The following is a 71445-nucleotide window of genomic DNA, read 5'->3' on the forward strand; positions in this document are numbered from 1 at the left end:
CCTTCAAGGCTCCTTTCTTGTTGATTGATCCACAACAGACTTCCATGAGTACAGTACCTTCAGAGAATGTCCAAAGAGTAATTGTTGGTGGTAGGAATGGGAACCTAGGGCAAGGTTCCCTTCATTCTGACCCAAGGAGAAACAGAATATCTATGTAGAAATCAGTTTGTTTTAGCATTTCTTTACTTTCTTTCCTAAAGAGTAAAATACACCAAGGCATAGCTGTCTCTGCCTCCAAGTTTCTGGGGAGAGACAAAGGTTCAAGCCCAGGTGAAAAGGAGAGGGGCTATTCAGATGTGGGAACATCCCTCTTGGTTTGGAGCAAAAAGTCTCAAGGGACGGAGCCTGGTAGGAGAATTCAGGAGGACCTAGTCCTTCCTGTTGGATCATTTAAGGATGGGATGGCTAAATGATATATGATCTATCTCAACTTCCATTTTTCCCTGCTTCCACTAGTCCTGGCTGTCTGTTTGACCTAGAGCATAGGGATATCCAATACTGTTGACCTTTCTTAATCTCTAGAAAAGTCCTCTCTCTGGCATAGGGCTGTCCCTCTTTCACTGATACAGTCCCTGCATATCAGACAAAGTTGTAGCCTTTCTGAGATCTGCCTAGTCCTCCTAGAACCCCTCTCCCTCTTAATGGGGTGCACCCAATTCTAGAGCCCAGGACCAACCTCCAGATGCTGTCTGGGCTATGGTACCCTACTATTTTCTCCATATTTTCATGTGCTTTCTGGACCTCTAATGACCTTTTTCCTTTTCCTGAAATCTTTTCAGCCAAGGGGTCCTAACTACAAGTTATATTTCAGCTATAGTAACAACACTGTAAGATAAGTCATTAATGACTGAGCTTCACACCAAAGAAATGAGAAAATGCACCTTCTTTCCTTAAAAGAAATGGAGGACTTGAGGTGGGGAAAAGGGCATATACTGTAAGACTCAGCTGGTCTATTGGTTGATTTCAAAAAGCTTGATTTTTATTTCTTGTTCTAAGGGATAGCTCATTGAGTAGGAGGCAGAGGATAGATGCACTTAAATATGAAGGTGAATTCAAACAAAATGTACCATAGTTAGGTTTTTTCTAAGTCAGTTTATTTTATAAAGTTAGCATTTATATATAGTGCCATAAAGTTTGGAAACACTTTACAAATAATATCTCATTTCACTTTTATGAGAACCCTTGGAGGCAGGTGCTATCACTCTCCCTATTTTACAAATGATAAAAGTGAGGTAAGCAGAGGCGAATGACTTGACCAGAATCAAATAGCTTACAAATTATCTGAGAAAAAATTTGAATTCAAGTCCTTCTGTTTCTAGGTCCAATACTCTACTATGCCATCGATATTTTGACCTTAAGTCTATTTTGGCTTTAATTCATCTTTTTTTTTTTGTCTGTTAAGTTATTATCTATTTATTTTTGCCAGTCTTTTCTTTTAAATTTTGAGTTGTAATTTGTTCCTTCTCACCCATCCCCAAACCACTGAGAAGATAAGTAAAATTTTATTAATCTATCTCTATCACTCCTGTTCAGGATGCTTAATGAGTGCCTGATGGCTTGTTGTTCATTCCTGGGCAAGAGTCAGCCTGGGAGTTCCTTGAAGACTAGTTCCCAAGGGACAAGGGTAAATTTGGATTTCATAAAACAAGGTTATCATTTCTCCCTTCTGGTTATAAAATAAGGCTGTCAATACTTGCAAAGATAATGACCAGATGATTCATTCTTCTTTCCTGCCTTCCTATATTCACGTGTGAAGTTGTCGTTCACCATTAGTCATCATACATTATTGTTATTACTGTGTATAATTTTCTCATTTTATATGGATAATATGAAAATATATTCTGCCTGATTTTACATGAAGACTTGACCATTATCAACAAGGAAAGGATCCAGGCTAACTCCAAAGGACTCATGATGAAAAAAGACATCCACTCCCTAAGAAGGAACAGAGTCCAGTTCAGACTGAAACATACCATTCTTCACTTTATTTTATCCATGAATTTTTCTCTACTGTGAGCAGTATGTACAGAACATGATGAACAGGGAAATATGTATTATACAATAATATACTTACACCCTATATAATATTACCTTCCTTCTTGGAGAAAGATGGGATGGAGGAGAAAAAAGAATGAGACCTATAGCTAATGTGAGAATTTGTTTCTCTTGGATAAGCATATCTATTATAATTAATTACATATTTATATCAAATAATATGCATTATATTATCATTGTTACATAATATATTCTGTTATATATAAAGGTAAATGGTAACAAAAAGAATTAATAATCATTTATTAAACATTAACTATATGCCAAGCCCTTTCTAAGTGCCTATAATAACCATAATAATAATAGCTAGAGTTTAAATAAGGCTTTATGGTTTTCATATTGCTTTATGTGTGTTTCCTCTCATTTGATCCTCACAGCAACCTTACTAACATAAGTGCTTTTAATAGCCCCATTTTACAAATAAGGAAACTGAGGCTGAGAAAGGTGGCTTGTTCAGGGTGACAGATAAAGAGTTTCTAAAGCAGGAATTGAACCTGGACCTTTTAAATTCCAAGTCCAGGGCTCTATCTACTGTGCCACCTAATTGCCTAATGGGAGCACAGATGACAGACACTCACTTTTACATGGAGATTTAAAGTCATTTCCTTTTTTTAAAACTTTGTAAGGTACATAGAATAAATATTATCATCTATATTTCTCAAACTGGGAAACTAAAGTCTGGAGAGATAAAATGGCTTACCCATGAAGACAACAGACACTATCAGAATCTATAAAGCCTGGTCCCTATATCCAAACCCAATATAAATACAGCACCCTGAGATAAAGCTTTCACTTAAAAGTATCACAACCCAAAAGGTGGAATTGTAAGTAGACACTGGACGATCACCCAGTCAGGTCTGCTAGAATAGGGATCCCACTTGTGTATGAATTAGCCAGAATGGTTTCTAAGGTTCCCCCAACTCTAACATTTTTTTGTGATCCCATGAGGCTATGAAACAAGTAAAGTTGAAAGAAACATTTTGGTGGAAAATGAGAGTATCTCAGTCATATCCTTTAATTCCTGGCCACTGAGGCAGCTAACTAGTCCTTTGCCACATGCCCACAGCACCAGCCCTGGTCATGGAGGTCATGTTATAGTGCTACACATTTGCTCAGAGATCACCTAAACCAGCCCTTACATGTATAGTTCTTTCTCTCTATGGAACGTCACTGACTGCTCTAGTAGAATGACACATTAATTCCTTAACTCATTGTTGTACTAGGATATTAATTAAGGTTTTATAATAAGTTAATAATAATAAAATTATTTTTCATCAATGAGAGGGAGGTAAAGGATGCAGATTAATTATTCAGGTGGGTTTTAAAATTTTGATTTAAAAATTAAAATTAAATTGATTAAAACCAAGTAATAACCAGCATTTTCTGAAAGAAAAAAAGAGTCACCAATAAAAGGACCTCCCCATAAACACAGGGATGACTAATTTTAGAGAATTAGGACCAGGAAATAATAAGGAAGCAATGCTCACCAAAGAAACCAAGACCAGGAATCTGGGTAGATTTGGTAGTTGGCAGAGGAGAGTGAGACCATACAGATAAAAAAAGAAATCCAAAGATTGTAACCCTTTAGCAGAGAACTTCCCAACAGACAAGGGAAGAAGAGAGACTTGTGAGATACTGCAATAGAGCGTGTCATTTAGAATTGGTATTGGAGGACAATTCTCTGAGGAGTAGGATTTTTGGTCCTGTGTCTCCCCCTCATCTACAGATTTGGTGAAAGATGGTCTAGTTGGCTGTTTCCCTGTCCTGAAAGGAAAATGCTAAAGGAATGCTATCCCAACCAGAAAGCCATGCACAGAAAGAGGGAGTTGGGTAGTCTACATGGCTACTTCACAATTATCTTACATCATCACCATCCTAGCATTTGTATAGTAAGTGAAGGTTGAACGTGTGGTGCTATTATCCCTATTTCATAGTAGAGGACACCGAGGCTAAGAAATGTCAGTGACTTGACCAAATTAACACAGGAAGCAAGTGAGACAGGATTAACCTCAGATTTTCCTGACTCAGTTCATCACTCCATCCACTATGCCACCATCATATATGATGAGGTCAATCCCACTCCCTCTAGCAGAAGGAGAAAAGAGTTAATTAAAGCCAACAACTGTTCCTAACTATTCAGGCTCCAGAATAAGTAGATTTCTACTTTTTCAAACTGGTTTTCTCCATCTCTTCTATCATTGCCAAGAATCTCTGAAGATCCAAAGAAGAACAAGGGGAACTCAGCACAAGTACCCAGAGAAACCTCCTGAGTCATCTTTTTGCCTCCAAACTGACAGAATGCTTTAAATATAGCCTAACCAATGAACCCTCCAACCCCCCAGCTGTAGTCTATTATTGAAAGAGAAGGACAGGGAGTCCTAAAACTTTCCTGGGGTTCCAAACCATGGACTTTATTTTGAGTGTCTAAACTGGCATTTGACTAGAATGAGAAGAGTGAGTACTAGGTGACAAGCAGGAATGGATCTCTTCCTGATTTATCCACTGCCGTTGCTGTCTTCTTCATCATGGAAAGGCATCTAGAATAACCAGACATTCAAACAGTGCTTTTAAATTGGCAAAACCCAGTTACATCCTTTATCTCATATGACCATCATTCCCTTTGCCCCATTAGCACCATCAGTATTATCAGCATTATTTAAGTCAACATCAATACAGGGGCTTATAAAGAGATATCCACAGGTGTAACTCACTTCAAATAATAAGATCAAAGGATAGTGAGTTTAGAATCAGAAGAGAACTCAGAGATCCTCTACTTAAAGACTCATTTTACAAATGCATTGAGATTCTGGGATGTAAGTGTTTTAAACAAGATCTCACAGGGAATAAAGCAAAGAGAGCTAGAACTCTTACCCAGTCCCCCTGACTTTATCTCCAGGGATTTTGCCATAATATCATGCAACATTAAAGATAAAAACAAAGTTTAAAATTGATTCTGGTTTTGGTGATCAAGGGAAACTCTTTTCTAAGGAATTAGATTTTGAGTTCCTTTATATAGGGAAGGATCCTTTTGTAAATAAAAAATATCTTCCTTTATTATCTTCAATACACATAAGTGGTAAATTTAGGGTTTTGTTGTCTAGATTTCCTTGAAATCCATGCCCTTTTCCCCTACTAAGCACAATGACAGTCACATCTCTGTCCTCCGGGTGTTATCAAATTAGTCTGTATACATGAGGCTGCCAGATCAATTGTTTTGTTCCAAAACAGTGTTCAGGGACCATTTATATACAGTGTAAGTAAATACATTATTGAAGAATTTGAGATAGGACTGGCAAGTGGGACATGTTGGTATGTCCCAACAGTCAAACAGTGTCTCATGTCCTGGGCTCCCTTTTCTACCTTCCTTAAGGTGGAGTGATATTCTTAAAAACATGTAGAGAAAAGAGGGTGTATGTTGTCTGTCTTACTTATTTTTGACTGGGAACATGTGCTTTTATGTGGTTGTGTCTCAGAGACAAACAGTTGGAGACAGATACAAGAGAAAGATAAAGAGACAATCACAGAGACAGAGGCAGTGAACAAGTAATAGACATGGAGGATGACTATGCTGGAAAGGGAGGAACATAAACCTATCCCAAGTGTTCCAAGGTCTTGATGCAGGTATGTAAGAAGCTAAAAATCATTTAAAATATTTGTTTGTATAATGGGAGCTATATTATGATGGAAAAAAGACCATCACAGTCCTTAAGGGACTTAGAAAAGGCATAAGGATGATCCTGGGGGAACACAAACAGACAATACATTACTCTAACCATAAAGTAAAAATAATTTCCAATCTGCTCCCATCAAACAGTCCTTTATCCATGCACGTGCTCCTGGTGACCTCAGAGAAAAATAATCTCTTACTGCTTTGACATTCTATAGCATGGACTCAGGATACCGCCTATGGCATTTTTCTCTCTTATGGTGAATACAGTTATTTGTGAATTCATTAACACTTGATTAGACAACAGATTCTTAGTCAAAATCCAAAATATTCAATGCTTCTTAGCTATGTGACCTTGGACAAGTTACTTAACCTCTCTCAAACTCAGTTGCCTCAGCTTCACAATGGGGAAAATCATAGCACCTACTTCCCAGTATATGAGTTAGTAAATGTAAAGTACTTATGAAAATGTAATGGAAAAGACAAATTTTAGTAACTCTAAGAAGTAATATCATAGAGGTCAGGAACTGGGTCCCATTCTTCCTTTTTTCCCCTTTAAAGCTATTAGCAGAGAATTCTGTTCTCAGCTAATTGGATGGATGGATGGATGGATGGATGGATGGATGAATGAGTGAAAGGCCACTTAATCCAAACCTTTGGGTTGCCAAATCTAAAAAATGATTGGTAGGGGTTTGGGAGGAATGTTTCTTGGATTTGGGAAAGAGATTTGGGGGAGCATATTTGAAGTTCTCTATTGAGGGTTGATGTTGTATAGAGGTAAAAGATGGATAACCCATAGAAATAATTTTAGGTGATACTAAGGACAAAATGAAATGGTCTTAGTGGATGACCATGACTTTTATGGCTATTAAAATGAAAAATGTTTGGTCATATATTCCAGTCCTTTTAGAGATAAGGCATCCAAAGGCCAGGAGTTGAAGCAATTTGCCCTGACTCACACAAATAATAAGATGAAGAGGAAGGATGTGAAACTCACTCCTGTGACTCCTACTTAAGATGTCTTTCCACTGTCCCACCAGATATTTCATACAAGACAACGGGGAAAGGAGTCACATGGAAATTTTTTTTAAGTAGACAGAGGCCCAGTGGCTGAAAGAACAGAGCTTTTACCCAATGCCTAGACTTCAAAGCAACTCCCCAAACTGCTCTTTGAGCAGAGAGTTCCCAATCTTTACAATAAACCTAACCAAAAACACCTCTGGATCTCTTTACTAGAGAAGTTGCCTCAGATCTGCCTTGACATGGTATAATGAAAAGAACATTGACTTCATTTAGGGGGGCATGGCTTAATCTCTGGCTAATCTATTTATTGGTTGTCAGGTTAACACAATAGATAGACCACCCAGCTTTGTGTCAGGAAGATCTGAATTCAATTCTAGCCTCATATATTTACTAACTGTATGACACCGAGCAAGTCATATAACCCTCTGGCTCAATGTCTTCATTTGTAATGAGGAATTATGAGTTAGAGAAAGAAACGGCACATCCCTCCAGTATCTTTACCATGACAACACCAAATGAGATCATGAAGAGTTCAATAGTTAAAACAATAGAACAACAACAAATCCATTTACTACTTCTGACTCTATCTGAGGCATTTACCTACCAGGAACACAGTGTCTTCTTCTATATAATGAAGCAATCCGAGGAGAGGTCTTCTAATATCCCTCAACACCTCAATGATCCATGTGCTGGCAAATATCAGTGCAGGTGAGGCTAGAGAATGTCAGGAATTGTCTGACACATGCCACAAGTTGTGAAAGACACTCTTCCTCCTAGAGAGTTGGGTCTCATAGCAACAGCTCACCCTGGGATGCCCTATAAAAGGTGTCCCTGTCTCTGACTCCTCACCTTCTCTGGTTCTTCAGCAGAGAGCTGCCATCCGTGTCTGTGATCAAGGTGAGTGTCTGTCTGAGAACCCAGAGGGAGGCTTGGAGCAGGGTATTGAAGGAAAGGAAAGGAGAATAGCAAGCAGTAGGAGAGAGGAATATGAAGGGAGATAGCAAAAGGAATTAAGGCAGATATAAAGAAATGCCGAGGAAGAGGAAAGAGTTCAAAGGAGTGGGAAATGCAACAACTGGTGAAGAATACAAGCTGGTAGTGTGGATTTGTTCTAAATTAATGTAGAATCAGTTTGGATTTTCCTATATGGAACCAGGAAAGTCCGATGTCTGTGTGAGGGTAGTGAGGAGGAGCAGCAATGTTACTCATTTCTTGAAATTTTCATGAACTGGAATCCAAAAGGTGCCCTCAGCATGTTGAGAGAAGTCAATACCTCTCTTCCCTAGGACACATATATTAACTCTTAACATTTAAGACCACATAATTTTCCTAGTTCTACAATTCCTAACAAGTATAAGTGTGTGTGTGTGTGTGTGTGTGTGTGTGTGTGTGTGTGTGTATAAAAACAGGAGAGAGGGAAAGAAACAAAGACAGAAACAGAGAAAAAGAAACAGAGAATCTAAATGCTGAAAACTTCTTGAATTGATATAAAATACATTTTCCCTCAACCAAAATTTGAACCTCAATTCATTTTAATAGATGAATTATTTCATTAAACCTTTTCTTTCTGAATACTACTGTGAGCTAGGCAAAATTCGTCATCACAATGTGGATCAATTCCAAGAAAAGAAAGTTTTCAAGAATCATCTGCATACATCTGAAAAAATCCTATGTTGTCTTTCAGGTTTACTGAACTCCCACAGAGATGTCCTGCCAGCAAAGCCAGCAGCAGTGCCAGGCCCCTAAGTGCCCACCCAAGGGCCCACCTAAATGTCAAACCCCTAAATGCCCACCAAAGTGCCCTCCCAAGTGCCCTCCCCAGGCTCCATGCCCTCCTCCAGTCTCTTCCTGCTGTGGTTCTAGCTCAGGAGGATGCTGTAGCTCTGGGGGATGCTGTGGCTCCAGCTCTGGAGGATGCTGCAGCTCTGGCTCTGGGGGTGGCTGCTGCCTCTTCTCCCATCACAGGAGATCCCACAGGCGCAGGCACCAGAGGTCTGACTGCTGTGACAGTGGCAGTGGGCGCAGCCAGCAGTCTGGAGGCTGCTGTGGAAGCTCTGGGGGCTGCTGTGGAAGCTCTGGGGGTTGTTGCTGATCTGGTGTCCCACCCAAGAAGAGAAGAAGAGGCAATGCATCAGCTCTGCTCCTTTTTCTCTTTACTCAGCTTCTTCTTTCTTCTCAAATTGAACAGTTCAGATGTTCTTCAGGGATGGAGAGAATCAAGGTCTATCACTCTTTTTTTATCTCAAACTCCCAATATTCAAACCACTCTCCTCCTCCTCATTTATCCTAAGCAACAATAAAGTCATTGTTTTTCTGGTAATGGCTGTCTCTTATTCTCTGATTGTATCTTTAAAATTTCCTTCAAGACAAAAAAACTAGCTAGCTGCCTCAGTGACCAGGATTTGAAAGGTATAATGAAGATCCCCTCATATATTGTTAGGCTTAGTTGGCCTGTTGGTTGATTTTGCAAAGCTTCATCTTATTTCTCTTTTTTATGCCCTGTTTGAAGGGACAGTTCATTGGATAGAAGACAGGGGATGGATACATTTGGATTTGAAAGTGAAGTCAAACAGGATGTACCAAAATCACAAATTAAGTCCATTCTTTATTGTCATGTAGGCCCTAATGAGAATCTGGGGATCATCCATCCCAATGCTCTCTCACCCTCATGAGTAAGGTAGTCCAGAGCAAGGTTGCCTCTCTCCTACTGTGTCCTAGGGGTACCTCTAAGGGATCCTGATCACTCGGGCCCCTGTGAACAGTCAGTGATCCCATGATGCTGAGAAGCCAGTGCAGAACTGAGAGAAATATTTCAGTAGAAAATCAGTGTATCTTAATTATACCTTCCAAATCCTGGTTGCTGAGGCCACTAGCTAGTCTTTTGCTATAAACCCAAAGTATCGGCTTTGGCCATGGAGGACTTCTTGGGCACTGAGTGTGCTTCAAGTTTGCTCAGAGGTCACCTATTCCAGTCCTCTCGCTTACAACCCCTCCATTCCATAAGGAGTCACTGAGATTGTCCTGCTAGAATGACACATTACTTTTTAACATGTTGCTTTATTAGTACTTGAATTCATATTTTATAAAAAATGAGTAAGAACAAAAAGTCTTTTCCTTCCCTTTATCTTCAGTGGAAGGGAAATGAAGGAGATTGATAGTTGTTTGTGAGGAGTTTTTGCTTAATTTAAAAATTAAAACTAAATCTACAAAAAAACAAAAACCCAAGTAACAACTAACGTTAAATGTAAATGGAGCCACCAACAAAGACTTATAACCAAAGGATGACCAATTTTACAGAAAAATGAAGAAGAAATGATAAGGAAGTTCATCAGAAAAGCCAAGACAAGCAGGTTGGGTTGATTTGGGGAATGGAGAAGGACAATGAGACCAGGCAGACCCCAGGCTTGTGAAATACTGGAATAGAGCAGAAGACATTCAGAACTGGTGTTGAAGGGTAATTCTGGAGGTAAGACTAGTGGATTCTTGCTCCTGTGTTTCTCTACATCAACAGGTTTGGTAAAAGAGGATTTGACTGGCCAACTCATTCTTTTCTGAATGGAGAGTGCTTAGGGAAAGCCCCTATCCTAGCCACAGAACCAAACCCAATAAGAGGGAGCTGGACAGGTTACAGGAATCCTTCACATTGGTCTCACATCCTCTTTAACCTAGCTTTTGTACATGGTGAATTAACATTAAAAGCACTCTATAGATATGTTTTCCTTTGATCTTCACAACAACTCCACGAGGTAAATGCCATTATCCTTGTTGTATAAATGGGGACACTGAGGCTGAGAAAAACCACTGCCTTATTCAACTTCACAGAGTGAGTGAGACAGGCTAGAAGAAACTCAGGTCTTACTGACTCCAAGTTCAGCACTCTATCCATTATGCTACCTACAATACAATCCCATTTCCTCCAGTAGAGGGCAAAAAAGGGTTCATTAGAGTGGACAATTTGTTGGTTACAAGGCTACAAAATTAGCAGCTTTCTACTTCTTCCAACATGGTTCTCTCAACCTCTTTTACAATTGACAATTATTTCTATTGACAGAGACCAATACATACACTCCAACCCCTTCTATTCTGGGCTTCCAAGCCTCTATGAAGCCCTTTCTCCTTCCTCTCCCCAAACTTTCATTTGTCCTTTGTTTCCAAGGGGAACAATGACATGATGAGGTAATGTCTTGACTTGTACCTAAAATGGATCTAAGAGAGGCAGAGTTGCCCAAACTTATCAGCTGCACTCTTTCTCATCCACAGTCATTGAAGTCTGGTGGCAAGACAAAAGTCAGGATGACTGGTGATGGGCAGGGATGCAGTGGATGACCTTAATGTCTTCAATGTCTGACCAAGCTCTAATTGCTAACAGAACCTGTTTTCAGGCCTTCTTGGCCATTAGAAAAATTATTCATTCTATTCGTTCTACCCATTCCACTATGGGAAGTTTTCCCATGCTTGAGGGAGCCACCCACCCCAATTCACCAAGAGCTTTCTGGCTCATCAGTCACCCTCAGTCTAGTTTAACCTATCTGCCATGATGGTTTACCTGAATGTGGTCAGTGCCCATGCTACAGATTCTTGGAGCCACAGGGGAGAGTTCATTGCCAGATGTACACCAGGGTGGATGAGCAGTCTTGAAAAGGACTCACACCAGAGGGGCTAGTCCTCCTAGAACACCCATCTAGACCCTTCCCTCCCCAAAAAGGAACATGAGAAACATCTTCCTCACTCCTGACAGCACAAGGACCCAAAGAAACCACTTGAACCATTTTCCTGTCTACAAACTGATAGAATACATTAAACATTACATAAACACTTAAAACTCCCCCCTTCCCAAGTTCTAGTCTTTCATGGGGGAGAAAATGTGCAGAGAGTCTTATAACTTCCCTAAGGTTCTAAGTTATGGACATTGTATTGAAATATTTGAAACTATAGTTAACTAGTAGGGTGTGCACTACATGACCACTGGGCTACATCTTTTCCTGCTATCATTATTGTCATTGCTATCTCATTCCTCATGGAAAGTCACCTAACGTAACCTGGCATTCAAACAGTGCTTTCCAGTTGACAAAACCCAGTTATATCCTTTAGTTCATCTGATCATCATTCCTTTACCATCACCAACACCATCAGTATTATCATCATTACTGAAGTCAACAGGAATTATATAGAGACATCCACAAGTACAATTCACTTCAAATAATAAGATCAAGGGATCAAGAAACCAGAAAAAAGCTCAGAAATCATTTAATCCAAGCTCTTTTTATAGATGAATGCATTGAGACTCTGAGGATATAAGTGATTTAAACAAAGCCTCATAGGGAAGAAAGAGCAGAACCAGAACTCTCACCAATATCCCCTGACTTCATCTCCAGGGCTTTTTTCATGATATCATGCAAGATTAAATGAAAAAGCAAAAATTAAAGAAAAAAATCTTAAAATGGTGCTAGTTTGGGGGAATAAGGGAAGCTCTTTCTAAAGGAAATCAAATTGATCATTCATTCATTTGGGGAAGGTCCTTTGTAATTTTTTTAAAACTATTTTTTATATTCAGTCCATAAAACTGGCAAATTTAGGATTTTGTAGATCAGGTTTCTTTAAAATCCATGCCTCCCTACCCTTCCTCAGACCAATCACAGCAACATCTTTATACTTCAGATATTATCAGCTCAGTTTCAGTCTATGGGACTACCAAATCTTTGTCTTATTCAAAAACATTGTTTGGGGACCATCTATGCATGCATGTGTGTGTGTATATGTATGTAGATGTGTCTGTATGTATGTAGATAGATGGATAGATAGATGGATAGATAGGTAGATAGATAGACAGACAGACAGGCAGATAGATAGATGGATGGATGGATAGATAGATGATAGATAAAGTTGAATAGAAACATCAATGAGGGCTTTTGGATAGGACTGGCAAGTTGGACTTGGTATATCCAATAGCAAAATAGTACTTCATGGCCTGGCATTCCTTTTTCCACATTCCTTTAGGGGGAAGAATGTTCCCCAGGGCATGTAGAGGAAAAAGGGATGAATTTTGTCTTATTTACTTTTGCCTGGGAACATGAGATTTTATGTGAGTGTGTCTCAGGGACAAACAGAGACTCAGAGAGAGAATAGAGACAAAGACAAAAACAGAGAGAATGAACAAGTGATTGACCTGGAAAATGACTGCATGATGGGAGAGGAGAAAGATAAATCTATCCCAAGGTGTTCCAAGGTCTTGGCAGAGTCACAGGTATGTAATAAACTAAAAAAGAATTAAGGAATATTGGTTTATGGAATGAGAGGAAACATTTTATAGAGGAAAAAGATAAACACCTTCCTTAGGAGATATTTTTGTAGATAGAACAAAAAGATGATAATAAGAACAAAAAAAACAGACAAATCATTAAGAGAAAAGTAAAAATCATTTCCATCCTGTACCCCATCCATAGAGATGCTCCTGATGACTCCAGATAAAAATTATTTTTTATGCACTGACATAGAGTTATTTTTACCTTATCTGTCACTGAATTACAGGTTGTGTTTATTTTTATAAATGTGTTATGTATTAATCAGATTACAGAATTTGAATTGAAATCCTGTCCCAGATGTTTCTTAGATGTATGACCCTGGGAAAGTCACTTAATCCCTCTCAAACATATTTCCTTTAGCTGCATAATAGGGACAAGTATAACTCCCTCCCTCCCAGGATTTATCTCAAATGAGATAGTATATGTAAATTATTTATCAAACCTTAATAGGCAAGGTAAATTTGAGGTACTATTAGCAGTAACATTATTGAAGGCAGCAACTATTTTTCATTCAAATTGTTTCTTCCCCAGAAACTTTTAACAGAGAATTGTTATATAACAACTAATTGTTGAATGGATGGATGGATGGATGGATGGATGGATGGATGGATGGATGGATGGTCACTCATTCCCAAACTTTGGGTTCCTCTCTGAAAAAGAGATGGTATGGTGTTGAGGAATATGGAGAGAAATATGGAGAGCAGGTTTGAAGGTCTCTGTTGTGGAGTGATGATGTGTAGGAATAGAGCTAAAAGGTGGATATCCTGTTAAAGTTAAATTAGAAACTCCTGGCTTTTAGTTTCCATAGAGTTTATTAATATTCACTTGAAACAGATAAAGCAGATAGGTAGAGATTAAAGCCTATTTCTAATCTAATTCTAACCACCTGTCTCTCCACATGGCTATCTCTCTCAGTCACAGTCCTCCACCACCCCTGCCCAAGGAAATAGAGGGCTCACACCCCCTTGCACCCCCTCTTTTATCCTTTCTTTTGGCCTGACTTGTAACCTTTAGTTCTGAGTCAGGTCCCTAGGACTTTTCACCTCTGACCTATGTTTGGAGTGTTCATGTGAGGTCCAGCGAAGGATGCAAGTCAGAAGATCCTGAGGATGGGGGGAGGGGGGGATCCCTTTACACAACCCCAAAGAAGTATGTCCAGATGAAGTTAAGGACAAAGTGAAATGGTCCCAGGTGACAACTGTGGGGTTATAGTTATAAAACAAAAAAAATGTACATAGATTGCTGTACCTTTCTTTTAGAGATGAAGAATCCAATATCTGGGAGTTGAAGTAACTTGCTCAACTAATAAGAGGCAGCATGACTTGAGTTGAGAGTTGATTCCAACTGCACTGCTCTTTCTACTGTCCTACCCTGCATCTCCTACAGGACAAGGCATGGCCAACAGGGATATTGGTAAAAGCACAAAGAGGCTCAATGACTGAAGCCCAAAAAGCTCTTACACAATGACTAGAGTTCTTGACAATTCTTTAAACTGCAATTTGGGCAGAAGATTTCCAATATTTACTAAAAATATGCATAATTGAAAGCACCATCTGGATCCCCTCTTACAGAGAATCTGTAAGCCAATCTGCTTTAGTGTAGCAAAAAGAAAAGAGTATGGACTTCGTTCAGGAGACCATGGACTAATCCCTGGCTAATGCACTTACTGGACACTTAGGACCAGGGAATAAACCATCCAAAGTGGATTCAGGAAGATATGAGTTCAAATCCAGCCTAACACACTTTCTGTTTAACCCTAGGAAAATCACTTAACCTTGGCCCAAAATGTGATCTTGAAGAGTCAGATATGACTGAGAAAGCAACAACAACCACAACAAATTTATGTACTACTTCTGTGACTTCATACACAGCATTTCCTCTCAGGGCCTTAGTGTCTTCATCCAAAAAATGAATCAAGCAGACTAGAGATCTTGTAATAGCTCTCAATATCTCAATGATCCATGAATTGTCAAAGGCCAATGTGTGTGAGGTTAGAGAATGTCAGGAATGATCTGACACATGCCACAAGTTGTGAAAGGCACTCTTCTTCCTAGAGAGCTGAATCTCATGCCAACAGCTCAGCCTGGGATGCCCTATAAAAGGTGTCCCTGCCCCTGCCTCCCCACTCACTCTGGTTCTTCAGCAGAGAGCTCCTATCTCCAACTGTCAGCAAGGTGAGTACACGAGAACTCGGAGGGAGGATTGGATCAGTGTGTTCTGTGTTTGAGGAGATGGAAGGAGAATTCAAAGCAAAGGGAGAGAGGAGTGGAAAGGGAGACATCAGAGGAGATAAAGGAAGATGTGTAGAAATGCTGAGGAGGAGGAGGAAAGAGTTCGACTAAATGAGAAGTACAATGGCTGGTAGAGTAGAAGTTGGTACTTTGGGTTTGTTCTAGACTGATGGAGAGTCAGTTTGGATGGGTCCAAAGAACAACTAGAAAAGGGCTTGGAGTCTGTGTCCACTAGGTGGAGAGAAAGAGGAATGATGGATTTTCTGGAAACTTTCTTGAATTGGACTTCAAAAAGTATTCTCAGGATGTCAAGAAATCATTGTCTCTTCTCTAGAATACACAAACCAATAGTTAATATTTAAAACTAGATAACTTTCCTAGTTCTGTGATTCCTAACAGGTAAATAAGCATATATACACAAAGAGACAATAAGGGGCAGAAAGTGACAGAAACAGAGATAGAGAGACAAACAGGTAGAAACAGAAGAAGAAAATATTGATAGTCTCCTGAATTATGTAAAATACATGTGTTCCTTCAACCCAAGTGCATTTTAATATAAGGATTATTTCATTGTCTTTTCATTCGGGACACTAATGTGTTCTAGGCAATATTCACCATCACAATGCAGAACAATTCTAGGTAAAGATCTTAATAATCAATTGTATACATCTGAAAAATTCCTGTATTGTCTTTCAGGTTTACTAAACTCACACAGAGATGTCCTGCCAGCAAAGCCAGCAACAATGCCAGGCCCCGAAGTGCCCACCCAAGTGTCCTCCCAAGTGTCAGACCCCCAAGTGTCCTCCCAAGTGCCCACCCAAGTGTCCACCCAAGTGCCCTCCCCAGGCTCCATGCCCTCCTCCTTCTTGCTGTGGTTCTAGCTCAGGAGGATGCTGTAGCTCTGGGGGATGCTGTGGCTCCAGTTCTGGAGGATGCTGCAGCTCTGGCTCTGGGGGAGGCTGCTGTCTCTTCTCCCACCATCATAGAAGATCCCACAGACACAGACGCCCAAAGTCTGACTGCTGTGACAGTGGCAGTGGGCGCAGCCAGCAGTCTGGAGGCTGCTGTGGGAGCTCTGGAAGCTGCTGTGGAAGCTCTGGGGGCTGCTGTGGTGGCTCCGGGGGCTGCTGCTGATCTGATGCTCCAAGCCAAGAAGAGAAAAAGAGACCATTCATTGACTCTGCTTCCTTTTCTCCTCACTTCTTAGCCTTCTCTGTAACTGCCTGGATTTGAATTGTTTAGATATTTTTAGGGGATGGAGAGAATCAAGGCCTATCATTTTATTTTATCCCAAACCCCCAAAATTCAAACCACTCTCCTCTTCCTCATTTATCCTAAACAACAATAAAGTTTTGGGATTTTGTTCTCCTCAGAGCTGCCTCCTAGTCTTTGTTCTTCACTTTAGGACTTCCTTCAAGGCTCCATTCTTGTTAAAGGACTCACAGATTTTCTTGATTAATGGCTTCAGGGACTGCTCAGGTAGTGATTAGTGGTAGTAGGGCTGAGAGACTGGTTGGAGGTTCCCTTGGTTCATACCCAAGGGGTCACATACAGTGCCTGTGAAGAAATCTATTAATTATAACAACCATCCTTCCCTGAATGGAAAAATGTGCCAAAGCTTGAAATTTTAGGATGGAAAGTATGGGAGCCTCTGACTACATTAACTGGTGAAATAATCAATTTTCATGGTTTTCTTTTAAAAGGTGAAACTTTAATTTGTATATTTTGTCAGTATTTATTAAATTAAATTAATTTTTTTAATTAAAAAATAAAAATTTAGTGTTTTATGGCATAATTAAATAACATGGACTATATTTGGGGGGATCAGGGTTTAAATCTTAGTTAATTTATTTACTGGGCAGTTAGGCAACAGAGTGAATAGAGTGCCGGGACTGCAGTCAGAAAGACCTGAAATCAAATCCAACCTCAGATATTTAGTAGCTTTGTAAACCTGGGCAGGCTACATAATGCTATTTGTCAATTTCCTCATCTGTAAAATGAGGTGGAGCAGGAAATTGTAAATCATTCCAGTATCTTTGCCAATACAACTTCAAATTGGGTCACAAAGAGGCAAACATGAATTGAAAAAGAAGCAAATCTGCTTACCCCTTTTGTGACATGGCACAAGTCATTTGCCTCTCAGGGCATTAGTGCCTTCCTCTATAAAATCACTGAAAGAGACTTGAATTCTTAGCATCCTTCCTGGATCTGAATTATGCATTACTGACATGGCAGTACCTGTGAGGTTGGAGAATGTCAGGAATTATCTGACACATGCCACAAGTTGGGAAAGCCCCTCTTCTTCCTAGAGAGCTGATTCTCATGCCAACAGCTCAGCCTGGGATGCCCTATAGAGGTGTCCCTGACCCTGGCTCCTCACTCACTCTGGTTCTTCAACAGAGAGTTCCTGTCTCCAACTGTCAGCAAGAGGAAGGATTGGAACAGTGTGTTAGAGGAGATGGAAGGAGAATTCAAAGCAAAGGGGGAGAGGAGTGGGAAGGGAGAGATCAGATGAGATAAAGGAAGATGTGTAGAAATGCTGAGGAGAGGAGAAAAGAGTTCATCTAAATGAGAAGTACAATGGCTGGTAAAGAGTAGAAGCTGATACTTTGGGTTTGTTCTAGACTGATGGAGAGTCAGTTTGGATGTGTCCAGAGAACAACTAGAAAGGGATTGGGGTCTGTGTCAACATGGTGGGGAGAAAGAGCAGTGATGGATTTTCTGGAAACTTTCATGAACTAGACTTCAAAAAGTGTTCTCAGTGTTTCAAGAGATTATCCTCTCTCTAGAATGCACAAACCAATAGTTAACTCTGAAGACTAGATAATTTTCCTAGTTTTGTGATTGCTAACATGTATATAAGTATATTTACATGCATATACAGAGACAATAAGAGGGGATAAGAGACAGAGAAAAAATCTTTATGTTTTCTTGAATTGTTGTATTTGTTGTAAAATGCCTGTTGCCTAAATGACCCCTAAATTTCCTCCAAAGTATCCCCCCCAAGTGTCCTCCCAAGTGCCCTCCCCAGGCTCCATGCCCTTCTCTAATTTCTTCTTGCTGTGGTTCTAGCTCTGGAGGATGCTGCATCTCTGGGGGATGCTGTGGCTCCAGTTCTGGAGGTTGCTGCAGCTCTTGATCTGGTTGGTGGCTGCTGCTCTTCTCCCACCATCACAGGAGATCCCACAGTCACAGACGCCCAAAGTCTGATTGCTGTGACAGTGGCAGTAGGCGCAGCCAGCAGTCTAGAGGCTGCTGTGGGAGCTCTGGGGGCTGATGTGGTGGTTCTGGGCGCTGCTGCTGGTCTGGTGCCCCCAGACAAGAAGAAAAGAGTCAATGCTTTGACTGCTTCCTTTTCCCCTCATTCCCTAGCTTCCTCCCTCTCCCCTTGGATTTGAACTGCTTGGATGTTTATAGGGGATAGAGAGATCATGCCCCAATCCTTTAGATTTCCTCAGACTTCCAGAACTCAAAACTTCCTTTTTCCCTCATTTATCGTAAGCAACAATAAAGTTGTTTGTATGGGGGATCATTGGTGTCTCCTGTTCTCTGTTCTTTCCCTTTAGAACTTTCTTCAAGGCTCCCTTCTTTTTAATAGACCCACTGACTTACCTGACTAATGCATTCAGAGGATGTCCCAACAGTGATTGTTGGTGATATGGGCAGGAAGCTGGGCTGAACTTCCCTACATTCAAACCCAAGGGGACACAAGAGGAGTCCATGTTGAAATCAGTTAATTATAACAACCATCCTTCCCTGTAAGGTGAACTTTATCATGGCTCAGTTGCCTCTGGCTCTGAGTTTTTGAGGTAAGACAACACCTGGATCTAGGTGAACAGGACAGAGGCTCCTTAGGTGTGGGAACAACCCTCTGGTTTGGATTAGAAAGTCTCAAAGGATAGAATTGGGTAGGAGGATTCAGGAGGATCTAGGTATTTCTGTTGGATCATTTGATGTTGGGATGGCTAAATGGAATATTAATCTATCCCTCTTTACCCTTTCACTCTTTATATTAGTTCTGGTTGTCTATTTGACCCAGAGCACAGGAATCTCAAATACTAGGTCCCTTTCTTATTCTTTATAAAAGGCTTCTCTTTGGCACTGAACTATCCCTCTTTCCTTTATTATGATCTCCAAATCTGTGAAAAAATTCTGGGCATCTGAGACCCGCAAAGGTCCTTCCAGGGGCCTTCTTCCTCTTATTGAGGTGTTCCCAATTCTGAAACCCAGGGAAACTCTTGAAGGCCTATCTTTTGGATACACTGCAAGACTATCTTTTTGGGTCTCTATTGCCCTACATTTTCCTTAGATCTCCTTATCCTTGGGGTTCTAGCTCAAAGTCATATTTCAGTTGAAAAAAAACAACAACAACATTATAAGATAATTCATTTAATGACTCAGCGTGGCGACAAAGAAATAAAAAAATACACCTTCTCTTCCTTGCAGATAGAGAAGACTTTGGATATGGAATAGGAACTTACTGTGAAACTTGGTTGCCCAGTTAGTTGATTATGCAAAACATTTTTTTCTTTCTTTTTACTTGTCCTAAGGGATAGCTCATTGGGTAGGGGACAGGGGATGGATTCATTTGGATATGAAATGAAGCCAGACACAAGGTACCAAAGTTAAAAGATAAATCCATTCTTTATTATCATGTAACCCTTAATGAAGGTCTGAGTATCCTCATTCTATTGTTCATTCACTATTTGGATCAGGCCCTCCAGAACATCTCCCCTCCCGTGTTCTAGGGGATTCCACTCATTGGGGCTCCTTTGAATTGTAAAATTCTGTGATCTCATGATGCTGTGAAGCCAATAAAGAATTAAGAGCAACATTTTAGTGGAAAATGATGGTATCTTAATTATGCCTTTCAAGTCCTAGGCCCTAAGGCATGTAGGTAGTCCTTTACTACATGCCCACAGCATCAGCCTTGTCCACTAAAGGCTACTTGGGCACTGACTACACTGGAAAGTTGCTCAGAGATTACCTAATCCAATCTTCTCCCTTATAGCCCCTTCTCTCCATGGGATACCACTGAGAGTACTCTATTAGAATAACATCTTAATTGCTTAACTCACAGCTATTATCATTATACTATTATCATTTAAATTTAGATTTTATAATAAATGAGTACAAAAAGCATTTTTTCTTCCTTTTCTTCTTTAATAGGAGAGAGATAAAGAGAGCAAATAACAACTGGGGAGGTTGATTTAATGTAAAAATTAAAATGAAATGTTTTAAACACAAGTATTAATCAAAGTTTCCTGAAGGAAATGGAGCCATTATCATAAGAACCTTCCTATAACCAGAGGAATGACCATTTCTAGAGAAAATGAAGACAACAATAAGGAACCAATGCTCACTAGGGAAGCCAAGACCAGCAGGATGGCTAGATTTAGTGTATGGAGGAGGAGAGTGAGACCAGGCAAACACAAGAAAGGGAAATCCAAAGGTCCCAAACCTTTAGCAAAGAGCTCTCCCACAGATAATGAAGAAGTAGGATTTCTGAGATACTTTAGTAGAGAACAAGTCATTCAAAATTTATTTTGGAAAACAATTCCGAAGCTAACATTGTAGGATTCCTTTACCTGTGTGTCCCCACCCACCTACCGGCTGGCTTGCCAACTCCTACTCTTCTGAATGGGAAGTGCTGAAAGAAAATCTCTGTCTTCACCATAGAAGTATGCCCAGAAAAATGGAGCTGGACAGGTTACCTGGCTCCTTCACACTGACCTCACATCCTCATCTACCTAGCACTTGAATATGAGTTGAGATTGAAAGCACTCGACCTACATGCTCTCCTTTGATCCTCACAACTCTGTGAGGTATCATTATCTCTGTTTCACAGATAAAGCCACTGAGGCAAAGAAAAACCAATAACCTATCCAAATTCACATGGTGAGCAAGTGAGTGATACAGGATGCAACCTAAGGACTTCCTGACTCCCAAATTCAGCCTCTCTCTACTATGCCACATATGCTATATATGATAAGGTCAACCTATCAGCAGAGGGTGAAAAAGATTCATTAAAGTGAACAACTGTTCCTAATTATCCAAACTATGGAATCAGAAGCTTTCTACTTCCTCTAGCCTGGTTTTCTCAACCTCTCCTATTAACAAGTATTTCTATTTATTGAAAGAGCTGCATACCTACTTCTCAGACATTTCCATTCTAGTTCTCCTAAACTCAATAAAGACCTTTACCCAAATAGGAACCAAGGGAATTCTCTTACTCCTAACATCACAGGGACTCAGAGAAACCACAGGAACAATCCTCTTGACTCCAGCTGACAGAATACACTAAATGAGGGCCAACTACTTAACACTTCTCCCAGCTCTACTCCTTCATGGGAGAGGAAGGCACAGGGAGTCTTAGAACTTCCCCAAGGTTCAAAATCATGGACTTTGTATTGTCTGAAATTGTAGTTCACTAGTGAGGTGGAGCCTAGGTGACAATCGAGAGTGGAGCCTTTCCTCCTATCATCATTGTCATTACTGTCTTCATCGTGGGAAGGCACCTCGAATACACAGGCATTCAAATAGTGCTTCCAAGCTGTCAAAACCGGGTCACATCCTTTATCATATCTCATTATCATTAACTTTATCACCACCAACACCATCAGTATTAGGATCATTACTAAAGTCAGCAGAAATACAGTCATGTAGACATATCCACAGGTTTAGCTAACTCATTTTAAATAATAAGATCAAAAAATTCTGTATTTAGAACCAGGACAAAGTTGTGAGGATCTCCAATCCAAGTTCTCATTTTACAGAAAAATTCATTGAGACTCAGAAGAAGTAAATGATTTCAATAAGGTCTCAAGAGATAAAGAGCAGAGCCAGAACTGGAGATCCCTTTACTTTATAGCCAGGGTTTTTACCCAAAGACTAGATTTCATGGCAATCTCCTAAGCTGCTATTTTCAGCAGAGGGTTTCCAGTCTTTACAAGGAACTGTATAATTAGAAAAATTTGGACTCCATCTCCCAGAATCCTTCTCCCTTTGTTTAAGTTAGCGTTGTTATGTTATTGTTTTTAAGTTGAATGTTTTTCCTACCCTTGCTCTCTTTTTTTCCCCACATCTGAGTCTGGGTGAGCTCTCTCTGTTTCTCTAGCCTTTTTGCTACAGGTTTTATTATTAATAAATCTTATAAATATAATACTTGGAGTATTGGATATTAATTTTTAAAATCTACAGAACATGCCTAACTGAAAACATAATCTGGATTTCTTCTTGCTAGAAAAGTTTTCTCAGATCTGCCTTGGCATGGTATAAAGAACAAAATATGGACGTCATGTAGTGGGACCATGGTGTAATCACTGACTAATCCACTTACTGGTTGTCTGGTTGGCAGGATGAATAGAGTGCCAGGCCTGAAGTCAGGAAGACCTGAGTTCAAACTAACTATTTGACCCTGAAGAAATCACCTTATCCTGTGTGCCTCAAATCCTTTATCTGTAAAATGTGCAGGAGAAGGAAATTAACCACTGCAGTATCTTTACAAAGAAAACCAACTGAACTGAAACAATTGAACAACATCAAGAATTCCAGGTAGTAGGGGCTACTAGGGGGCTTGGTGGATTGAGAGACAAGCCCAGAGATGGAACGTCCTGGATTTAAATCTAACCTCAACTACTTCCAGCTGTGTGATTCTGAGCACGTCACTTAACCCCCATTGCCTAACCCTTACCACTTTTTTGCCTTAGAACCAATATATAATACGTATTCTAAAATGGAAGGTAAGGGTTAAAAAAGAATTCCACTTACTTCTGTAGCATTACACAAGGCATTTGCCTCTCCATGACTCAGCTACATCTATAAAATGAAGGAACTAGACTAAAGGTCTTCTAACATCCTTTCACATCATAATCATCCGTGTGTTGACATAAGTCAGTGCACATGAGGTTAGAGAATGTCAGGAATTGTCTGAAACATGCCATGGATCAAGAAGGACACTCTTCCTTCTAGATAGCTAGGTCTTATGCCAACAGCTCACCCTGGGATGCCCTATAAAGGGTGTCCCTACCCCTGGCTCTTTACTCACTCTGGTTCTTCAGCAGAGAGTTCCTGTTTATGTCTGTGTTCAGGGTAAGTTCTACATGAGAGCCCAGGGGAGCCTTGGAGCAGGGTGTTGGGAAAGGGGGAAGGAAAATACAAAGCAGGGGAGAGATATATGGGGAGGGAGAGAGCAGAGTGGTTGAGAAAGAGTTAAACTCATTGAGAAGTAAAGTGCTAGTAAAGAATAGATGATTGTACTTTGAATGTGATCAAGACTGATGTCGAATCATTTTAAATTTTCCAAGAAAACACTCAGAAAGGGGTCTGGTGTCTGTGATGGGTAGAGGAAGGATGAGCAATGATCTAAGTTTCTGGAAACTCTCATGAATTGAAATTCAAAAGGTGTCCTCAGTATGTTGATGGAATTCATCCCGTTTCTTCTCTTGGACACATGTACCACTACATAAATTTAAGATTCAATATAATTTTCCAAGTTCTGAAATCCCCAATAAGTATATATATATATATATATATATATATATATAGAGAGAGAGAGAGAGAGAGAGAGAGACAAAGAAAGGGAAAGAGTCAGAAAGTAAGACCAACAGAGACAGAAACAAACATGGAGAAAGAAAGAGAATATGCTAAAAGACTGAATCAATATAAAATGTATGTTTCCTCAACTCAAATTCTAATCTCTATGCATTTTAATACCAGAATTTTTTTTATTGTGTCTTTTCTTTCTGGATACTAATGTGTTCTAGGTAAAATTGTCTATTATACTGTGGATAAGTCCCAGTGAAAGAAAGCTAATAATGTTTGATTTCATACAATGGGAAAACCCCTATATTGTCTTTCAGGTTTACTGAACTTCCACAGAGATGTCCTACCAGCAAAGTCAGCAACAATGGCAGGCTACTAAGTGTCCACCCAAGTGTCCCCCCAAATGCCCTCCCAAGTGCCCTCCCCAGGCTCCATGCCCTCCTCCAGTCTCTTCCTGCTGTGGTTCTAGCTGTAGAGGATGCTGTAGCTTGTGGGGAATGCAGTGGATCTAGCAGCTCTAGCTCAAGGGATGGCTGCTGCCTTTTCTCCCACCATCACAGGTGCAGGCACCAGATGTCTGACTGCTGTGACAATGTTAGTGGGTTCATCCAGCAGTCTGAATACTGTTGTAATGGCTCTGGAAGCTGCTGTGGTGCCTCTGGGGGCTTCTACTGATCTGATGCCCCAACCTAAGAAGAGAAGAAGAAACCTTTCATTGACTCTTCCCCTTTTTCTCCTCACTCCTTAGCTTCTTCCCTCTCCCCCTGGATTTGAACTATTAAGATGTTCCTAGGGGATGGAGAAAATCATGGCCTATCACTAAATTTTATCCCAATTCTCTTTCCCAATTGAAGTTATTCTTGTCTTCTTCATTTATACTAAGAAGCAATAAAGTTTAGTTATTTCTTCTACTCATGATTGTCTCCCATTCTCTGCTCTTTCTCTTTGTAACTTAGTTCAAGGTTCCTCTCTTATAAAAAAGACCCACACACTTTCCTAATCAATACATTCAAGGATAGCCCAAGCAGAGATTATTGATATTAGGGCGAGGAAACTGAGGTAAAGTTCTCTTCATTCAGACTCAAGGGGACACATCGAGTATCTGTGTAGAGATCAGTTAATTATGACAATCATCCTTCCTTGAAGGGCAAAAGGTCCCACCACATAGGTGCTTCTGGCTCCGAGTTACTGAGGAAAAGCAAAGGCTCAAGCCCAGTTGAAAAGAAAAGAGACTATGAAGGTATAGAAACAATCCTCTACTTGGAGTAGAAAGTCTCAAGAGACATGGAAAGATTCAGGAAGATTTCACCCGGCTAAATAATACATGATCTGTCCCTATTTACCTTTTCCCCATCTAGAGTGGTTCTGGGTGGCTGTTTGACTCAAGACTCAAGCTTATCGAATACTGTTCACCTTTCTTAGTCTTTACAAAAGCCATCTCTGACCCTGAGCTGTCCCTCTTTCATTGGTTAGTCCCCAAATCTCATTAAAAAAAAACCTAGTATTTCTGAGACCTGCTATGGTCTTTTCGGGACTCTCCTTCTTGCTGGGATGCTTCCAAATTCAGAGCCCAAGGACAACCCCCAAGTCCTGTCTGTAGGCTCCATTACCAGTCTACCTTTTTGAATTTTGTCATATGTTTTCTGGACCTCTATTAGCCTTTTCCCTTTTTCTCAAATCTCCATATCCCAGAGGTTCTACCTCAAAATTATATTTCAGCTGCAATAACAATGTTATAATTCATTTAATGATGAAACTTGTTTAGCAAAAAAAAATGAGAAAATGATGGGAGCTGTCAGACCACGATGTCTTGACACAGTCACTCATGGAAACCAAGAGGTCACAAAGTGGCTCCTTGGCAGGATGGAATTATCCATTCAGCCCCCTCTGTATGATTTCTCTCACCAACATCCCTTACTAATGGAATTGACATGATTATTGTTCTCTCCTTAGTCTCAGAAGGAATAATATGAGAGCAAAATACTTGCACACTATTTCCCCAAATACTACCAAAAGATAAAACTTACAAAACCAAACCCAAAAGACTATCATGGGTTAACTTTTGCTTAGGTACATAATTCCCATCAAAAGCTGTGCCCACAAGCTGTGCCCAGAAACCCCCTACTCCCATGCTTCAAAACTTATTCTCCTAAGCCAGTACATAAATCATTCATGAGGAGAGACCTGTAGAAAATGCTTTAGTACACCATGCCTCATCATGCCTCAGTGACTTGATTTACTTACCAAAACCCTTCCTGGAAACCTCCCCTACAAACTCTGAAAAATGATTAGTACCCCTTTGATCCCTCCATTTGATTGTTGATTGTCTCTAGAATTTCTGATTGATAATCTATTTTTATTAAAGGTAATAACTGATTTTCCTTGATTGTCTGTAAGTTCAAGCTCCTCACAGGCTAAAGAGAAAATTAAGCCACCTGTGACAAAATCATTTATCTTGTGCAAAACCTTTGTGTATGCTGTCAGAATCAATAGTTACAATATAAGTCTATAGAATGATCTCAGAATGTTAATAAAATGAATTGTTAAAAGTTAATGTATCACTTATCCAATTATCTTTATCTGAACATATATATTGAATAATGTAGCTGTGTGCCAAGAAAATGGGTATAAAAATAAAAGCTAAACCTGGGCATGGTGAAGCAGCCATTCCATGCAGAGCCTTGCCCCAGGCAGATACATATACACAGCTGCCTTCTGTCATTCTTTTCCACCTTGCTATCACACTTGGCTGAGAACCCTGAAGCTGTGAGCTAGGCAGGGATTCCCAGCTAGGTAAGCCACTCCCCCCACCCAACAAAAAGGCTTTCTCCAAACTTAGGTGGCTAGGATCCCACCCAGAATTAGGGTCATGACCTCCCCTGTCAGAAGCATAGGGAATGGGGTGGGTAATTCAAAACTTAAATTAAAAAGGATGCCATGGGACACAGGGAATCTAAAAAAGAAAGCTATTCACTGAAATATTAAACACAGTTTTCAGAAAAGGGGAGTAAAAGAAAGAAAAGTAAGCAAGTCACAGCTGGCTAGGTTCTTGGATCTTATTCAAATCTGTAGTCCATGGTTCTTCAATGAAGGGACAGTAGATTGGGACACAGAATTAAAAATTGACCTTGATCTAAAATCTTATAACAATTCCAATTGGGGCTCTCCCATTCGGGTTAGGCAGCCATCGACAACCCCTCCACTTGAGGAAGGAAGGAGTAAATGGACAGGAATGAGGGGTCCCCCTCCTCCTCCACCTTCAAGAACCCCAGATCCTCAGCTCTAACAAAGAGGAGCTCATCTTTCAATCCTTTGTCACCCACCTTTTCAAATGTTTATGCTTAAGACTCATGGAGTCTAAAATCTTTCTTCACTTCTCCCAAGTTTTAGAGAGATAGTACCTTGGAAAAAAGCAAGATGTATTTTTTTCATTCCTTCTTCCTTTTTTTCTACCTCAAGATCCTGAGTAAACACCTTAATTTTTAAAAGCATGCTTCCCTTAGTCTGTGTTTAATGTTTGTCTTATAAGTCTATGTGTGTCCATGTTACAAGTCTTGTTTGGGGGTTTTTCTAATTGGGCATTCACAAATTGTGATCAGAGTCCACCAAAAAGAGGTAATTTATTTCGGCCTCTAAACTTGACAGACTGTTCCATAAATCTTCTTTCTCTTTATTTTGGAAAGGAACCATCCAGGTTTTTCTCTTCCTTGCAAATATGGAGGACTTCTGTTGTGGAAAAAAGAATATACTGTCAGACTCAGTTGGCCTGTTTGTTGATTTCACAAAACTTTTTTTATTCTTTTTTCTAAGAAATAGCTCATTGAGTAGGGGTCAGGAGAAGGAATCATTTGGATAAGAAGCTGAAGTCAAATAAAATATACCAAAGTTTGCTCAGTGGATTGAGAGCCAGGCCAAGAGACAGGAGGTCCTAGGTTCAAATCTGACCTCAGACACTTCCCAGCTGTGTGACCCTGGGACACTTAACCCCTATTGCCTAGCCCTTACCACTCTTCTGCCTTGGAGCCAATACACAATATTGCCTCCAAGACAGAAGGTAAGGGTTTTAAAAAAATATATACCAAAGTTTAAAAATGAGTCAAATCTTTATTATGATGTGGTAGTAATCTCTCAGTAACCGAGAATGACAATTGTCTTTGTGCATTTTGCACAGACACTTATGCATGAAAGAGATTTAAGTGGAAGAGTCAGTGCACAGAGCCAGTCCCACTCTCTCGGCATTGGAAGCCTGGGCCCATTGGCATGAAATGTCATTACATCTGGAGACTTCCTCAGCTGCATTGGATGGTCATGTTGTCTTTTGTGCTCCAACATGCCCTAAGCACTCCACAGTGCTTTGCTGCGTCGCCATCTCAGCCATTGAACCTTCTTATCGCCATCTCAGCCATTGAACCTTCTTATTGGTTTCTTCCGCCTGTTCTGCCGAAGCAGTCTTCACATGCTGGGTGAGCAAAGCCCTGGTTCACCAGGGGTCGACGACCCAATGGCTACCCTCACAAGGTTTAGCCGGCCCATCGAAGCCGTTGCCTGGGGTGTGGCCGCTGCCGCATGCTAGCAGCTACTGGAAGCCACAAATGAGAGCTGGGTGTCAGGTGGGGGTCAGAGGCTGGAGAGCTGCCCTAGGAGGGCACGACAAGCCCTCCAAACCAGAGATACTACCCCTCCCTGAACACCTCATGTGGCCCATACTAATTATCTAGGGATCCTCAATTCAGTTCTCACTCCTACTGATGAGTCAGATCCTCCAAAGCAAGGTTACCTATCCCCTACTGTGTCCTAAGGGCACAAGGGCACCTCTAAGGGGTGCCAGGCATCTTTCTCTAATACTGTTTACTTAATACCCCATTTCAGTACATCTTCAAAATAATACCAGTCGCTCAAAATAATACCTTCCTTTGATCACTGATGCTTTCCAGCAATTAATACCACAGTATTATTTAATAAATTAACATAAATGACCTTTTACAAAAGGATTTAATGAGAACATATAGCTAGAGGCAGCTAGATGGTACAGTAGAGGCCTGGAGTCAAGAAAACTCATCTTGCTGAGTTCAAATCTGGCCCTAGACATTCATTTGCTGTGTGACCCTTGGTATATCACTTAGCCCTGTTTGCTTCAGTTTTCCATTTCATAAAATGAGTTGGAGAAGGAAATTGCAAACCACGTCAAAATCTTTGTCAAGAAAATCACAAATGGGGTCAAGAAAAGTCAGGGAGGGTTAGTATCTCTGGTATGGAGGGCTTGTCGTGCCCTCCTAGGGCAACTCTCCAGCCTCTGACCCCCACCTGACACCCAGCTCTCACTTGTGGCTCCTAGTGAAACATGTGAACAACAACAAATTAATAGAAACATAAACTTTTCTCCCAACCCCACCGACTGGAGACACATTTATCCCTATAATCCCTGTGAAGAGAAAGGACATACCTTTAAAGCAGTTGCTACAAAGTATTCACTCCCACCAAACTCATTTCCAAGTGTAACACAGTGGATAAATGAATTCCCTTAGAGCTTCCTTGCATACCCTGGCAAACTCTGATAAGCAGGACTTTGCTCTTCTGTAGGCACAGCTGTCTACAAAATCTATCATGGATGACATCTCCACTGCAGAGTGTTTGCCAAGAAAATCCCAACTGGGGTTACAAAGAGTCTGACAGTGCTGAAACAACTGAATAACAACAATAAATTACTTTTCTTCCCAATCCCAACATCTGGAAGCCCACTCATCCCTGTAACCCCTGGTGAAGAGAAAAGACTATCCTTAAAGTAGTTGTTACGAAATATTCACCCTGAGCAAACTCGCTTCTAAGTGTAACACAGTTGATGAATGTATTGCTGTTCCTCCCTTATGGCTTCCTTGGATACCCTGGTAAACTGAGGAAAGGACTTTGCTCTTTGCTCTTTGTCTACAAAGTCTAGCATGGACTATGGCTCCTAGAACTCTGGTGGTTTTCTCTCCAGAGCTTTTGAAATTCATACAATCATGACCAAAGTGCCAAATTCCTTCACTAAGAGCAGGAACAAAAAGTAAATGTAAAGAAAGAGATAAGAACAAATAGATCTTCATGTTCTTGAACCATACCAGAGTAGGGAAAAAGGCCTCTTTCTCTACCCGTACTCTGGAATTGTTCCTGACTTTCACATTTGAACACAGGTAGGCAGAAAAGAAGGATAAATCATCATTTAATGCCTTTGTAAGCATCACCAATTCATGGTACAATATCCAGTCAAACATTATTCTCCTTTAGGTGATGAAACCACCTGGAAATAATACCTGAAGTTCATGTGAGGACAACATCAGGAAAAGAAAGGTGATCCTGGGCAGGTCCCTTAATGTTTATCAGCCTCTGTTTCTTCTACTGTAAAACAGGAATAATAATGGTAGCTACCTATCAGATTGGTTATGGAAATCAATGGAGATCATATTTGTGAAGCACTTAGCACAGTTCCTGGCTCAGAGTAGTACTTAATAGATGCTTATTTCTTTAGGAAACCTTCTGTGAATATTTATAACTGGACTCTCAATGGCCATTCCCAGTCCCTGGTTACAATTATAAAACAATGATCACATACACTTGATTATAGTAAAATAAACTACTAATTTTAAATTATTGTTCATTTTAATTTTCCTCATGTATTTGAAATTTATTATTAGCAATCAATCAGTAGACATTTATTTATTAAGCATCTACTCTGTCCTAGTCACTGTGTGAAGTGCCTATAACAATAACAATAGTAGTAGTTAGCATCTCAATAGGGCTTTTAGGTTTGCAAATTCTTTTACATGTATCATCTCATTTGAACCTCTGGTTAACCCCATTAGTTAGGTGCTAGCAATTTACAGAAGAGAAAACTGAGGCTGAGAAATCCTAAGTGCCTTGTCCAAGGTGACACAGCTAATAAGTACCTAAAGGAGAATTGGAACTCAGACCTTTTAAATTCCAAGTCTTTGACTCTATCCACTGTGCCAACTTACTGCCTAACAGGAACATATAAATGACAACCATGGAACTATGGTTCCAAAGTAATTTCCTTTCTAAAATTTGATGAAGTTTGTAGAATCTACATACTACATAAATACATATATGTAGATTCTACATACTTCATCTAATAGAAAGGAAATCACTTTGGAACATATTACATTGTAGAATTTATGTAGAAATTACATTGTAGAATATGTTATCACAGATAAGGAAACTGAAGCCTGGAGACAGCAAATGAACGTAACAGATACCGTCAGAAATCCATATTTAAATCTAGGTCTTCCAAATCCAAATCCAGAACAAATTCAACACCCCAAGGTAAAGCTTTCCTCTAAAAATATCACATGCCAAAAGGTGGAATTGTAACTGGATAATCACCAGTTTATATGGTATAGAAGAAATTCTTTTTGTTATAAATTGGCCAGCATGATCAATGGGACCCCATTGAACGGTAACATGCTATGATCCCATGATGACCTGAAGTTAATGCAGAGTTGAGAAAAACATTTTTGTGGAAAATGGTGATATCTTAATTATAAACTTCATATCCTAGCCACTGCGATAGCTAGCTCGCCAATCCTTTGCTACATGCCCATAGCATTAACCCTGGCCAGGAAGGGTTGCTTGGGGAATAACACTGCTGGAAGGTTGCACAGAGGTGAGCCCATTCAACAAAAACAAGGGGAAACCCCTCACTTTTGACATTCTAGGGACACAGAGAAACCTCCTGAACTATCCTCTTGCTTCCAAACTAACAGAATGCACTAAATATGACCTAACCACTGAATCTTTCCACCCCACCCTCAGCCATAGTCTATCATGAAGAGAAGAAAAGTCCTAAGACTTCTCTAAGGTTTGTATTGACTGTCTACAATTATAGTTGACTAGTGGGGTGGGGACTAGGTGACAAGTAGGACTGGATCCTTCTTGATATCATCATTGTCATTGCTATCTTCTTCATCATTGAAAGGCATCCAGAGTAATCCAACATTCAAATTATGCTTTCAACCCAGTTACATCCTTTATCACATCTGATCATGATTCCCTTTACCTTCATAATCATTATCAGTATTGGCATCATTATTGAAGTCAGTAGGAATACAGGAAATTACACAGAGATACCCATAAGTATAATTCACTTACAATAATAAGATAGTATACTAATTTCAGAATCAAAAGAGATCAGAGGTCATCTAATCCACACTCCCATTTTACAGGTGGACACATTGAGTCTATGAATGTAAATGATTTCTACAAGGTCTCACAGGCAATAAATAGCAGAGCCAAGATTCTTAACCAGATCCCCTGACTTTGTCTGCAGGACTTTTGCCAAGGTATCACGCAACATTAAATGTAAAAACAAAAGTAAAGCAAAACTTTAAAATTGATCCCGGTCTTAGTGATCAAGGGAAGCTGTTTTCTTAAGGAGTCAGACTATAAATCCTTTTAAATAGAAGACCTTTTTTTTCAATGATATTTCATTTTCCCAATTAAATGTAATAATGATTTTCAACATACTTTTTCCAAAATTATGAGATTCAAATTGTCATCCTCCCTCTTTTCCCTCTCCTCTCTCAGAAATGGTAAGCAATTTGATCTGGATTATACATATATTATCATGCAAAACATACTTCCATATTGGTCATTTTTATAAGAGAAAACTCACATAAAACCAAACTCTCCCAATAAAACTATAAATAAACTAAATGTGAAAGATAGTATGCTTTGATCTGCATCTGACCCTAACAGTTCTTTTTATGGAGGGGGACAGCATCCTCAGAATTGGGGAGGATCCTTTTGTAATTAAAATAATCTTCCTTTTTCAGATTCAGTGTACATAACTGGCAAATTTAGGTTTTTGAAGACCAGGTTGCCTTAAAATCCATGCTCCCTACCCCTAACAAGTCCAAATATAGTCACGTCTCTGGCTTCTGGATATTAACTCAGTCTCTATTCATAGGGCTGCCAGATAGTTTATTTGATTCAAAAATGCTATTTGAGAACCATCTATACATACATAAATTAAAATCAACTTAGGGTTTGGGAAGGTAATGTGTTATAATGAAAGAAGGTAATAAAAAAAGAAATAATTAGGAAACACATAAAGATGACATAAAGATGATACCAATGGGGACAAAAACAGATAATATATTACTTTAAAAGTAAAGTAAAATTCATTTCAAACCTGCCCCCATCAGAAAGTACCTCATCCATGCAGATGCTTCTGGTGACTATACATAGACATTCCATAGCATGGATTGTTGTATGCCTCTTATGTTATTTACCTTATCTTACAATGAATTGCAGTTAATTGTGAATTTCTTATCTCTCTTTTTTAAACCCTTACCTTACATTTAAAAATATTGTATATACTGTATATTGGTTCCAAGGCAAAAGAGTGATAAGGACTAGGCAATACCGATTAAGTGACTTGCCCAGGGTCACACAGCTAGGAAGTATCTGAGGCCAAATTTGAACCTAGGACATCCCATCTCTAGGCCTGGCTCTCAATCCACTGAACCACCCAGCTGCCCCCTAAATTTCTCATCACTTGATACCATTACAGATTCTGGGATGAAATCCTGCCCCAGATGTTTCTTAACAAAAATGTTATTGAAGACAGGACTGTGTCTCATGCACCTTTTGTTCTTCTCAGAAGCTATTAGCAGAGAATTTTGTTCTCAGATAATTGCTAAATGAATGAATTTTGGATGAATAAATGGGTGGATGAATGGATAGATGGTTGAATGGATGGCTACTTACATGCACTCTATGGGTTGTCTTATAAAAAAGGGATGTTAAGGGTTTGGGGAGGTGTGTCTTAGACCGAGGAGAGAGATATGGGAAAGCAAGTTTGAAGATCTCTGTTCAGGAGTGGTGGTGTAGAGGAGTGGAGGTAAAATAAGTCTGGATGGAGCTAAGGAAAAAGTGAAATTATTCCAGGAGACAATCCTGGGGTTTTAGCAGTAAAATGAAAGATCTTAGAGTTGATATGTTATCTAGTTCCTTCTTGTACAGATGAGGAATCTGAGCCTGATAAGTTAAAGTGACTTACCCTAATGCACAAAGGTAGTAAGAGGGATAAGGGAGCATCAGGATTTGAACTGAGACTCTGACTTCAACCTCACTGATCTTTCCACTTTCCTACTTTGCATCTCATACAGGACAACAGGGCATGGAGCCACGTGGAAATTTCTTAAAGTAGACAGAGGCTTAGTGACTGAAGCCCAGAGCTTTTACCCAATGACTAAACTTAATGGCAATTCCTTAAACTACTATTTGAACAGAGTAACCAGTCTTTCCAAATAATATGCCTAATTGAAAAGCACTATCTGTGTCCCCTCTTATAAGAGAAGTTCCCTCAGATCTGCTTTGGCAAGGCATGAAGAAAAGAATACGTGCTTCATTTAGGATGGAGCACAGGTTCACTCTTCAGTAATCTACTTATTGTACAGCAAGATGTCATAGGGAATAGAGTCAGGCATGAAGTCAGGAAAGCCCAAGTTCCAATATAGCTTCAGATACACACTAGCTGTTTGATTCTGGATGAGTCACGTAAGGTTTTCTCAGCATCCTCATCTATAAAATGATCTAGAGAGAAAAAAGGCAAACCACTGTAGTACCAAGAAAGCCCCAGTGGGGTCACAAAGAGTCAGATGTGAAATGACTGAATAACAACAAATTCGCTTACCACTTCTGTGACATCACACAAGGCATTTATCCCTCAGGGACTTCATTTCATCTATAAAATTAGTCAAACCGACTAGAGGTCTTTTAGCATCCTTCATCATCTCAGTGATCCATGTGGTGCCATAAGTCAGTGCATGTGAGGTTAGAGAATGTCAGGAATTGTCTGACACATGCCATGAGTTGTGAAAGATACTTTTCTTCCTAGAGAGCTGGGTCTCATGCCAACAACTCAGCCTGAGATGACCTATAAAAGGTGTCTCTGCCTCTGACTCCTCACTCACTCACGCTGGTTCTTCAGCCGAGTTCCTGTCCGTATCTCTGATCACAGTGAGTATCTACATGAAACCCCAGGGGAAGGCTTGGAACAGAGTAGAAAGGGGGACAGCAGAGTGGATGAAGAAGGATGCATAGAGCGGATGAGAAGGAAGAAAGTTTAAATGAGTGAGAACTACAATGGCTGGTGAAGAATAGAAGTTCATATTTTGGATTTGTTTTAGATTGATGGAGAATCAGTTTGGCTGTCTCCAGATAACAACTAGAAAAGGTCTGGTGTCTGTGTGAGGGCAGTGGAAAGAAAGGAACAATGATCTGAGTTTCTGGAAATTTTCATGAGCTGAAATTCAAAAGGTGTCCTGAGGATGTTCAGGGAACTCATTCCCTCTCTTCTCTAGGACACAAATACCATTATATAATTTTAATATTCAACATTATTTTCCTATTTTGGAAATTCTCAAAAGCTTTATAAGCACTTATGCATACAAAAAGAGAGGCATAGAAGGAGGAAAGATGAAGACAAACAGGAAGAAAAAGAAGGAGAAAATATTAATAATCCTGAACTGATGTAAAACACATGTTCCTTTAACTCCAATTCCAACTCAATGAACTTCAGTACTGGAATTATTGTTAAGCCTTTCTTCTCTGGATACTGATATGTTCTAGTCAAAATTCACTATCACATCATAGATAAATTCCAGGTATAGAAAGCTTGTAAGGCCTGATTTCATGCATCTGAAAAAATTTTATATTGTCTTTTAGGTTTACTGAACTCCCACAGAAATGTCCTGCCAGCAAAGCCAACAGCAGTGCCAGGCTCCTAAGTGCCCACCCAAGTGTCCTCCCAAATGTCAGACACCTAAATGTCCACCCAAGTGCCCACCCAAATGCCCACCCAAGTGCCCTCCCCAGGCTCCATGCCCTCCTCCAGTCTCTTCCTGCTGTGGTTCTAGCTCAGGAGGATGCTGTAGCTCTGGGGGATGCTGTGGCTCCAGCTCTGGAGGATGCTGCAGCTCTGGCTCTGGGGGTGACTGCTGCCTCTTCTCCCATCACAGGAGATCCCACAGGCGCAGGCACCAGAGGTCTGACTGCTGTGACAGTGGCAGTGGGCGCAGTCAGCAGTCTGGAGGCTGCTGTGGGAGCTCTGGAGGCTGCTGTGGAAGCTCTGGTGGCTGCTGTGGTGGCTCCGGGGGCTGCTGCTGATCTGGTGTCCTGACCTAAGAAGAGCAAAACTAACAATTCATTTATTCTTTACTCCTCTTTCCTTAGCCTCCTACATAACTTCCTAGATTACAAATGTTCAGATGTTCTGAGGGGATGGAGAGAAGCAAGGCCTATCACTTTATTTTATTTCAATACCCTCTCTGCCCCCTTCCCCATTCAAGCCATCTTCTTCCTCATTTATCCTAAAAAACAATAAAAGTTGTTGTTCTGGTCACAGCTGCCTCCTATTCTCTATTTTTTCCCCTTTAAAATTTCCTTCAAGGCTCCCTTCTTATTATTCATGGACCCACTGACTTCCCTGATTAATGTCTTCAGGAAACATCCAGACAGTGATTATTAGTGGTAGGGCTGGGAGGCTGAGTTGAGGTTCTCTGCATTCAGACCCAAACAGACAAATACAGAGATTGCATAGAAATCAGCTAATTATGACAAACACCCTTCTGTGAAGGGCAAAATGTGCCAAGCCTTGAAACCTCAGGACAAAGAACACAGATGCCTCTGGCCCTGAGTTCCTGAGGAAAGACTCAAGCCCAGGTGAAAAGGACAGAGGCTGCTCAAGTGTGGGAACAATCTCTGGTTGGAACAGTCTCAAGGGAGAGAGCCTGGTAGGAAGATTCAGGGGCATCTAGTCCTTTCTGCTGGATCCCTGAAGGTTGGGGTGGCTAAAATGAAATATGATCTACCCCTATATACCCTTTCCTTCTCCATAGTAGTTCTGGATATTTGTTTGACCCAGAGCACAGGCATATCCAATACTGAGTCTTGAAAAAAAAAGTCCTCCCTCTGGCCCTAGGTTGTCATTGGTTCTGGTTCCCAAATATAAAAATATATACAGTTTTTACAGGATTTGCCATTGTCCCTCTGCTATCTGTCCTTGTGTGTCTGTTCCTCATTCTAATGAGATGCTCCCAATTCTGGACATAGAGTGCCCTTCTCTCCTTTCCTCACCTCTCCTTATCCCAGGGTTCCTAGCTTGGTTGTATTTCAGCTGAAGTAGCAACACTATAAGATAACCCATTTAATGACAGGGCTTGGTAACAAAAAAGAAAAATGAAAAAATGCACCTTCTGCTCCTCCTTGCAGGTATGGAGGTCTTTGGGTCTGGAATACAGCACTTCCTTTTAGACTCAGTTGGCCTGTTGGTTGATTTAGCAAAGCTTCTTCTTTTCCTCTTTTTATTCTTTGCTCTAAGAAACAGTTCACTAGGTAGGAGACAACAGACTGATTCATTTGGATATGAAGGTGAAGTCAAATAAAGTATACCTAAGTTAAAAGATATATCCATTCTTTATTATCATATAACCCATGGGATGGACTGGTGATCTTCATTCCAATGGACACTCCTACTCATGAATCAATGCCTTCTTGAACAAGGTTACATCTGCCCTACTATGTTCTAGGGATGCCTCCTAGGAATTATGGTCACTCCACCCCTTTTGAACTCTCACACTCTGTGATCCCATAATGTTGTGAAGCCAATGCATAGTTGAGAGAAATATTTCAGGAAAATGAGGGCATCTTAGTTATTCCCTTCAAATCCTGGTCACTGAAGCAACTAGCCAGCAAGTCCTTTGCTACATGCCCACAGCATCGAGCCTGTCCAGAAGAGCTACTAGGGCAGTCACTGTACTGAATGACTTCTTAGAGGTCACCTAATCCAACCCACTGCCTCACAGTCCTTTTTCTCAAAGAGGCATGACTAAGACGGCTCTACTAGGATGACACATTAATTTTTAGCTGACTTCTAGTAACATTTAAATGCCAATTTTGTAATAAATGAATATCAATAAACATTTTTTTCTGCTTTTTCTTCAATGGAAGGGAGATTGAGGACAGAAAATATTTTGGGGATTTGGGTTTCATTTAAAAATTCAATTTATTAGAAACAAGTAATTAAGATTTCCTGAAGGAAATGAAGCCACCAACGAAAGGGTCTTTTTATAACCAGAAGACTGACCAGTCCTAGAAAAAATGGACAAGAAACAAGAAGAAGCAATGCTCACCAGAGAAGATAAGACCAAGAGGATGGGAACATAGGTAACTAGAGGAGGAGAGTGAGAACCAGTAGACACAAGAAAGAGAAATCCAAAAATTGGTACCACTTCACAGAGCACTCCCCAACAGACAAGGAAGTTGTGACAGAAGTGATACTGAGGTAGAGTCATGTAAAATTGGTGTTGGAGGGCAATTCTGAGGGTAAGACTATGGGTTCTTTCTTTTTTAAACCTTACTTTCTACCTTAGAATCAATAGTGTGTATTCATTCCAACAGAAAAGAGTATGGAAGCTCAGCATTGGGGATTAAGTGACTTGCCTAGAGTCATACAACTAAGAAGTATCTGAAGCTAGATTTGAATGTGGGATCTATTAGCCTGTCTCTCAACCCACAGAGCTGCTATATGCCCCTAAAACTATAAGATTGTTGCTCTTGTGTCACTCTCCAAACCAATAGTTTGATGAATGTCTTTTTGACCAACTTCCCTTCAATTGAATGGGAATGCTGAGGTAAAGCTCCTATTACAGAGTGAAATACACAAAGAAGGATCTGATGTCACATAATCATCATCATCCTAGCATATGTATGTATAGCAAGGAAAATTTGAAAGCACACTAGACACATGATGGCCTTTGATCTTCACCACAACTCTGTGAGGTAAGTGCCATTATCCCTGTTTTACAGATGAGGGCACTGAGGCTGAGAAGTCAATAATTTATCCAAATTCACACAGATGACTAAGTAAGTGAGACAGGATACAACCTCAGGCTTCCTATTTCCAAGTTCAGCACTATCCTCTATGCCACCCTCCCTCCAGCAGAGGGAGAAATGGATTAATTAAAGTGGACAATGCTCCTAACCATCTAGGATATTAATTAGAGGCTTTCTACTTACTCCAGCCTGGTTTTCCCAACCTCTCCTGTTATTGACAAAATATTTGCATTGGCAGAGCCCAATACTACTCCCCAGGATCCTCCTCTAGGAAGACTTTTTTTTTTTCTCACATCCCCAAATAATAACATGAGGAATGTTTTCCTCACTCCTGATATCAGAGGAACTCACAGAAACTACCTGAACCATCTATCCCCTTTCCTCCAAGCTGACAGAATGTACTCATTGTGCATTAAACCCTCCTCCCAGCTCTAATCTATCATGGGGAAGTATACGTATGGAGGGGTTTCTTATAACTTCCCTAAAATTCTACATCATAGACTTTGTATTGAGTGTCTGCAGTTGTAGTTGACTAGTGGGGCAGGGACTAGATGACAAGCAGGACTGGATCCTTTCCTGCTTTCATCATTGTCATTGCTATCTCATCCATCATGGAAAGGTACTCGGTATAATCAGGCTTTCAAATTGTTCTTTCAAAGTTGGCAAACCCCAGTTACATCCTTTATCAAATCTGATCATCATTCCCTTTAAATTAACATCACCAGCACCATCAGTATCATCATCATTACTGAAGTCAGAAGGAATGTAGGGAATTCTACAGAGACATCCACAGATGTAGCTCATTTCAGATAATAAGATCAAAGGATCAGGACTTTAGAACCAGAAGAGAGGTCTAGAGGTTATCTAATCCAAGCACCCATTTTACAGATGAAGACATTGAAACGCTGAGATTGTAAATGATTTAAACAAGGTTTCACAGGGAATATATAGTAGAGCCAGGATTCTGATCCACATCTCCTGGTTTTATGTCAACGGTTTTTGCCATAATGTCACATAACATTAACTGTAACAGCAAAAACCTTTAAAATGGATGCTTGTTTTGGGCAGCAAAGTTCTTTTGTGGGGGAAACAGTTTAAGGAATTAGATTGGAAATTCCTTTGAATAGGAAAGAACCTTTTGTAGACAGAGAGAAAAATCTTTTTTTATTCCCTACAGTTCAAATAAATGGCAAATTTAGATTTTTACAGACCAAGTTTTCTTAAAATCCATGCCTCCTCCCCCTACCCATCCCAATCACAGTCATTTTCTATGCTCTGTCTATGGGGCTGTCAGATAATTGATTTTATACAAAAACACTGTACAGAGACCATCCATAAACACATGGATCAAAATACCAGTTAAAGATTTGGGACAGGACTGATAAGTTGGATAAGTTGGTGTATCCCAACAGTGAAATACAGTGCCTTGTGTCCTGGATCTCCCATTCCCCCTTACTTTAGGTGGAAGAATTTTCTCCAGGGTACATAGAAGAAAGAAGATGGAGATCATCTGTCTTACTAACTTTTGACTTGGAGCATGAGCTTTTATGTGGTTGTGTCTAAGAGACAGACAAACAGAGACAGAAACAGACAGAGACTCAGAGAGACAGAGAGAATGAACAAGTGATTGACCAGAAGATGACAGTATGCTGAAAGGGTAGGAAGATATATGTACCCCAATGTATTCCAAGGTCACGATGGAGTCCTAGGTATTCAATAAATGAAAAAGCATTAAAATATTTCTCCATATAATAGAAGTCAACATGTTATGATGGGGGAAGATTATTATATAGGGGACATTTATGTAGATATGTCATAAAAATAATACTGAGGGGGCCAAAACCAGAAAAGAATTATTCCAAGAGTGAAGAAAAACTAATTTCCAACCTTTTCCCACGAGGAAGTACCTCATCCATGTAGATAATTCTGGTAAACCCATATAAAATTTTTTTTTTTTAACTTTTACTGCCCTAACATTCTATAGGATGGATTCTGTATACCTCTTCTGGTATTTGCCTTATCTGACAGTTATTTGTGAGTTTGTTATCTCTTGATTAGATTACAGATTCTGAGTTGGAATCCTGCCCCGAAGGCTTCTTAGCAATAATATTATTGAAGACAGGAACTGTCTCTCATTCATCTCTATTCTTCTCAGAAATGTTTAGTAGAGAATTTTATCCTCAGCTAGTTTCTGAGTGAATGGATAGATGGATAGAGAAATGACATGATGGATTGATGAATGGATAGATGGATTCATGAATGGAGAGATAGATGACCACTTACTCCCAACCTTTGGTTTGCTCAATGAAAAAGTGAAGTTGGGGACTTTGGGGAGGAATTTGTCTTAGACCTACAAAACAATTATAGGGGACCATGTTTGAGGGTCTCAGTTTAGGGGTGGTAATGTGTAAAAGTGGAGGTAAAAGGTGGGTAACCCAAAGTGATAAGACTAGGTAAGAATTAAGTGAAACGATCCCATGAGACTATCATTGGATTATAGCTATAAAGATGGAAAGATCTTAGAAGTCATGTATTTCCATCCCTTCCTGTTAGAGATGAGGAATGGGAATCCTGGAAGTTGAAGTGACTTGCTCAGTCCTAACTCATACAGTTAATAAGAGGTAGAGTGAGGATTTTAACTTGGGTCCTATGATTCTTAAATGTTCTTTCCACTATCCCACCACACACTTCATACAGGACAACAGGGAATGGGGACACATGGAAATTTCTAGAAGTAGACAGAGATTCAATGACTGATGCCCCTAGAGCTTTTACCCTTTGACTAGACATCATGGCCATTTCCTAAACTGCTATTTAAGCATAATATTACCATTTTTTACAAAGAATATGCCTAATGGAAAGCAGAACCATTTGGATTTCCCCTTTACTAGAGAGGTTGGCTCAGATCTGCCTTGGCATGGCATAAAGAAAAAACCAAGGACTTCATTTAGAGAGATCATGATTTAAGCTCTGGCTAATATATTTATTGGATAGCTATATGATGCAATGGATAGAGTACCAGGGGTGGTGAGGAGGGCATATACTGATTAAAAATGACTGTTGTAAGAGAAGATCAGTGAAATAATCTGCCTTCATCTCATTTGTTGAAATCTAGCCCAGTTTATTGCTCTACAACTGCTGAAATTCTAAACTTGTAAATCTATTCAAGGACTTATTGACCCAGTTCAAAAGAACAAATTCAAGATGAAACAATTATGAATGAGGAGAAAGCCTTAGGACTTGGATTTTTCATTTAGATGTACTTGCCTTAAAAAGGGAAAAATGTTTTGGGATAGAGGAGAATTTTTTTTTGGTAGATATAATTGGTTTTCTTATTGGATATTTAATTTAAAAATAAAAAGGAATGTGGGCAGGGAGACATGAGTTCAAATTCAGCCTCAGACACTTACTAGCTGATTAACTCTTAGTAAATCACTATTTGCCTCAGTTTACTTATCTGTGAAATGAGATAGAGAAAGAAATGTCAAACCACTGAGTTATCTTTGCCAAGAAAACCCCCAGTGAGGTCAAGAAGAATGAGATTCGACTGAAACAACTGAAGAACAACAAATCCACTTACTACTTCTGTGACATGACACAAGCATTTGCCTCTCAAGGCCTCATCTATTAAATGAGTCAGCCAGACCAGAGGACTTCTAACATCTCTCACCACCTCGGTGATCCATACACTGACAGAGTTCAGTATGTGAGAGGTTAGAGAATGTCTCTGATACATATCATGAGCTGGGAAAGACACTTCCTCCTAGTGTTGGGTCACATGTGAATAGCTCAGCCTGGGATGCCCTATAAAAGGTGTTCCTGCCTATGCCTCCTCATCCACTCTGGTTCTTCAACAGAGTTCCTGTCGGTGTCTCTGATCAAGGTGAGTGTCTGCATGAGAGTCCAGGGGGAGGCTTGGAGCAGGGAGTTGGAGGAGAGAGATGGAGTGTATCAAGCAGGGGAAGAGAGAAGTGGGGCAACGGTAGAAAGGATGGGAAGGATTGATAAAGGGACTGAGAAAAAGACAGAGTTAAACATAGTGAGAAACAAATCAGCTTGTGAAGAATAGAAGCTTGTGTTTTGGATTTGTTCTGGACTGCTGGCGAATCAGTTTGGATTTCTCTAGAAAACAACTAGGAAAGGGTCAAATGTTTATGTGAGTATGGTGAAAGGGAGTTTCTGGAAACGTTCATAAACTGGAATTCAAAAAGTGTCCTTAAGATGTCAAGAGAAGTCATTCACTCTCTTCTCTAGGACACAAACCGATACATAATATTTAAGATTCTATATGCTTTTCCCAGTTCTGCTATTTTCAACAGGTATAGATGTATATATACATACAAAAGGAAAATACAGTGAAAAAGGGCAAACAAGGAGAGATAGGGAGAAAATTGATGATCACTTGAATTGATATAAAATGCATATTCACTCAATGCCAATGTCAATCTCAATGCATTTTAATAGAGGAATTATTTTACCTTTTTTTCTTTCTGGATACTAATATGTTCCAAGTAAAAACTATATGTATCAACAGGTGGCAAAAAAATTTAATACTGGATTTCATACACCTAAAAAAATCCTATATTGTTTTTTTAGGTCTACTGAATTCAGATAGAGATGTCCTGCCAGCAAAGCCAGCAGCAGTGCCAGGCCCCTAAGTGCCCACCCAAGTGTCCTCCCAAATGTCAGACACCTAAGTGCCCACCCAAGTGTCCTCCCAAATGCCCTCCCAAGTGCCCTCCCCAGGCTCCATGCCCTCCTCCAGTCTCTTCCTGCTGTGGTTCTAGCTCAGGAGGATGCTGTAGCTCTGGGGGATGCTGTGGCTCCAGCTCTGGAGGATGCTGCAGCTCTGGCTCTGGGGGTGGCTGCTGCCTCTTCTCCCATCACAGGAGATCCCACAGGCGCAGGCACCAGAGGTCTGACTGCTGTGACAGTGGCAGTGGGCGCAGCCAGCAGTCTGGAGGCTGTTGTGGGAGCTCTGGAGGCTGCTGTGGGAGCTCTGGGGGCTGCTGTGGTGGCTCTGGGGGCTGCTGCTGATCTGATACCCCAACCTAAGAAGAAAAGAAGAGATCATTCATTGACTCTGCTCCCTTTTCTCCTCACTCCTTCGCCTTCTCTGTAACTGCCTGGATTTGAACCGTTCAGATGTTCTTAGGAGATGGAGCGAAGCAAGGGCTTCATTTTTCCTCAGGCCACCAGACTTCAAACCAACCTCCTTTTCCTCATTTACTCTAAGGAACAATAAATTTTGGTTCTTTTTTTCTGGTTACAGTTGCCTTCTCGTCTCTGTTCTTACCTTTTTTATAAATTCCTTCAAGGCTCCATTCTTGTTAATTGATCCACAGACCTCCCTGATTAGTGCTTTCAGGGATTGCCCTGATTGGCATTGCTGTGGGTAGGGCTGGGAGATTGGGGGAGTGGGATGAGGTTCTCTTTATTCAGACCCAAGGGGACACATACAGTATGTAGAAATCAGTTCATTATAATAACCATCCTTCCCTATAGGGCAAAAGGTGCCAAGGCTTGAAACCTTAGGACAGAAAGGACAGGGCTTCTGGTTCTGAGTTACAGGGGAAAGAGAAATGCTCAAGCCCAGGTGAAAAGGAAAGAGGCTACCTCGATGTGAAAACAGTCCTCTCTTTGGAGGAGACAGTCTGAAGGGACAGAGCCTGGTAGGAAGATTCAGGGATTCAGGGATCAATCAAGGTTGGGCTGGCTAAATAATAACATGATCTGTCCTTACATTCTCTCTTTGCGCAAGTCCTGGCTATCTGTCTGATTCAGAGCACAGCCATATCCAATATTGTCCACCTTATTCTTTACAAAAGTCCTCTTTCTGGCACTGGGCTAGCCCTGTCTCACTGATTATAGCCTCCAAATCTTAGAAAATTTGTAGTGTTTACTAGGTCTGCCATCATCCTTCATCATCATCGTCCCTCTGCCCCTGATGGGAAGCTCCCAATTCCAGAGTTCAAGGCAACCCTGAGGGCCTGTACTCTGTCTCCACTAACAGATTACCTATCTGGACATACATTCACCTTCTCCCTTTTCCTCAAATATTCTTATCCTAGGAGTCCCAAAATTATATTTCAATTATAAAAGAGTGTTGTAATATACTTTATTTAATAACTGGACTTGGCAAAAAAAAAGAAATGAAAGAATGTGCCTTCTTATCTTACTTGAAAATATGGAAGTCCTAGGGCTGTAGACTAAGGTATATACTGTCAAACTCAACTTGTCTGTTGGTTGATTGTACAAAGGTTCTTCTTTTTTTTTATTCCTTGTTCTAAGAGATAGCTTGTTGGAGAGATGGATTCATTTGTATATGAAGGTGAAGCTACAGACGATGTGCCAAAGTTAAAAGATAAATCCATTCTTTATTACCATGTAGCCCATAATGAAGGGCTAAAGAGCCTCATCCCAACAATCACTCACTCACCTTAGTGATCCAGATCCCCCAGAGCAAGGTTACCTCTCCCTACTATGTTTTAGGAGTACCTCTAAGGGACACCAAGAGTATTTCTCCATTGCTATTCACTCGAGACCCCATGTCAGTATCAGCCTCTAGAAATAATTAATATCTTCCTTATATCAGAGACACATGCCAGCAATTAATACTATCATAGTATTTGATAAGTTAATGTCAATTAGCTTTTACAAAACGATTTAATGAGAAAATATAGTAGCTAGGGGCAGCTAGATGGTGCAGTGGATAAAGCACCAGACCTGGATTAAGGGAAACTCATTTTCCTGATTTCAAACCTGGCTCAGACCCTCACTTGTGTGTCTCTGGGCAAGTCATTTAACTCTGTTTCCTCAATGTTCTCATCTGCAAGATGAGTTGGAGAAGGAAATGGCAAACCACTGCAGAGTGTTTGCCAAGAAAATCCCAACTGGGGTTACAAAGAGTCTGACAGTGCTGAAACAACTGAATAACAACAATAAATTACCTTTCTTCCCAATCCCAACATCTGGAAGCCCACTCATCCCTGTAACCCCTGGTGAAGAGAAAAGACTATCCTTAAAGTAGTTCTTATGAAATATTCACCCTGAGCAAACTTGCTTCTAAGTGTAACACAGTTGATGAATGTATTACTGTTCCTCCCTTATGGCTTCCTTGGATACCCTGGTAAACTGAGGAAAGGACTTTGCTCTTTGCTCTTTGTCTACAAAGTCTAGCATGGACTGTGGCTCCTAGAACTCTGGTGGTTTTCTCTCCAGAGCTTTTGAAATTCATACAATCATGACCAAAGTGCCAAATTCCTTCACTAAGAGCAGGAACAAAAAGTAAATGTAAAGAAAGAGATAAGAACAAATAGATCTTCATGTTCTTGAACCATACCAGAGTAGGGAAAAAGGCCTCTTTCTCTACCCGTACTCTGGAATTGTTCCTGACTTTCACATTTGAACACAGGTAGGCAGAAAAGAAGGATAAATCATCATTTAATGCCTTTGTAAGCATCACCAATTCATGGTACAATATCCAGTCAAACATTATTCTCCTTTAGGTGATGAAATCAATTGGAAAGAATACCTGAAGTTCATGTGAGGACAACATCAGGAAAAGAAAGGTGATCCTGGGCAGGTCCCTTAATGTTTATCAGCCTCTGTTTCTTCAACTGTAAAACAGGAATAATAATGGTAGCTACCTATCAGATTGGTTATGGAAATCAATGGAGATCATATTTGTGAAGCACTTGGCACAGTTCCTGGCTCAGAGTAGTACTTAATAGATGCTTATTTCTTTAGGAAACCTTCTGTGAATATTTATAACTGTATTCTCAATGGCCATTCCCAGTTCCTGGATACAATTATAAAATAATGATCATATATACTTTATTATAATAAAATAAGCTACTAATTCTTTTTTTTATTTGATGAATTATTCTTTTTTTTAAACAACATTTTATTTGGTCATTTCAAAACATTATTCATTGGAGACAAAGATCATTTTCTTTTCCTCCCCCCACCCCCCATAGCTGATTCCACTGGGTTTCACATGTGTTTTTGATTCGAACCCATTTCCATGTTGTTGGTATTTGCATTAGAGTGATCATTTAAAGTCTCTCCTCAGACATGTCCCCTTAACCACTGTAGTCAAGCAGTTGCTTTTCCTCAGTGTTTTTACTCCCACAGTTTGTCCTCTGCTTGTGGATAGTGTTTTTTTCTCCTGGATCCCTGCAGATTGTTCAGTGACATTGCATTGACACTAATGGAGAAGTCCATTACGTTCTCTTGTGCCACAGTGTATCAGTCTCTGTGTACAATGTTCTCCTGGTTCTGCTCCTCTCGCTCTGCATCACTTCCTGGAGTTTGTTCCAGTCTCCATGGAATTCCTCCACTTTATTATTCCTTTTAGCACAATAGTATTCCATCACCAACAGATACCACAATTTGTCCAGCCATTCCCCAATTGATGGGCATCCCCTCATTTTCCAATTTTTGGCCACCACAAAGAGTGCAGCTATGAATATTCTTGTACAAGTCTTTTTCCTTACTATCTCTTTGGGGTACAAACCCAGCAGTTAAGCTACTAATTCTAAATGATTGTTCATTTTCATTTTCCTCATTTATTTGAAATTTATTATTAACAATCAATCAGTAGACATTTGTTAAACATCTATTCTGTCCCAGTCACTGTAAGTACCTATAACAATAGCAATAGTGGTAGTTAGCCTTTCAATAGGGCTTTAAAGTTTGCAAATTGTTTTACATATATCATCTCATTTGATCCTCTGGGTAACCCTATAAGGTAGGTGCTAACAATTTACAGAAAAGGAAACTGAGGCTGAGAGACCTTAGGTGTCTTGTCCAGGGTGACACAGGTAATAAATGCCTAAAGAAGGTTTTGAACTAAGAACTTTTAAATTCCAAATCCTTGGTTCTATCCACTGGGCCACCTTACTGCCTAATAGGAGCATAGATGATAATTATTCTTGTTTATGTTAAGAATTAAATTTTTTTAAGTCATTGCCTTTCTAAAAGTTGATGAGATATGTTACAGATGTAATCATCCATATTTGACAGATAAGGAAACTAAAGCCTAGAGACATAAAATGACTTACCCATGAACACAATAGATACCCTATCAAAATCCATATTTAAATCTGTCTCCCAAATCCAAACCCAGCACAAATCCAATACCCCAAGGTAAGGCTTTCCCCTAAAAATATCACATGCCAAAAAATGGAATTGTAACCAGATACTCAATGATCACCAATCAGATGTGACATAGTAGGGATTCCTTTTGATATGAATTGATCAGGATAATCCATGTGGGCCATTCTGTGATCCCATGATGCTCTGAAGTTGATGAAGAGTTGAGAGAAGCATTATAGTGGAAAATGAGGATATTTTAATTATAGCCTTCATATCCTGGCCACTGAGCCATCTAAGCTAGTCCTTTGCCTCATGCTCATAGCCTCAGTCCTGGTCAGGAAGTACTACTTAGGGAGTAACAGTGCTCAAAAAGAGATGACACAATCCAACCCTCTCCCCTATAGCTTCTTCTCTCCATTGGACAATACTGAGACTGAATAAATAAGTAATAATAAGATTTCTTCTTGTTTCCTTTTTTCATCAGTGGGACAGAGGTGAAAGGGACAGATAAAAATTTGATGAGTTTTGGTCTAATTTACAAATTCAAAGTAAAAGTATTATAAAATAAGTAACAACCAAAGTTTCCTTTAAAAAAAGGAGTCACAAACAAAAGGGCCTCCTTATAGCCAGAGAGATGACTAGTTTTAGAGAAAAAGAAATAAAAGGGAGTAACTCACCAGGGGAGCCAAGCCAAGGAAAAAGGGGGCATTTGGTAGATGGAAGAGGAAAATGATACAAGACAGACACAAGAAATCCAAATCCAAATATCTCAATCCCTTAAACAGACAGTTCTCCAATAGATAAGGGAAGAGGTAGAGCTTGTGACATACTGAAGGAGAGTACAAATCATTCAACATTGGTGCTGGAGGGCAAATTTGAGAGTAGGACTGTTTGATTCTGGCTTCCATTCATCCACAGGTTTTGTGAAAGATGGTTTGATTGGTTAGCTCCCACTCCTCTAAATGGAATGCTGAGGGAAAGTCTATCCCAACCATAGAGCCATCTATAGGAAGATGGAGCTGGACAAGTTCACACTGATCTCACATCATCATCACCATCATCACCCTAACATTTGTATAGCCAATTAAGGTTGAAAGCACTCTACACCCATGATTTCATCTGATTCTCACAATAACTTCAACATAAGTGCCATTATTCTTGTTTCAGAGATGAGGCCACTAAATCTGAAAAAAGTTCATGCAGGAATTGAGACAGGCTGCAACTTAATGTCTTCTTGAATCCAAGTTCAACACTGTATTCTCTCTGCCTCTTTCATTAAATATAATGGCGCCAACATCACTTTTCCCAGTAGAAGACGAAAAAGGTTAATTAAAGTGGTCAACTTTTCCTAGCCATTCAGGCTACAGATGCAGAAGCGTTCTACTGCTAACCTAATTTTTTTTTCAAGTCTTCTATTATAACCAAGTATTTCTATTGGCAGAGTTCAATATAGCTACTCCCCCGCCCCTTCCATACTGAGTCTCTTTGAAGACCTGGTCTCTCCTATGCACCCCCAAAATCAAGAGGAACTCCTTCCTCACTTCTCACATCACAAGGACCTAGTAAACCACCTGAACTATCCTCTTTGCTCCAAACTGACAAAATGCACTAATTGTGACCCCCAACTATAAAACCTTCTCCCAGCTTGAATCTTCTATGGGAGAGGATAATTATGGAGAGGGGTATTAAAACTTCCTTAAGGTCCCAAACTATGGATTTTATATTGAATATCTAAAATTGTATTTGACTAGTTGGGTGGAGACTAGGTGACAAGGAGGACTGGATCTTTTCCTGATATCATCATTGTCATTGTTATCTTCTTTATCATGAAAAGGCATCTAGAGTAACCTGGAATTCAAATCATGCTTTCAAGTTGGCAAAACCCAGTTACATCCTTTATCTCATCTGATCATCATTCCCTTTAACGTCACCAGCACCATCAGCATTATTATCATTACTGAAGTCAGTGGAAATAGTGAGTGTCGTACAAAGACATCCACAAGTGCTTCAAATATTCAGATCAAATAATAAGATCAAAGGTGATGATTTAGAAGCAAAAGGGAGTTCAGAGGCCATCTAATCCAAGCTCTCATGTTACAGATTGAGACTGAGGATGTAAGTGATTTAAATAAGATCTCACAGGGAATAAAGAGCAAAGCCAGGATTCAGATCTACTGACTTTATCTGCAGGGCTTTTGTGACATGCATCATTAAATGTAAAAACAAAAACTTTAGAAAGGTTATTGATTTTGGTGAACAAAGAAAGTTCTTTTTTAAGGAATCATACGAGGAATTCCTTTGTATAAGGAGGGCCATTTGTAATTTTTAGAAATCTTTGGTTATTATCTTCAGTGCATAGAAGTGGGAAATTGAGGTTTTTGCTGACCAATTTTTATTAAAATCCATACCTTCTACCCACTACCAGTCACAGTCACATCTCTGTCCACTGGGTATTATCGAATCAGTCTCTTTCCATGCAAATGCTCGTGAAGATATGAGATAAAAAAATACTTTCACTGCACTGATGTGTAATTGTATAGAGTCTTATAATATCCATTTTATACTAAATTATAATTATATGTCAATTTGTTATTTAGATTAGAGTTTAGAGATTCTGAGTTGAAATTCTGCCCCAGATACTTCTTAACTGTATGACCCTGGGTGAGCCATCCAACCTCTCTCAAATATCCAATGGGGATAAAAATAGCACCAACCTCCCAGGACTGTACCTTAAGTGAGAGATTAAATGTAAAGTGCTTACCAAATCATAATGGGCAAGATACATTTTAGCTACTATTAGTATCATTAAGGACATGGAGTGTGTCTTATCCTTTTTATCTCCTCAAAAGCTCTTAGTGGACAATTTTGTTCTCACATAATTGCTGAATAAATGGAAGGATGAATGAATAAAAAGATGAGTGAATGGACAGATGAATGAATGAATGGATAGATGCATGGATGGAATAATAGATAGATTGATGAATAGATAACTAATTAATTCCAGTCTTTGGGTTGCTTTCTGAAAAGGGTGTGTTAAAGCATTAGAGATCAGTATATCATAGACCTGGGAGAAGAGAGAGATATGGGGAAGGGGGGTTTAAAAGTCTCTGTTGAGGAGGGGTTGAGTGGAAGTATAAGATAGCTATAGACCCAAGAAATAACTTTAGGTCAAGCTAAAGACATAGTAAAATGCTCTCAGGAAACAAACATGGAATTAAAGCTAGAAAAATGAAACATCATAGAGATCAAACTAGTCCCTTCTATTTAGAGGTAAGGAATCAAAAGCCTGGGATTGAACTGAGTTGCCTAAATTCACACAGATAATAAGAGAAAGGGTAAGGATTAGAATTTGGATCCTGTGACTCCAAAGCAAGACCTCTTGCTACTTTCCCACCAAGCATCTCATAGGGGACAACAGGGCATGGGACCACATGAAAATTTCTAGGAGAGGACAAAGCCTTGGAGACTGAAGTCTCACAGCTTTTACCCAATGACAAATTTCAGAGCGATTTCCCTGAATTTTTCTGAGTGGAGTATTCCCAATCCTTACAAAGAATATGCTTACCAAAAGCATCATCTGGATCCCCTCCTACTAAAGAAGCTACCTCAGATATGTCTTGGCATAGCATATTGAAAAGAACATGGACTTCATTTGAGGGACTATTAAGCCCTGGATAATCCACTTACTGAGCAGCTAGGTTGCATAGTAGATAGAGCATTAAACCAGAAATTAGGAAGACCTGAGTTCAGATCTGGCCTCTGACACCTTACTAGCTATGTGAACCTGGGCACATCAAATAACTCTGTTTGCCTCAATTTTCTCATTGATATAACTATCTAGAGAGAGAAATGGCAAACTACTCCAGTATCTGGCAAGAAAACCACAAGTGGGTTATGAGGAGTCAGACATGGCTGAAACAACTAAACAAAAATAGTAAATCCACTTGCTGCTTCTGTGACTTTAAACAAGGAATTTGCCTCTCTGGGCCTTAGAGTCTTCATCTATAAAATAAGTCAGCCAAACATTGAGGCTTGACACCTCAATGATCCATACACTGACATAGGTCAGCATGTGAGAGATAGAGAATGTCAGGAATTGTCTGACACATGCCATGAGTTGTGAAAGACACTCTTACTCTTAAAGAGCTGTGTCTCGTGCCAACAACTGAGTCTGGGATGCCCTATAAAAGATGTTTCTGTCCCTAGCTCCTCACTCACTGGTTCTTCAGCAGAAAACTCCTGTACTTGTCTCTGATCAAGGTGAGTGTCAGCCTGAGAGCCAATGGGGAGGCTTAGAATAGAGTATTGGAGGAAAGGAAAGGAGAGTACCAGTCATCAAAAGAGAGGAATACAAAGGGAGACTGCAGGGGGGATGAAGGCAGAAGGGTAGAAGGCTGAGGAGGAGGAAAGAATTAAATTGAGTGAGAAGATCAATGGCTGGTAAAAAAAAATAGAAGCTTGAACTTTGGATTTGTTCTAGACTGATGTAGAATCAGTTTGGCTAGCCCCAGAAAACAACCAGAAAAGGGTTTGATCTCTGGGCAAAGAGGACTGAGGAGACACAGTGATTTCAGCTACTAGGAACTGCAGTGAACTGGAATCCAAAGGAGGTCCTCAACCTGTCAGGGGAAGTCTTCTCCTTCCTTCTTCAGAATATTTAGACACTATTTAACCTTTAATATTCTATCTACTTTTTCTGTTCCTGCAGGATTCAACAGATATAGATGTGTGTGTATATATACACATATTATACATAAGTAGAGGGAGAGACAGAGACAGGAAGAGACAGACAGAGATAATATTGATAATCTCCTGAAATTATATAAAATACATATTCCCTCTTCCCAAATTCCAACCTAAACTCATTAAGATAAGGGAATTGTCTTGTTGGACCTTTTTTTTTTCCTTCTGGATATGAATATATTATAGGAAAAATCCACCATCCAACATGAATCAATTCAGGGAAAGAGAGTTTTTAGGATTCAACTGCATACATCTGAAAAAATCCAATATTGTCTTTCAGGTTTACTGAACTTCCACAGAGATGTCCTGCCAGCAAAGCCAGCAACAATGCCAGGCCCCGAAGTGCCCACCCAAGTGTCCTCCCAAGTGTCAGACACCTAAGTGTCCACCCAAGTGTCCTCCCAAGTGCCCACCCAAGTGTCCACCCAAGTGCCCTCCCCAGGCTCCATGCCCTCCTCCTTCTTGCTGTGGCTCTAGCTCAGGAGGATGCTGTAGCTCTGGGGGATGCTGTGGCTCCAGTTCTGGAGGATGCTGCAGCTCTGGCTCTGGAGGAGGCTGCTGCCTCTTCTCCCACCACCATAGAAGATCCCACAGGCACAGACGCCCAAAGTCTGACTGCTGTGACAGTGGCAGTGGGCGCAGCCAGCAGTCTGGAGGCTGCTGTGGGAGCTCTGGAGGTTGCTGTGGTAGCTCTGGAGGCTGCTGTGGGAGCTCTGGAGGCTGCTGTGGGAGCTCCGGGGGCTGCTGCTGATCTGGTATCCCAATCTAAGAAGAGAGGAAGAAGCTATTAATGGACCCTGCTCCCTTTTCTTTTCACTCCTTAGCCTTTGGAACCTCCTGGATTTGAACTATTCAGATGTTCTTAGTAGATGGAGAGAAACAAGGCCAATCATTTCATTTTATTTCAACCCTCCACTCCCCCCCCCCAGAATTGAAACCATTCCTCTCTTTTTCATTTAACCTAAGCAACAATAAAGTTTTTGTTCTGGTCACAGGTGTCTCCTGTTCTTCTCTGTTTTATCCCTTTTGAACTTCCTTCAAGGCTCCTTTCTCATAAATAAACCTAAGGACTTCCCTGAATAATGACTTCAGGGACTGCATGGGCAATGATTGGTGGTAGAAGGGGACACAGAGTCTGTGTAGTAATCGGTTAATTATGATGACCACCTTTCCCTAAAGGAAAAATGTGCCAAGGGTTGAAATCTCAGTACAGACAGAGAACATAAGTGCTTCTAGGTCTGAGTTATTGGTCAAGACAAAGGCTCAAACCCAGGTTAAAAAGAAAGAGGTTAGTCAGGCATAGGGATAACTGTCTGGTTTGGAATAGACAGCCTCAGGGACAGAACTTGGCAGGAAGATTCAGGAGGACCCAGCCATTTTTGTGGCTCATTCAAAATGGGGATGGCAGAAGGCATGGTCTATCTCTATTTTTCCTTTTCCTTTCAGTACTGGTCCCGGCTGTCATTTAACCCACATCACAGGCATATCCAGTACTGTCCCTCTTTTTCAATTAAAAAAAAAAAACTTCTCTATATCATCAACAAAGTCCAGCAGCAAGAGATAAAAAGAGAAATTCCATTTAAAATAATTCTAGACACACCTGGGAGTCTACTTGCCAAGACAAATATAGGAATTACATGAATGTAATTACAAAAACCTTTTCACATGCAAAAAAGTCAGATTTAAACAATTGGGAAAATATCACTTGCTCATGGGAGGGCTAAGTTAACATAATAAAAATGACAATTCTACCTAAATTATTTTATTTAGTCAGTGCCATGCCCAACAGACCACCAAAAAGTTATTTTATAGAAAAAACTAATAATAAAATTCATCTGAAAGAACAAATCAAGGGAATTAATGAAAAAAAAAACATGAAGGAAGATGACTTATCAATGGCAGATCTCAAGCTGTTCTATAAAGCAATAATCTTCAGAACAATCTGGTACTGGCAAAGAAATAGAATGGTAGATCACTGGAATAGACTTGATTCACAAAATACAATGGTAATTGACCATTGCAATCCAGTGTTTGATAAACCCAAAGATCCCAGATTTTGGAATAAGAATTTATTATTTGACAAAAACTGCTGAGAAAACTGGAAAACAATATGACAGAAAGTAGGCATCGACCAATATCTCACACTCTCTAGCAAGGTAAGGTCAAAATGGACATGTGATTTAGACATAAAGGGTTATAACATAAGCAGATTAGTGGAGCATGGAATAGTTTGCCTGTCAGATATATGGAAAAGAGAAGAATTTGTGAGTAAACAAATATGGAGAAAATTACTAGATGTAAAGTGAATAATTTGTATTATATCAAATTTAAAAGGGGTCTCACAAATAAAATCAATATAACCAAGGTTAGAAGGGAAACAACAAAATGTAAAAAAAAAATTACAGCAAATTTCTCTGGGAAAGGCCTCATTTCTCAAATAGATAAAGAATTGAATCAAATATTAAGAACACAATTCATTCCTCAATTGACATATTGTCAAAGGATATGAACAATCAGTTTTCAGATGAAGAAATCAAAGCTATCAATAATCATAAGAAAAAATGTTCCAAATCAATATGGATTAGAGAAATATAAATTAAAACAACTCTGAGGTACCACCTCATACCTATCAGATTGGCCAATAAGACAATAAAGGAAACTAATAAATGATGGAGGGAATGTGACAAACTTGGGACATTAATGCATTGCTGATGGAATTGTGAATTGATACAACCATTCTGGAGAACAATTTGGAATTATGCCAAAGGGCTATAAAACTGTGCATAGCCTTTAATCTGGTAACACCACAACTAAGTTTGTATCCCAAAGAGATCCCCCCAAAAAGGAGGAAATTACCTATTTGAACAAGAAAATTTTAGCAGCACTTTTTGTGATGGCAAAGAATTAGAAATTGAGAGGATGTTCATCAATCGGAGAATGGCTGAACAAATTGTTACATGTAATTGTAATGGAATATTATTGTGCTATAAGAAACAATGAGCAGGATGATTTCAGAAAAGCCTGGAAATATGTACATGATCTAATATAGAGAGAAGTAAGCAGAATCATGAGAACACTGTACACAGTGACAGCAATATTGAATGATGATCAACTGTGAAAGACTTAGCTCTTCTCAGCAATACCATGATCCAAGAAAATTCTGAAGGACTTATGAGAAAGAATGCTATCCACTTCCAGATAAGGAACTGTGGGAGTCCAAATGCAAATAAAGCATATTATTTTTCACTTCAGTTTGTGTTTTGCTTCTGGGTTTTTGGTTTTATATGAGTACTCTCTCACAATAAGACCAATATGGAAATGTTTTGCATGATCATATATGTAGAGCCCAATTCAAATTGTTTACCATTTCTGGGAAGAGGGATGGAAGTGAAGGAGGGAGATAATTTGGATCTTATCATTTCAGAAAAATTATGTCAAAAATTGTTATTACATGTAATTTAGAAAATATGATATTGAAAAATAAATACTAAAAATAATGCATTCTCTGGCACTGGGCTGCCCTTTTTCATTGGTTATGATCCCCAGATATCAGAAAAGTTGTAATGTTTATGAGGTCTGCCATCATCTTTTTAGAACCCATATTCTTCTTAATGGAGGTTCCCAATTCCAGAGCCAGGTTCAACCCCTAGGACCTATTTTCTGTCTCTACTACCATACAACCTTTCTGAACATTTATTGGCCTTTTCATTTTTCCTTATCATTTACCACTGCAAAAACAATATTATAAGATAATTTACTTAATGACTGAGCTTAGTAACAGAGAAATGAGAAAATTCTTCTCATTCTTGGAGATATGGAAGACTCTGAATATGGAATAGAGCATATAATGACAGCTTTGGTTGGCCTGTTAGTTGGTTTTGCAAGTTTCTTTCTTCTTTTTATTCCCTGTTCTAAGGGATATCTCATTGAGTAGGGGGTAAGGATGGATTTATTTTTAAATGACAGTAAAATCAAATAAAATATACCAGAGTTAAAGGATAACTCCATTCTTTATCAAGTAGTTCATAATGTCTGAGGAATCCTCATCTCAATGCTCATTCATTCTCATTAGTTAAGCCCCCCAAAGCAAGGTTAAATTTCCCCTACTGTGCTCTAGGGGTGCCTCTAAGGAAGTCTGGTCACTCAGGCCCCTGTGAACTCTAACAGTCAGTCATGATGCTGTGAAGTCAATGCCAAGTTGAGAAAAACATTTTGGTGGAAAATGAAGGAATTTTACTTGTATGCTTCAAATCCTGACCACTAAGACAGGTAGCAAGTCATTTGCGACATGCCCATAGCATCAACCCTTGCCATGAAGGACTCCAATGGCAGTGACTGTGCTTTAAGTTTGCTCAGAGTTTACCTAATCCAACTCTCTCCTTTAGAGCCCCTTCCCTCTATGAGGCACCACTAAAATTGCTCATCTAGAATGACAGATTAATGCATTAACTGACTTTTACTAGTACTTAAATTCAAAATTTATAATAAATAATAACAAACATTATTTTTCTTCTCTTTTATCGTCAAAGGAAAAGCTGAAAAAGATAGATAATAGTTTTGTTTAATTTAAATATTAAATTTAAACTACCATAAAACAAGTAACAACCAAAGTTTTCTGATTGAAATAGGGCCACCAACAAAAAAGATCTCCCTATAACTAGGGGACTGATCAATTCTAGAGAAAATGAAGAAAACAGCAATAAAGAAGCAGTGCTCACCAGGGAAGCCAAGACCAGCAGCATGGGCAGGTTTGGTAGATGGAGGCAGACACAAGAAAGAGAAATCTAAAGATTCCAACTCCTTAGCAGAAAGTTCCTCAATAGAAAAGAAAGAGGTAGGACTTGTGAGATGTTGAGGTAAAGAACACATTATTCAAAACTGGAATTGGACTCTGGAGAAAAGACTTTTGGATTTTTTCTCCTGTGTCTCCTCAACATCCATAGGTTTGGTGAAAGATGGTCTATCTGGCCAGCTCCTCCTCATCTTCTTAATGGGAAATACTGGGGGAAAGACCCTATGCCAAACATAGAACCTTGCACTGAAAAAGGGAGCTACACAAGCTACATGACTCCTTCACATGATCACATCATCATCATCCTAGCATTTGTATAGTGAGTGAAAGTTAAAAGCACACTACCTACATGATCTCGTGTGATCCTCACAAGAAATCTAAAGTAAGTGGCATTATTCCTGTTGAACAGATAAGGCCACCGAGGCTGGGGGGAAAAACAGTGAGCAAGAGGGTAAGACAGGATTCAACCTCAGATTTTCCTGATTCTCCGGTCAAAATTCTATGCCTTATAACTCTTACACTATATATGATGAGGTCAATAAAACTCCCTCCAGCAGAGGGAGAAAAAGCTTAAAGTGAACAACTGTTCCTAATCATCCAGGCTATATAATCAGATGTTTTCTTCTTCCTCCAACCTGGTTTTCCCAACCACTCTTATTATTGACAGGTATTATATTGGCAGAACCTAAAACCTACTCCCTAGACCCTTCCATTCTGGGCCTTTTGTCTCTATAAAGAGCCTTATCTCTTCCATAAATAATAACATGAAGAAATCCTTCCTCACTCCTGATATCAGAGGGACTCATAGAAACCACCTGAACCATCTTCTTGCCACCAAACTGAGAGAATGAGTTACATGTGAAATTAACCACTAAACCCAACTCTAATCTTTCACTGGAGAGGGTATGGTGGGGTGTCTTAAAAATTCCCCAAGGCTCCCTAATCAAAGACTTTGTACTGAGTCTCTAGAATTGTAGTTGACTTGTGGGGTGGGGACTAGGTGACAAACAGGACTGGATCCTTTCCTGCTTTCATCATTATCATTGCTAGCTTCTTCATCATGGATAGGCACCTCGAGTAAACAGGAATTCAAATAGTGCTTCACTATTGGAAAACTCAGTTACACCCTTTATCTCATCTGATCATCATTCCGTTTACCATCACCAACATCATCAATATCACTATCATTACTGGACTCAGCAGGAATGCAAAGAGTACTATACAAAGTTATCCACAGGTATAACTCATTTAATAATATCAAAAGATTCATTGAGACTGAAAATTAGAGTGATTTAAACAAGGTCTCTTGGCAGGAAATAAAGAGCAAAGCCAGGACTCTGACCTGGATTCCCTTACTTTATCCCAATTGCCTTTGCCATAGCATCCTGCAACATTAAATGTAAAAACAAAAACAAAAAGAGATGCTGGCTTTTGTAAACAAAAGAAACTCTTTTTTCTAAAGAATCAGATTACAAATACCCTTAGATAAGTGAAGATACTTTGTAGTAAAAAGAAATCTTTTTATATTACCTACAATACAAATAAGTGGTGATTTTAGGTTTTTATAAGACCAGTAAAATGACCATGTGATTGACCAGGAGACACCTGTATGCTAGGAGATGAGGAAGATATATGTATTCTAGGATGTTTGGATATTTTTGCAGAGTCACAGGTATGTAATAAATAAAAAAGAATTAAGAAATATGTGTATATACAAAAAAAGTCAACATGTTATGATGGGAAAAGATGATCACAGTCCTTAGGGGGAAAGAATATAAACATAATGTTAATTGAGACAAAAATAGAAAATATCAATCAAGCTATCCAAAAATTATTTGATAGAACTAGAAAATAACAACAAAATTCATGTAGAAGAACAAAAGGCCAAGAATATCAAGGAATTCAATTAAAAATATGAAAGCTGGAGACCTAGCTATACCAGATTTCAAACTATACTGTAAAGTAGTAATCATCAAAACAATCTGGTACTGGATAAGAAAGAGAGCTTTGAGGGAATTAACTCACTATTTCACAGAGACTGCTGGGAAAACTGGAAAATAGTATGGTAGAAACAAGGTGTAGACCAATATCTCACATCCTATACCAAAATAAGCTTAGAATTAATATATAATTTAGACATAAAGAGAGCTACCATAAGCAAATTAGGAGAACATAAAATAGTTTACCTGTCAGATCTATGGAGAAGGGAAGAATTTATGACCAGACAAGGCAGAGAACATTACAAAAATGAAATTGATAATTTTGATTACATTAAATTAAAAAGGTTTAGGTAAAACAAAACCCAATACAACTGAGATTAGAAGGAAAACAACAACTTTGAGGGGGAAAATTTATAGTGGACTCTGACAAAGTCCTCATTTCTAAAAAATAAAGAAAATTGAAAGCAAAAAATTCTCCAATTAAAAAATGGGCAACGAATATAAAGACAGTTCTTAGAGGAAGAAATTAAAACAATCAATAGTCACATAAAAAAATGTTCCAAATCACTATTGATTAGAGAAATGCAAATTGTGTCAATGGGAATATAATTGGGGTTATAAACCCTAAATGATCACCGTAGTACAAATATTAATAATATGGAAATAGGTCTTGACCAAAAACACATGTAAAAACCAGTGGAATTGTGCATCAGATATGGGAGGGAATTGGGGGGAGAAAGGGAGGGAAAGAATGATTTTTTGTAAGCCTGGAAAAATGCTCTAAATTAATCAATTAAATAAAATTTAAAAATTTAAATTTAAAAAAATGGAAAAAAAAACTCTGAAATACCATCTCACACCTATCAGATTGATTAATGTGACCAAAACGGGAAATGATACATGTTGACAGGGATGTGGGAAAACTGGGACACTGATATAGCTGGTGGAACTGTGAACTGATACAACCATTCTGGAGAGCAATATGGAACCACATTCAAAGGGCCAAAAATAATCTTTCACTGTCCTAAATTCTGTGGCATGGATTCTGTATACTTCTTATGGTATTTAATCTTATCTTATAATAAATTACTGTTATTTGTAAATTTATCTCTTGATCAGATTACAAATTCTGAGTTGAAATTCTGCCCCAAATGCTTCTTAGTATATTAGTGACAGGAGCTGTGTCTCATTCATCTCTTTTCTTCTCGGAAACTTTTTAAATTTTGTTCTCAACAACTAATTATTGTACAAATGAATGCATGGATGGAAAGATGAAAGAGTGGATAGATGGATGGATGGATGGATGGATGGATGGATGGATGGATGGATGAATGGATGGATAAGTGGCTATTTACAATTTATGGATTGCCCTCTGAAAAGGTGATGCTATAGTTAGGGGAGGAGTGGGTCTTAGACCTGGGAGAGAGATATGGGGGAGAAGATTTGAGGGTCTCAGTTGAGGGATGGTGTACATGCATGGAGGTAAAAGGTAGATACCCCATAGAAACAAATCTAGGTGAAGCTAAGGATTAAGTGAAATGATCCCAGGAGGCAATCATGGGATTATATGCATGAAGATGAAAGATATTAGAGGTCATGCATTCTAGTCCCTTCCTTTTATAGATGAGGAATCTAAAGCCTGGGAGTGGAAGTGGTTTGCCCTAACTCACACATCGAAGAAAAGACAGAGTAAGAATTTGAATTAAGGTCCTTTGACTCTAACTTAAGTGCTCTTTCCACATTCTTACCCTGAATCACATATAGAACAAAAGGACATAGAGTCATGTGGAAACTTCTTGAAGTAGACAGACGCTTAATTATGGAAGCCCCTAGAGCTTTTACTCAATTATTAGACTTCATGGCAATTCTCTAAGCTCCTGTTTGAGCAGAGGTTTCCCAATCTTTACAAAGAATATGCCCAACAGAAAGCTTCATCGGGATCCTATTTTACTAGAAAAGTTGCCTCAGATCTGCATTGACATGGCATAAAGAAAAGAATATGGACTTTATTTAGTGGGAGCATGGTTTAATCCCTAGCTAATCAACTTACTGGTCATCTGGGTGGCAAAGTGGAGAGAGGACCAGGCATGGTAAGGGAGACCTGAGTTCAAATCCAACCTCAGATCCTTACTAGCTATTTGATGCTGAGCAAAGTAAATAACTTTGTTTGCCTCAGTTTCCTCATCTGTAAAATCAACTGGAAAAGAAAATGGTCAGTCACTCTGGGATCTTTGACAAGAAAACCCCAAATGAAGCCATGAAGAGTTAGACATGACTGAAACAAATCAATAATAATAACAAATCGAGTTACTACTTCTGTGACTTTATGTCATTAGGCCTCAAGGCAACAGTGCCTTCATCTATAAAATGAGTCAAATAGAATTGAAGTTTTTAAACATCCCTTCTTATCTGAATACTCCATGCATTGCCATAAATCAACATGTGAGATTAGAGAATGTCAGGAATTGTATTGCCACATGCCCATGAGTTGTGAAAGGCATCCTTCCTCCTAGAGAGCTGTGTCTCCTGCCAACAGCTCAGCTGGGGATGTCCTATAAAACTGGTTCCTGCCTCTGGCTCCTCATCCACTCTGGTTCTTCAGCAGAGAGTTCCTGTCTGATTCTGTGATCAGGGTGAGTGTTTGCATGAGAGCTGAAACGGAGGATTGGGGCAGGGTGTTGGAAGAGAGGGAAGGAAAGTACAAAGCTGGAGGAGAGAGGAGTGGGAAGGGAGACAGCAGAGGGGATGGAGGTAGATGGATAGAGGGGTTGAGGAGGAGTAAAGAATTGAACAGAGTGAGAAGTACAATGGTTGGTGAAGAAAAGAAACTGGTATTTTGAATTTGTTCTAGACTGAATCTAGACTGAATGGGGAATCAGTTTGAATTTCTCCAGAAAACAACTAGAAAAGAGTCTGGTGTCTGAATGAGCAACATGGGAAGAAGGAGCAATAATCTGAGTTTCTAGAAACTTTCATGAAATTCAAAGTGTCCTCAGGATCTCAAAAGAAGTCATCCCTTCTCTTCTTTAATTTAACATATAAGACTCTATGTAGGAGACAGCTGGGTGGCTCAATGGATTGAGAAGCAGTCCTAAAGTTGCGAGATCCTGGGTTCAGATCTAAAGTCAGGTGCTTCCTGGCAGTGTGACCCTGGGCAAGTTTCTTAACCCCCATTGCCTAGCCCTTACCACTCTTCTTCCTCTGGACTAATACACAGCCTTGATTATAATATGGAAGGTAAAAGTTTAAAATAAAAAGACTGTAGTTTTTCTACCTCTGATCTTCCCCAAAAGGTATAAAACTATATATACATGCATACTTAGAGACTAAGAGAAGAAAATACAAAGAAAAAGGACAAATAGGGAGAGACAGAGAGAGAAAATTTGACAATCACCTGAACTTATGTTAAATGCACATTCCCTCAACTTCAATTCCTTTTAAACTAGGAATTATTTTAAGTTTTTTTTCTTCTAGATACTGGGGCATTCTAGGCAATCACTGTGTATATCAATTCCAGATAAAGAATGTTTTTAAGACTGGATTTAATGCATCTGAAAAAATTCTATATTGTCTTTCAGGTTTACTAAACTCCCACAGAGATGTCCTGCCAGCAAAGCCAGCAACAGTGCCAGGCCCCGAAGTGCCCACCCAAGTGTCCTCCCAAGTGTCAGACACCTAAGTGTCCACCCAAGTGTCCTCCCAAGTGCCCACCCAAGTGTCCACCCAAGTGCCCTCCCCAGGCTCCATGCCCTCCTCCTTCTTGCTGTGGTTCTAGCTCAGGAGGATGCTGTAGCTCTGGGGGATGCTGTGGGAGCTCTGGAGGATGCTGCAGCTCTGGCTCTGGAGGAGGCTGCTGCCTCTTCTCCCACCACCATAGAAGATCCCACAGGCACAGACGCCCAAAGTCTGACTGCTGTGACAGTGGCAGTGGGCGCAGCCAGCAGTCTGGAGGCTGCTGTGGGAGCTCTGGAGGCTGCTGTGGGAGCTCTGGAGGCTGCTGTGGTGGTTCTGGGGACTGCTGCTGATCTGGTGCCCCTGCCCATGAAAAGAGACAAACCATTGGTTCTGCACCCTTTTCTTTTTAATCCTTAGGTTATACCCTCTTCCCATGGATTTGAACTGTTTAAGTGTTCGTGGGGGGTGGAGAGAAGCAAGACCTATTATTTCATTTTTCTCAAACCCCCAGGATCCAAACCATCTTCATTCAAACTTTCTCATTCACCCCAAATAAAAATAAAGATTTTGTTCTTGTCTCATCTACCTCCTATTTTCCATTATTTTCCTCTACAACTTCTTCAAAGCTCCATTCTTGTTAACAGACCCACAGACTTCCCTGATTAATGCCTTCAGGGAATACTCAGGAAATAATATTGGGTGGCAGCTGAGAGGCTGGGCTGAGATTCACTTCATTCAGTTCCAAGGTGACACAGAGAGTGTGTGTGTAGAACTCAGTTAATTATGGCAACCATCCTTCTCAGAAGGGCAAAATGTGCCAAGGCTTGAAACCTCAGGATAGAGAGCACAGATGCCTCTGCAAAGGCTCAACTCAAGCCCAGGTGGAAAAGAGAGGCAAATCAGGGTAGAAATAGCCCCCTGGTTTGGAGAAGAAAGTCTTGAGGGACAGGGGATTCAGTAAGAAGATTCAGGAGGACCTGGGGCTTTCTTCTGGATCCTTCATGTTAGGATGGCTAAATGATGCATGATCTATAGCTACTTATCTCTTCCTTCTCTACACTAATCCTACTTTTCTGTTTGACCCAGAACACAGGCATATTCAGTACTGTCTCCCTTTCTTAGAACTGGCCTGTCCCTCTTTCATTGATTCCATCCCCCAAAATCTCAGAAAAATTATAGTGTTTCTAAGGTGTGCCTTGGTCCTTCCAGGATTCTCTTTCCTCTTAGTGGAGGAGGGGGGGTCTTCCTAATTCCAGAGCCCAGGGCCAAACTCCAGGTTCTGTCTTCTGCCTCCACTACCAGGCTACCTTTCAAAGTATTGTCACATGCCTTCTGGACCTCTCACATATCTTTCTTTTCCTCAGATCTCCTTATGCCCAGGGTCCTAGCACCAAGTTATAGTTCCACTCTAAGAACAATATTACCAGATAATTCATGTAATGACTCAGTTTGGCAACAAAGTTATGAGAAATTGTTCGTTCTTGAAGATATGAAGGACTTAGGTGAGGGGGTCTAATAAGTATACACAATCAGACTCAGATGATGTATTGGTTAATTTTGAAAAATTTCTTTTCTGTTTCCATTTTTAGTCATTTTCTAAGGCATATTTCATTGGGTTGGGGACAGGGCATGGATTCATCTGAATTTGAAGGTTAAGATGAAGCCAATTAAAATGTACCAAAGTTAAAAGATAAATCCATTCTTTGTTATCATGAAGCCCAAATGAAGATCTCAGGAATCCCATCTCAATGCTCACTTACCCTGATGAGTCAGGTCTTTCAGAACAATGTTATGATTCCCCTTCTGTGTTCTTGGGGTACCTCTAAGGGATACCAGGTATCTCTTTCCAATGCTATTCACTTGTGACTACAGTTCAATGTGTTCTCCTCAGTATCAGTCTCTATAATCAATATCTTCCTTATATCATTGATACTTTGAGTGTTTAATGCTATGGTATTATTTAATAAATTAACATCAATTAGTTTTTACAAAAGGATTTAATGAGAAAATATAGTGACTAGGGCAGATTGGTAGCACAATGCATAAACTCCATTCCATCCACTAGTAGATTTGGAGTCAGAAAAATTCATCTTCCTAAGTTCAAATTGGACTTCAGATACTCATTTATTGTGTGAACCTGGTGTTAGATTTAAAATAGTTTTGATCGTTCCCCATCAAAATAGAATTCTAATTCTTTTCTTCTTATATTATGGCAACTTCCTGTAGTCTTGGCTACAAATGGCTAAGTGAAATATTACTGCATTCTGTCCTACATACTTGTGGGATAGAAATTACTTTAAACTGGACCAATACATGGCCTATTTTGAATTTTTCTTATGTTTTTGATTATTTTTCTATTCTTTTGATAATTGACACATACACCCCCATAACTGAACATTGCATTCTGAGCTAAACTTGGTATTTTTTAATACTTACTTCAGGGGGGATTGTATTTTAATTTAAAATCTAAGAATTTTTTTGAATTTTTTTGTTTGAGATTATATTTTTATAAAAATCCAAGAATTTTGAATTTTGTTTAAGATTTTACTGTTATAAAAAATCAAAGATTTTGATTCTGTTCGAGAAAAGATCTTCAAGAAAGAAGCTTGAAACTTTTATATCCGGAGAATGAACTGTTGCAGAAAGATGCCGAAAACCTACACTTCATCAAGAAGATCAAGAATGAACTTTGGATATGATTGATTGGACTGAACTCTTGATTGAACATTTATTGTAATTGTACACATTTATGCCAAAAGGGACTGCCCCTAATTTGGCTTTCTGTCAATGCGCCTAGCAAAACATTGGTTTTGCTTTCTTTTCTTTTCTATTTTCTCTCTCACTATTCTAATTCTCTTTTAAAAATTGAATATTGTGTATATCTATAGTTAGAATTGAATTCAGAATTACAAAATTGATTATGTTGTTTGATCAATGGGGAGACTGGTCTCCCATGATCATCAGGGGGGATTGTAAATCTTAAAATTTCTTAGACTTATGAATGTTGGAAATTTCCCCATTTGGAAATTTCATACTTGAAAAAATTTCCTACTGATAGTAAGAACTCTATTGGAATATGAAACTCCTTGGCATGGGAGGATCCTTCTCCTCCCTACTTAAGACTACTTTAGGACAGAAACCTTTTGCTAAACAATGGAAAGGGCTTTGACCTATGCTTAAGCATAGAACAGGAAGTTCTTTGAGTCATGATTGATTTTAGAATTGATACAATAGAGATACTTGGAATGACAGAACCAGGTCTTGGAAACTACAATCTCCACCCTACTCAGAATAACAGGCTTTAGGAAGGGCTGCAGCAAAGATCAAGATTTAATTATTTGAGAATATGATCTTCAACAGACATGTGCAAAGGGGACAGACCTCTGGGTGGTCCTGGGTTAAACTAGAGCCACCATTGGCACAGGGGAGACATCGACAGTGATTGGTAGATGTGAGAACTGAGGGGAGGGGACTTGGATTTTTTGCTTAAAGATAGCGGGGTCTGAGGACTGAAGAGGAGAGTTTTTGCTCTGAAGGAGGTCTGAGGGGTTGATGCTCTGAAGGAGGTCTGAGAGGAGAGAGGTCCTGGAGGGAGAGCTCCTGGAGAGGACTTGAAGGAGGCTGTGGAAGGAGAACTCAAGAGGAGTCAGGAGGAGAATTCTCTGGAAACATTTCTTGAAAGGAGGCTCTCTTGAAGGTGGAGCCTGAGGTTGGCATGAGAAGCTTTACCTAGAGAGATCTTGGGTGAGTGATAAAACCAACTGACTGATTTATCTCTTAGGACTGAGGTCTAGGCCTTATTGGATTGAGGCCCTTCATTCTTATTCCTTTCTTACTTTCTCTCTTTTTCTATTGATTAATCAGTGTATTACAAATTAAATTTCTCTATAAACCCAGTTGGCTTGGGCATATTCATAAATTGGGAATATATTCCCTGGCGACCATCTTATATTTATATAAAACCAAGACACAGTAGAAAACATATTTCAGCGGTCATAATTATTTTATATTTCCCTTGCTCCCAAACATTTTAATTATCACAGTTTATGGCTCCCACTCTCTTATCTACAACTATTTAACGCTCAAAACTATTTTATATCTAACACTGGACAAGTCTCTTGACCCTGTTTACCTCAGTTTCCTAACTTGTAAAATAAACTGGAACCAGTATCTTTGCCAAGAAAATCCCAAATGGGGTTCATGAAGAGATGGACAGGACTATAATGACTGAACAATAACAAATAAAGAGAAATATAAATATTTCTCCCTACCTCAACCTCTGGAGGCACACTTATCCCTATAACACCCAGTAAAGAGAGGATACTCATTCTTAAAGCACTTGCTTTATTCACACTCATCAAATTCACTCCTAAATATAAACCAGTGGATTGTTGTTCCTCTTTATGGCTTCCTATGACACCCTGGAAAGCTCAGCAAAGCAGAACTTTGTTCTTTAGCTAGGCATGGCTATCTAAAAAAAATCTGTCATGGATTATGCCTTCTAGAACTCTGGTGGCTTGCTCTCCTGAGCTTTTGAAATTCCTAAGATTATGACCTAGTCCCGAATTCCTTCATTAAAAGAAGGAACAAAAGACAAATGTGAAGAAAAAGGTAAGAACAGATTCATGGGCACATACTGTCATCCCTATTAAAAAAGCCCCATTCCCTCACTACACAGAAGAGTTACATTCCTCTTTATCATCACATTTGAACATCCAGAGGAAAGAAAGAAGGATCTGGTTATGCTGCCTTTTTAAGCACAGCCAATTCATGGCATAGCATCCTCTTTAAAAGATTCCCTTTTGGAATATCTACCCTTTGATCCAGCCATAGCACTGCTGGGTCTGTACCCCAAAAAGATAATGGACAAAAAGACTTGTACAAAAATATTCATAGCTGCGCTCTTTGTGGTGGCCAAAAACTGGAAAACGAGGGGATGCCCATCAATTGGGGAATGGCTGAGCAAATTGTGGTATCTGTTGGTGATGGAATACTATTGTGCTAAAAGGAATAATAAAGTGGAGGAATTCCATGGAGACTGGAACAACCTCCAGGAAGTGATGCAGAGCGAGAGGAGCAGAACCAGGAGAACATTGTACACAGAGACTAATACACTGTGGTATAATCGAACATAATGGACATCTCCATTGATGGTGGTGTAATGTCCCTGAACAATTTGCAGGGATCCAGGAGAAAAAAACACTATTCATAAGCAAAGGATAAACTATGGGAGTGGAAACACCGAGGAAAAGCAACTGCCAGAATACAGCGGTTGAGGGGACATGACAGAGGAGAGACTCTAAATGAACACTGTAATGCAAATATTATCAACAAAGCAATGGGTTCAAATCAAGAAAACATGTAATGCCCAGTGGATTTACGCGTCGGCTATGGGGGGTGGGAGGGAGGAAAAGAAAATGATCTATGTCTTTAATGAATAATGCTTGGAAATGATCAAATAAAATATATTTAAAAAAAAAGATTCCCTTTTGGGGTTAAACCAACTGGAAACTATAGCTTATGTCCTTGTGAGGACTGCATCAGGAGAAGTGAGACCTGGGCAAGTTCCTTAACCTCTACCTTTCTCTGTTCCTTCAATTATAAAAAAGAAACAATAAAGGCACCTCCCTACCAGAGCTGTTGCGAGGATCAAACAAGATGATATTTGTAAAGTGTTTAGCACAATGATGGCACATAGAAGGTACTTCATAAATGGTTTTTTTAAAGGCTTCTTGGAATTATAAGGGATAGACTTTCAATGGCCAAATCCAGTCCCTTGTTACAATTACAAGAGAATGATGATATGTGCTTATCATAAAATAAGCTGATTCATAATGTTTGTTCATATTAATCTTCCTCAGATATTTGAATTTTATTATAGCAATCAATCAATGAGCATTTTTGAAGCATCTATACTGTACTGATCACTATGCTAAGTGCCTATAATAATACCAATAGTATTAGCTAGCATTTAAAAAGAACTTTAAGATCTGAAAGCACAATACAAATATTTCATCTGATTTTTACAACACCTCTGTGAGGTAATTATCCCTATTTCACAGATGAGGAGACTGAGGCTGAGAAAAGTCAGTAACTTAAACAAATTCACACTGATCAAGAGAGTGAGACAGGATATAACCTCAGATTGTATATACTGCACTATGCCACCTATAGTGGCATATGATAAGGTCACCTCCCACTCCCTCCATCATAGAGAAAAAAAGGTTGATTAAAGTAAATAATTGTCCCTAGCTATTCTGGGTATAAAACAGAAGCCCTCTACTTCCTCCAGTCTGGTTTTCTCAACTTCTTGCATTATTGCCAAGTATTTCTACTGGCAGAATACCCAGCCCCTTCCATTCTAAGTTCCCTAACCTCTATGAGGATCCTTGTCTCTCAGATCCCCAGATAAGAAAAGGGTGAATTTCTTCCTCACTTCTGATGTCACCAGACCCAGAGAAACCACCTGAACCATCGTCTTGCCACCTAATTGACAGCAAATGTGACTCAGCTACTGAATTTTCCTCCCAGCTCGACTCTATCATAGGGAAGGTTAAGTATGGAGAGGAGCCTGAGTTCCTGGGGTTCCAAACCATAGACTTTATATTGAGTATCTAAAATTATTGTTGACTACTGGGGTGGGGCCTAGGTAACAAGTAGCATGGAATCCTTTCCTGTTTTCATCATTGTCATTGCTTTCTTCTTCATCATGGATAGGCACCTAGAGTAATCTGGCTTTCAAATAGTGTTTCAATGTTGGCAAAGCCAGTTACATCCTTAATCTCATCTGATCACCATTCCCTTTATCATTGCCAACACCATCATCATTGCTGAAGTCAGCAGGAATGCATGAAGAACTATACAAAGACATCCACATGTGTAACTTGCTTCAGATAATGAGATCAGAGAATGGCGAATTTGGAAAAAGAAGGGAACCCAGAGAGCATCTAATCCAAGCTCCCATTTTACAGAGGAAGAGTTTGAAATTCTGAGAGAATTAGAAATTTAAATAAGGTCTAACAGGGAATAAAGAGCAGAACCAGCACGCTGACCCAGATCCCCTGACTTCATCTCTAGAGCTTTTGGCTCTATATCATGCAACATTAAATGTAAAACAAAAACAAAAAAATAGTTTGAAGTGTATGCTTGTTTTGGTGAGCAAGGGAAGTTCTTTTTAAAGGAATAAAGCTGGTAATTTCCCCCTAAAGAGAAGAACCCTTTTATAATCATTTCTAAAAAGATCTTCTTTTGCTATCTTCAATGAATATATGTGGTAAATTTTAGCTTTTGCAGGTAAACTTTCCTTAAAATCCATGCCCCTTACCCCTATCCAACCCAATCAAGTCCTCCTCATATTTCAGCCCTCAAGATATTATCATATCAGACACTGTCTATGGAGCTGCCTAATAAGTTTTATGTAACAACCCTGTTAGGGACCATGGATACACACATGAATTAAAAATCAATAAAAAGGTTGGGATGTGGGGTATGTTAATATGTCCTAACGAGGAAACAGTGCTTCCTGTCCTGGGCTTCCTTTTCCACCTTTCTTTAGGTGAAAGGAAGTATATATTCTAGAACATGTAGAGGAAAAAGGATGAAAGATATTTTATTTATTTTTATACAGAATTCATGAACTTCTATGTTGCTATATATCAAACAAAGATGCAAAAAAAGACAGAAGAGAAAAAACAAGTGATTGACCTGGATAATGGCTGTATGCTGGGAGGGGAGGAGGATATATCTATCCCAAAGTGTTTTAAGGTCTTGGTAGAGTGATACATGTATCATAAGCTAGAAAACACTAAGAAACATTTGTCAATGGAATAGGAAGTAATGTGTTATGATGGAAAATATTTTCCATCATAACACAATGCCTCCTCTTCTATTTTTGTCTAAACATTTGGTCTAAATTTGTCCATTTGTTTTTTTTTTACCTGAGGAAGTTTTTACCCAGCTCTCAGTTTCTAGTGCCCTACTCTCAGACACTATTTTGTAGGTTTGTAGATGAATGAATGAATGAATGAATGAAGAGATGGAAGGATGAATGATCACTTACTCTCAACTGTTGACTTGCTCCTGAAAAGGGATGGTGGGGGTATGGGAAGGATGGTATCTTAGACCTGGAATAACTATTCACTGTCTCCAGGATGAAGAGTTTGGGAAGCAGATTTGAAGGTCTGAGTTTAGAGTTGTTTTGTATAGAAATGGAGCTAAAAGGTGAATACCTCATTGGAATAAATATATGTGAAACAAAAGACAAAATGAAATGGTCCCACAAGACAATGAGACTATACTATAAAGATGAAGGCTCTTAGAAGGCTCATGTTTTCCAGTTACTTTCTTTTAGAGATGAGAAAAACACAGCTTAGGAGATGACGTGATTTCTTCTAACTCATACTGGTTAATAAGAAGCAGAATAATGATTTGAACTTGGGTCCTGTGATTCCAATTTAAGTGCTCTTTTCCATGATCTATCTCATCT

General features: G+C 39.5%; 7 protein-coding genes across 7 annotated transcripts; all 7 read left to right on the top strand.

The window, feature by feature from the left end:
• The first annotated feature begins 7598 nt into the window (after positions 1-7598).
• On the top strand, positions 7599-9075 carry LOC103096878 (late cornified envelope protein 5A-like). Its single transcript, XM_016429221.2, has 2 exons — positions 7599-7639; positions 8427-9075. The coding sequence occupies exon 2, from the start codon at positions 8448-8450 to the stop codon at positions 8832-8834; it is 387 nt and encodes a 128-aa protein (XP_016284707.2). The 5' UTR covers positions 7599-7639; positions 8427-8447; the 3' UTR covers positions 8835-9075.
• Positions 9076-15063: 5988 nt separating this feature from the next.
• LOC103106382 (uncharacterized) lies at positions 15064-16915 on the top strand. Its single transcript, XM_007485649.2, has 2 exons — positions 15064-15218; positions 15972-16915. Exons 1-2 carry the CDS (start codon positions 15064-15066, stop codon positions 16480-16482), a joined length of 666 nt encoding a protein of 221 aa, XP_007485711.2. The 3' UTR covers positions 16483-16915.
• A 634-nt stretch (positions 16916-17549) lies between these two features.
• Positions 17550-24969, top strand: LOC107651210 (uncharacterized). The gene is made up of 4 exons (XM_016429706.2): positions 17550-17694; positions 18348-18578; positions 23294-23366; positions 24137-24969. The coding sequence occupies exons 1-4, from the start codon at positions 17550-17552 to the stop codon at positions 24492-24494; spliced, it is 807 nt and encodes a 268-aa protein (XP_016285192.2). The 3' UTR covers positions 24495-24969.
• A 10555-nt stretch (positions 24970-35524) lies between these two features.
• On the top strand, positions 35525-36238 carry LOC103097215 (late cornified envelope protein 2C-like). Its single transcript, XM_016429707.2, has one exon. It carries the CDS (start codon positions 35565-35567, stop codon positions 35982-35984), a length of 420 nt encoding a protein of 139 aa, XP_016285193.2. The 5' UTR covers positions 35525-35564; the 3' UTR covers positions 35985-36238.
• Positions 36239-42464: 6226 nt separating this feature from the next.
• LOC103097328 (late cornified envelope protein 2D-like) lies at positions 42465-43987 on the top strand. Its single transcript, XM_016429708.2, has 2 exons — positions 42465-42594; positions 43308-43987. The coding sequence occupies exon 2, from the start codon at positions 43329-43331 to the stop codon at positions 43746-43748; it is 420 nt and encodes a 139-aa protein (XP_016285194.1). The 5' UTR covers positions 42465-42594; positions 43308-43328; the 3' UTR covers positions 43749-43987.
• Positions 43988-51984: 7997 nt separating this feature from the next.
• LOC103097443 (late cornified envelope protein 2A-like) lies at positions 51985-53538 on the top strand. Its single transcript, XM_007485492.3, has 2 exons — positions 51985-52070; positions 52834-53538. The coding sequence occupies exon 2, from the start codon at positions 52855-52857 to the stop codon at positions 53302-53304; it is 450 nt and encodes a 149-aa protein (XP_007485554.2). The 5' UTR covers positions 51985-52070; positions 52834-52854; the 3' UTR covers positions 53305-53538.
• Positions 53539-61814: 8276 nt separating this feature from the next.
• LOC130457019 (late cornified envelope protein 1E-like) lies at positions 61815-63569 on the top strand. Its single transcript, XM_056814866.1, has 2 exons — positions 61815-61918; positions 62864-63569. Exon 2 carries the CDS (start codon positions 62885-62887, stop codon positions 63308-63310), a length of 426 nt encoding a protein of 141 aa, XP_056670844.1. The 5' UTR covers positions 61815-61918; positions 62864-62884; the 3' UTR covers positions 63311-63569.
• The last annotated feature ends 7876 nt before the right edge of the window (positions 63570-71445 follow it).

This window comes from Monodelphis domestica, chromosome 2 (genome assembly GCF_027887165.1).
Source record: "Monodelphis domestica isolate mMonDom1 chromosome 2, mMonDom1.pri, whole genome shotgun sequence".
Lineage (NCBI taxonomy): Eukaryota > Metazoa > Chordata > Mammalia > Didelphimorphia > Didelphidae > Monodelphis > Monodelphis domestica.

Coding starts and splice junctions, on each gene's coding strand:
- LOC107651210 (XM_016429706.2), top strand. CDS start 17,550: ATGCCACAAGTTGGGAAAGCCCCTCTTCTTCCTAGAGAGCTGATTCTC. Junction 18,579..23,293: donor GGTTCTGGGCGCTGCTGCTG/GTCTGGTGCCCC, acceptor TGCCCTATAAAG/GGTGTCCCTACCCCTGGCTC. Junction 23,367..24,136: donor TGTTTATGTCTGTGTTCAGG/GTAAGTTCTACA, acceptor ATTGTCTTTCAG/GTTTACTGAACTTCCACAGA.
- LOC103097443 (XM_007485492.3), top strand. CDS start 52,855: ATGTCCTGCCAGCAAAGCCAGCAACAATGCCAGGCCCCGAAGTGCCCA.
- LOC103106382 (XM_007485649.2), top strand. CDS start 15,064: ATGCCACAAGTTGTGAAAGGCACTCTTCTTCCTAGAGAGCTGAATCTC. Junction 15,219..15,971: donor TATCTCCAACTGTCAGCAAG/GTGAGTACACGA, acceptor ATTGTCTTTCAG/GTTTACTAAACTCACACAGA.
- LOC103096878 (XM_016429221.2), top strand. CDS start 8,448: ATGTCCTGCCAGCAAAGCCAGCAGCAGTGCCAGGCCCCTAAGTGCCCA.
- LOC103097328 (XM_016429708.2), top strand. CDS start 43,329: ATGTCCTGCCAGCAAAGCCAGCAGCAGTGCCAGGCCCCTAAGTGCCCA.
- LOC103097215 (XM_016429707.2), top strand. CDS start 35,565: ATGTCCTGCCAGCAAAGCCAACAGCAGTGCCAGGCTCCTAAGTGCCCA.
- LOC130457019 (XM_056814866.1), top strand. CDS start 62,885: ATGTCCTGCCAGCAAAGCCAGCAACAGTGCCAGGCCCCGAAGTGCCCA.